At 50.4% G+C, this 71,653-nt stretch overlaps 1 protein-coding gene and 1 non-coding gene across 3 annotated transcripts; both read right to left on the bottom strand.

Annotated features, from left to right (window-relative positions):
* Nucleotides 1-13,549: 13,549 nt before the first annotated feature.
* LOC144153196 (carboxypeptidase B-like) lies at nucleotides 13,550-71,018 on the bottom strand. Of its 2 annotated transcripts, none has more exons than XM_077684860.1 (11): nucleotides 70,686-71,018; nucleotides 66,470-66,551; nucleotides 45,561-45,697; nucleotides 28,549-28,639; nucleotides 27,345-27,446; nucleotides 22,758-22,856; nucleotides 20,355-20,465; nucleotides 20,203-20,293; nucleotides 14,582-14,781; nucleotides 13,900-13,984; nucleotides 13,550-13,841 (listed from the first exon to the last, which is right to left on the bottom strand). In XM_077684860.1, the coding sequence occupies exons 1-11, from the start codon at nucleotides 70,775-70,777 to the stop codon at nucleotides 13,642-13,644; spliced, it is 1,290 nt and encodes a 429-aa protein (XP_077540986.1). In that variant the 5' UTR covers nucleotides 70,778-71,018; the 3' UTR covers nucleotides 13,550-13,641. The 2 variants fall into 2 exon arrangements, with proteins under 2 accessions (XP_077540986.1, XP_077540980.1); XM_077684854.1 differs by having other exon boundaries at nucleotides 14,582-14,784; nucleotides 70,686-71,017.
* Trnas-gcu (transfer RNA serine (anticodon GCU)) lies at nucleotides 51,699-51,771 on the bottom strand. Its single transcript has one exon. It is a non-coding gene; the product is annotated as a tRNA-Ser (tRNA).
* Nucleotides 71,019-71,653: the final 635 nt, after the last annotated feature.

Raw genomic sequence — 71,653 nt, 5'->3', positions numbered from 1 at the left:
ATAAGCCCCCTAAGCGAGAGGCTGACTGAGGATGGCATCGGAAGTTAAGGATAGAGCTGTGTTACGGGCAATTTGACAGATCTTGCGGCGGGAAAAGAGGTCCGGCTGTTGCCGCACGAGTGGTTTGTGTACACTCGGAGCATATATATACGAGATAGGAGAGTTGGAGTTTGACGCGCTCAAGGGGTCTTTAGGCACTTCGAGCTAGAGTCTAACCGCAGTATTGAAGTTTTTTTTATTACTCATGTACTCAGCTTTGTTAACATATACAGTTGCATATAAGTCATTTACTTCCCTTTATCATATGAACATGTCGAGTTAGTCACTCCGGCCAGAATCTCCGAAAATTTTAACACCATCTCCATGCTCAGCCCTCTGCCAAATCAGCCAGAGCCTGGCGATTGGGTTACTGGTCGACGCCGCAATTCCGGGGAAAACATTTTACTGGTTACAACTTGCGACAATACATACGTCCTGTTCATTTTGATGCGTATATAGAACTAAAACCTTTAAGTCGCGATAAATAAAAAGTGCTTCTTGTAAGAAAATACTCTTCTGTACAGTGGCCTGTGCCGGCCGACGCGGCACTTCGATTATTTGTGAACTAGTGATGGGCAGGCAATGAGACGATACTAACTTTTACGCATAATAATATCTGGTATATCATACTAGACATCAAGCCAAGAAATTAGTTTCCGGAAAACGTAAAATTATATATAATTTATCACTTCTCAGCGAACATGTCATTGGTTTCGAAAATATTCGCATAGTAAAGCAGAATTATTATCATCATCATCGTCGTCATCATCATTAGGACCCCAAGGACACAGTAGCCCCGGCCCCAAAGTTTCCTAATCCGGCACTGCTGGTAGCGGTGGATCGGGTGCGGCCGCGCTACCAACGCTTATGTGGAAGCTTCCCGTCGTGTAAAACCGCAGCAAATACAACTCCTGCTCCTCGACGGTCATCGAGCGAAAGCCGCCTCGAAGTCGCCGAAAACAGGGGTCGGTGGTAACTGCACAGCTAATGCACAGTACTTTTGTGGAGATAAAAACAAACTGAAAATCCTCCTCCGTTTAAATGATCTGTCAGGGTAGTAATATGCCTGCTATGGCAACCCTGAATAATAAACCACGCGTCACGTGTTCAATTCAGCCGTGCGAAACCATTCCTGATCTGAGTTATCTCCGAGGAGTCCTAATGTTAATCAAACACGCCCAGCCCATTCGTGGGTGCAGCGTATACCGACCGAAGCCACACCCACCCACGGCATCGACTTTGTCTATGGCGTAACGTCCTAGCCACGAAGTCGTCCTTTAATGCCCGCGAGTAGCGACAAGAACTTAGCACCAACCAAAAACGAAGTCCCCAGGCCACCGTGAGCCAATGGTGCCACAGTCGGGGGTGTGTTGTTCGTTCCGAACTGGGGTTCACACTTGTCCGAGCCGATAAGAGCGGCCAAGACTACACGATTTTCCCACGGGAGCCTACTTCATATACCGTGAAAACGCAGTCGATGACAAATGACGCAACTTCAACGTCTAAAACATACCATCCAATGCTCAAACACGCTCTTCACACGCTGAACTAGGACGATTTCTGTTAAGCGACCGCCGTGCACACTGCCGTAAACAAAAGCCATATTCGATGGTCGGAAGCCAGGCGCGTTCTGTTCGCTACAGTAAACAACTTTAATAACTTCGTTTGTGCTTGTGCAGAGCTGTACTGGTTCTACCCCCCGTCGACGTAGTAAACATAATTCCGTGGAAGAACAGAACGCCGAGAAAAACGGGCCACCCTGCGCCGGGCGTGGCCAACAGCCAGGCTGGGGATTCCAACGTAGTAGTGGGGTTATCTAGTTTATGCTATGGAATGAGTATCGCAGATTGAGTTCAGATGGCGCTGCATGCGGAGGATATTACAAGCCGTAGTTTATCAACCTAAGCGTACCCACGGCGAGCTGAATAGCTGAAGGCGTGCTGCGTGCGATTGTCCCGGTTTGGCTCGAGGTGTATCGGATGCTCCACTATCAGTCCTTTCATAACCCAAGCAGCTGGAAACTCGGAAGTAGGCGGAACTCCGGCCTTCTGGAATAGCGCCCTGATCGTCTGCTTTGAGCCAGTAAGGGTCGGGGTTCTCAGTAATGTCCGTTTCGAAAATGTCCATTTCGCATCCGTTTCGGTCGTGACGTAGTTGCTCTTGCGAGGCCTCTGTCACCAGCGGATGTACTGCGTCACATCCACTCGTCTGCTTTCAGCCCGGCAAGGCTCGATTTAAACGCACACTGTGAAACGCGCATGAAATAAACAACACTGAGAATTCCGCCCCGTTCGTACCTTCCCCGCACGGAATTCGGAATAGTCTGCGGTCTGGCAAGCAAGGCTTTCAGGAAAGCGAAGTTAGAGAGACAAAAACACGACGTACCAGTTTTCCGCATCACGCGCCAAGGAGCCACGGGCGCGCGCTCGTGTTCTAGCCACCAGGGCCGGATTAAGGGGGGGGGGGGGGGGCTACGGGGGCTGCAGCCCCGGGCCCCCAGCTGTCAGGGGGGCCCCACTCGACCATATAAAACATATATATATATATATATATATATATATATATATATATATATATATATATATATATATATATATATATATATATATATATATATATATATAGAGTGTGCTTGCTTCCCGCATTGAAAGTTTAAAGGAGTACTGACACGAAATTTTCGTGTTACGTTTTTTTCGCTGCTATGCGTGCCTACCAGCCCACTAATCGTAGAATGACAGATTAGACGGTCGAGTGCAGCGTAAACATTCATTTACGGCGTCGTTTATTCGTGTCAGTTTCGGTTTCGACTGAAAAACGCCGAGCGGCCGCCATAACAGGATGCATCACATGACGTCACCATTCTTGCCGCATCGCTGCCTCTCTCGAAGCGCGCGCGAGCGAGCGCACGCGCGCGCCCAGACCGGCCGAGGTCTTCGCCGTCCCCACAGGCCCGGGCAGCATGACGTCAGTCCCAAAACCATGACGTGTACACACGCCCGAGCAGCGCGCGCCAACCACAGCCAGCGCGTCGGCTTTGTCACGGGAGCCCCGACGTCGGCAGTTTGGGGCAAGTAGCACATGATGTCATGTCGGCCCGCTCTGGGCTTTCTCGTGCGGGCGAAGATTAAAATAGATTTTAAATATGTTTCGCTGAACTGTTGCTGTTGAAACTTGCTGGGAGATATCTCCTGATAAAAAGGAAGCGTTTTACATAGTTATCTCAGCTTTGAAATTTCGTGTCAGTACTCCTTTAAGGTAGGAGCTTCAACCTCACCTTCACACCGAAGCTGACTAACTCGTGAAAGGTGGGGAGGAGTGGGGGGCCCCTCACGTTATGGTTGACAACCTTCGAGTTCATTTCAATTTAATTTAGTTATTCCTACTCCTCTTCCTTGTTTTCCCGATGTTTATGAGAAGACGTCTTGGACCAAAAGTCATGGGTACACAGCTTGACCGGGCCTAAGAAGCCACATAAAAAAGGTTCCAAGCTCCGCTCTTTTTCGGCACAGGTCGTTTCGGTAGTCTTTTCGGTACATGGACATCGAAGTACGCGGACGTTTCGGCGTGCACGTTTCGGTATAAGAAAGGGTCAGGCATGCAAATATTGAAATAATGCCTGAAGAACATTGTAAATTGTTTAAGCTTGAGGGACATTATATGTAATTGACAACTTAAGCACTGCCCTGTCGGCTCATACACAGTTTCTGCCAGAAATTTCAATGTGTAGCACTTGACAAGGAAGTTCATTGCGATGACGACCCGTTCAATAAAGCTTGTTTAGTAACAGTAACGGTAACAGTTGTTTAGTTTAGTAATGGATTAGTTGAATCGCATAAACGTGATTGATATCGACTCGATATTTCTCGCTGAATGGTCAGCGTATATATGGTTATTTAAATGTTCAAATGTTGTGTAGGCCACTCGCAGGGTCATTCGGCTTCAGCCCACGCCTCTGTGCTGTAGCCTCTGCAGGCTGTCTGAGCAACAAGCGTCACGGAAGCTACATGTCCGCGCGACTCCATTCGTAGCGTAACTCTCTAGGCACCACTCCGCGTGGATGCAGAGGCTGCAGGGCCAGCCCGACCCTGGCGGCTCCCTTCGAGCTGGGGAATCAGCAGGCCTAGGCGGTGTGAAGAGCTCAGGCGTGGACGCCAAACAACGCAACTACAACGTCTGTTTCCTTTCGGGATGACTAAAGCTGTGTCCACTTAAAAACGCGTCCTGCGTGCGGCCCCTTCGATGCCGTCTTGGAAACGGACCTCCGCCGCGACTCGGGGACGGTAAGCTGTTGGTCCCCGTGGGCGCTTTTCGCTTTGGAATGAGCCGCCGGACGGCGCGGACCAAAGGGCGGCCCGCAAATCTGGTCTCCCGCTTGTGCGCGGTGGCGGCAGGAGGACAGGGACCCCCGAAGGAGCGCGGGAAAACAGTGGGCGCGGCAGACGTGTTGAGGACTCGGAAACGAGAGGTCTACCTACACTCGCTTCCGTCGTAGACCCCGAATCTAGACGAGAAGCTTTAGCGTGTTTCCACTGCCAGTTACGACCGAACAACGACCCGACCGATCGACAACGAACTACTGAACTACTTACCGACGGGAGCAGCAGCGCGGGGGTGAGCAGAGAAATTCTATCACTATTAAACTGTTGTCTGATGCCATCTTTCGTGCTCACCTGTCGGTCTCCAACCCAAAGGGGACCCGTTAATGGGTAACGGCTTGCCGACTAGCAAGACCATCACAGCTGCGCAACAAGAGTTCATCGCCGCTGAAAGTTCGACGGCCATGCGCAAACCCACCCACGAAGCGGAACGCTCCCCAGCCCAAAAAGCGACATTTTTCTGCTTATCGTCTTTGTGCTAATCGTGCTGCGGTAGGAAGGTTTTGTTGCGCGGCATGTCTGAGCTCCCACCCCCCAACCGCCTTCAAAGGCGGCGCGTGTTCAAACCGCCGCGTGCTCTCTCGTCTGCGAGGGTAACCTACAGGATTTTGGCCCGTACGCCGTGGCGGGTAACTGTTCGGCAGATTTCTTTGAGTGACAGCTGCCTGCGCGGACTTTGAGCCCTCCCATATATGCAGGTGGAGAACTTTACAATAAAACTAAAACCTTACAGGCTTAATACAATATGCTTCTTGTAAGAAAATACTCTTCTGTACCATGTCGTGTGCAGGCCGGCACAGCGCTTCGATTAATTGTGAATCTGTGATGGACCGGCAATCAAACCATACTAACTTTTAACGCCCGATAAAATCCGTAATGTAATGCCAGACATCAAGCCAAGAAATTAGTTTCCGGAAAGTGTAAAATTATGTATAATTTATCACTGATCAGAGAGCATAACATGGGCTTCGAAAATTTTCGCATATTAAAGCGGAATCATTATTATCATCACCATCATCATCACCATCATCGTCGTCATCATTAGGGCCCCTAGGGCGCAGTAGCCCCGGGCCCCGAAGTTTCCTAATCCGGCACTGCTGGCCACAGCTGCTTTTTCTTTATTTTATAGGGGCCAGGTCTAAAAACATAGTCATCAGTGTTCACTGCTCGTTATCATAGAAGTGATACGATCAAGCGGAACGTGAGGCCACAAACAATACTCTGTGACTTCATGAAGGCGTCGCCAGGTAGTGACCCGAGAGTAACCACGGCTTCATATGTTTTCCTTACAGGGGCCCTAAATAGGCTTCCGAAGGTCGCCATTTCAATCGCGCAATCGCTAGAGTACCCCTTCACGACAACGTTTTCCAAATATTACACCCTTGCGTGAAGCAGGGGCCGCACAAACACGTAAAAAAGATCTTCCTTTCTTTACTTCTTTAACTGCCGAACCTCGTCGCCATGCTGTAGTGCTCTGACGTCAACAGAATGCTCTGACGCAGCCTCTTTGGCGTACGAAGCACTAAACAGTACGGCGCCGCTATTGGTGGGCCCCTTAAAATGCTGTAGCCTGTCAGCGTCCCCGGCTCTGGAAGAAATGTGGGTGCGGTTCCGGCGACCGGCGCTCCGCCACCGGCGGCGTGGCGTATCTTAAGCGTGAGACACATGGACGAGTGGCGCTTCGGAGAATCCGCGTGGGCGCAGCTTTGACACCGGCGATAAAGGCCTCATGGAGGACGCAAGTTCCCCCAGAAACATGCCCCTTCTGTAAAACCCCTGCCACTGAAGCGACCCTGGACCACCTCCTTGGTTCATGCTCGGGCCTCCAGGCAGCACGAGTGCGTCACATGAGGGCCCTTGGGTACCACCCAGGACGACCACCTGACCTTCGCCGCTGGACGCACGGTCCCCAATACCGGCCCCTCCTCGACTTCATTGTGGAGACGGGACTGCTGGACTACATCTAGTTTATGCCAAAGGGCGTACTTCCGTAAAAAAAAAAAAAAAAAAAAAAAAGACTGGTGCATGCGATTCGCATGCGACTGATCGTTACGACGGTCACCACGACTAGTCGTACGCGTGAATTTAAGATATATGCTCATGGAGGATGTATATGCTCCAAAGTGCGCGTGCCATGCGTCGTCAGCGTCGCTACGCCCAGTGTTTTCGCTCCATGGTTGCCTCCATGTTTAGGCGGTTTAGGCGCATTCCGGCCGATTGACAGATGTGCAAGAGAAATCCGAGAAGGAAAATAAAACATTTGTCAACTTGAAGTAAAAAAGGAATAGTACTATTACGTTATCAATTGCATCTTTGTATGTTCAGTACAGTGGTGTTGGAAGATTTAGCCCGCATGATTCCGCTCGTCCATGCTGTAGGCACCGCTGGCAACATGTGTCTACCAGGCGGAGAGCGCACGATCGGCGGCGGCGGCCGCCGAGAGCTGCTCCCCACAAAATACACAGAATCGCCACTGGCGCCTCCTCGGGGCTTTGAAAGAAACTTTCTCAGCAATGACACCTTCGGGCTCTCATTGGCTGTAGCCGCACGACGATCGCAACGATGGCACGACTGCATCTGGCTTGCCAGTCGCCCGTCGTGAGCCTTTCCGACCAGCGAACGACACCAAAACCGGTCCTAACAATCAGTCGCATGCGAATCGCATGGACCAATCGTCCATGGGTCTCGCGCTTTAGTAGGGACGATTGTCGATCGTCGCAGTCGCATTTCTTCTCTTCTTTTTCGTTCGCCTTGCTGGTGGAGCAGCAGATGGATGCTGCTGAGATGGGAAGTGAAGACGAACTCGTTATCTTCTGGAACCTTGAGGATGAGACAGCTATGACATCTGAGACAAAAGAATGTTTAGTGCGTCTCCTGCTCTATATACAGCGTACAGTGAATTCCAGTTAAGACGAACTCGGTTAAAGGAACACTGAAGGGAATTTGTCAAGCTCCTGTTTTGGCTTGGACTGCGTAGACTGGCTTAAATAAACGCACTTTTGATCGTATATCCGGGCAATAAGACGGTATTTATTTTATACAGCCACAAAAAAAAAAAAACTACCATGCGCGATTCGCGGTGGCCACACCAACTATAACAGCAGTGACGAAAGTACAAGGTGATACGTCATTGGACGATGTCCAAGATCAGAATTCAAACCAGTTTCGGATTCGGTTTGCGGGCACGTTGGGGGCCAGATAGTGGGGGTCACGGCTTCAAATGGACCGTATTACCGGCTAGCGAGCTAGAACACAAGAACCAAAGCCGCAATTCCAACCGTGACGTCGCGGGGACGCCGCCGAGGGTTCGTTCGACTCACCGGGATGTGCCAATGATGCGCTTGGATCCAGGCGATGTCATCAAACCAAGCTTTATTGCTCTGCAATAAAATGGAACACGCACTTGACAGGCTGTCCCGAGCTTCGGCGGGGGACGGAGTCCCCTTGAGCTTGGTAAGCCGTCCGTGGCCGCCGACTCGGCTCGTCTCCTGAGGGTAGACTCGCCTCGTCTCGGGGTCGAGGAACGCCAGCTCCTTTGTCCGAGCTGTATGGTTCCAGACCTCTCAGGAAAAGCCATAAGCAGAGCAATCCTGCTTCAGACGTACCCTCGGTTGGGAGAGAAGGGTATCCAGCGGGGGAAAAGCGTGCTGTAATAACATGGATAGGCGGGCTAGTTGGTTTGACATCTTAACGGTAACTTTTGCGCACTCGATACGGGGACACAGAAAAAGGTGACACGAGCACAAGCGCAGTTTACTAACAACTGAATTTTATTAAGAACATATCACATTTATACCCTCAACGTCCTTCCTAGGTGACACGAACACTGTGCTTGTGTTCGTGTCACCTTTTTCTGTGTCCCCGTATCGAGTGCGCAAAAGTTACCGTTAAAAAGGGTGCTGGCATATAGTTTCTTACTAGATACACTAGAGAGGAATCTGGCGCTAGCGTCTATGCGGCTCACATCAAGGCCGTCCGTGTAGTCATGGGCCACCACTACATCATGCACTCGCCTTAGTTCCATCATTGGCTTGGATTGGTACGCTTTAGTGGCCGTATATTCGAACACAGTGCCACAATAAACGCAAATAATAGTGTGTTGTTATATAAGTGGAAAATAAAACAGGCTGTTTTAAAGCTAAGGAAAAAGGAAATAAAGCGTATTTTTGCAGGAACGGTTGTGCCTACTATTCTACAGGCCAAGCTCGAAGTTTGCAGCAATGTCAATATTTTGGGGCAAACTCATGAGAGACCCTGCTTCTATTAATTTTACCATTATTTCAGATAATAAGCTGTTTAAAGAGTTTGAAAAGCTTTTTGAGCCTGCCTATGAAAACGTCGTCTTCGTGGTGAACTTGAAAAAAAAAAAAAGGAAAACGTGGTGTTAAACAGTCGCGGACAAAGAGAAGTCAGGACAGATACAGGCACCCGTATCTGTCGTATCTTGTCTTCGTCGAAGCACGTTTTGTTTCTTTTTTTTCTTCAGCTACAACTTTCGCGGCGGCATATTACCCGCTCAGTTATACGTCCTTCGACTGCGGCATGACCAACGTCAGGTACGATCACGCACTGCCTGCCTTTTCACCGAACACGGCTCGACAGAACAGAGGATTTCGACTTCTTCGTAGCTCGTAGACGAGTTAATGCATAGTGGAGAAAGCAAATCCCAAAAACCGCTTAAGAATCCAATTGCCATGCGAAGCCCCAGCCAAACAGGGGGGTCTTCCCATAACCACCCCCCCCCCCCCGCCCCCCCGACGACATGGATTACCAGGTGCAGTTTCCTCTCTAGCATACTTACTAAGAAACTCTATGAGTGCCGGCGGGGAAGCCGCCCACTGGAGGGCCGGCCCTCTGCGCGCCGTGATCGCTGATGGGGAAGCGCGCGCTGCGCATGCGCGAGGGCGCGCACGAGGCAGGTCACATGCTGCGCATCCTACAAACGCACACCTTCCCACACAGAACACAATTGATACACAGTCATCCACACCTCTTTACTGACCCTACCTGTCCAGTCTGCGGGGCACTCGACACTCACTACCATTCCCCTCTGCGAATGCCCCGCAGACCCGTACCCCCACGTTCCCTCCCCTCACTTCTGGGAGCAGATGTTGCGTGACCCGGGGGAGTTAGGCCAAGTCCTGACCACCTTCCGGGCCCTGGCGGTCGCGGCGGCCCTGTGGGCCTCCTCCACCCCCAATACCTGATCCCGATGGACGAGAGAGAGAGAGAATAACTTTAATTTGAATCCACTTCGAAAGGAGGATGTACAACTTCTCCTCTTCCTCAGGTGGTGGCCAAGAGCCCGTGCACCCCAGCGGCACCCTCGGCCAGCTGGATCATTTTCTTCTGGATCTGGGGGTCCGTACTGAGCAGCGCGGTCTCCCAACTCAGCGGTCCCGTTATGCCTAGCGATGATAGGATCTTTTGTCGCTCCTTATATTGTTCTACCATTGTATTCGCGTCGTCTTTCCCTGAGTGTGGGGGATCAGCTTAAAAACGTATTCCTTCCTTCCTCGCGCGGCTTTGCCGCCGAGGTGGCTTCCGCGTGCCGGCGGCACTGATCCCCTAGTGGAGGTCAGTGGTTGGCGGCGGCGCGGGGAAACTAGCCCTAATAGAGTACACTCTACTAATACTAATGGTGCGGCGCAGCCGGCATGGTAACCAGCGCGCGCGAGGAGCGTGCGCGCTTTGTCGCCGAGGCGGCATCCCCGTGTTGGCGGCTCCGGGCAGTTAGCCCAAATGGCGCTGCGCGGCCGGCATGGGGACCTATGAGGTCCACACAGGTTCTGTGACACGATGTGCTTAGCATCCAAAGCTACCGGTGGATGGGCATTCCCGATATATCGGTAATCGGCATACAGCGCTTCTGCCAAGTCGTCGGCTGGAACATATGTCAGGTAAGCCAACCAACACGGCTTCGAATCGAAACAATCACTTGCCGAGGCTTACGCAGTGGATGAATGCTCTCTGCGTCACTGGAGACGCTCAAATCCGGTGCGCTCCCCCCCCCCCCCTTTGGTACTTGCCTGTCTCGCGCCTGTATCGTTAGAGGCGTGTTCGCACCAGGCCAAAGGTCGGCCGATTCGGGACTGTGCCCGCAACCAGTCGGTGCTGATGGCAACACCACGCCAATGAGAACTCGTCAGCGCGTCAGCGTCAGTCTGCACGCATTCCGCGCACTCGCTTGTGCAGCAATGAACGTTGCAGTGCAAGAATCGTGCATTCAGTGTACAAAACATTGCCCAAAAACATATAAATCAACTTTAAAAAACATGGACTATCAGGGATTTGAACTTGCGACTTTTAAAACGATACACCATGAAGCTCGAGTCCACTCGGCCACAAGCCAGCGATGCTGGAGATGGAAATGTAAAGTGTATAAGGTATAGCCAGTTTAGATTATTTAGGTTTCGCATTTCAAGAAACTTAGATGACTATTTCTTGTATAGCTCTGGTACAGTAAGCGTCCCCCAAATTCCCACAATATTCCCAAATTCCCAAAACGCAGATGTGTGGCCGTGCTGCTGACTGCTGTGATAGTTCACCCAGCCCCAAGAAAGCGCTTAGCGAACCTTGGTTTTACGTTGTACGATAAAAGTTGCGGTTGATTTCAATTCTTTAGTACCTACATTAACTTCACTGACTCTTCTCCCACCTTCAACTGGCCTTAGACTTTCCTATACTAGCGTATCAGTCAGCGAAGCGTCGCATGTGCGCTTGTGCAGCGCTTGTATGCAGCGACCTCGACTTGGAGCGTGATACAGTGTACAAACTAACAAACTAAATACGCATTCTTTAATTCGAAAACGTGCAGTGGCTTAGTTGTACAAACTAACAAACTAAAGACACATTCTTTCATTCGAAAACGTGCAGTGGCTTAGTTTCAACTCAGCGAACGAGTTTGGACGACCTAGCTATCGGCGGCCGTCGGACTAAACGCTGACCCGACTGACTCTGTCGGAGGGTCGGCGAGCCGCACAGTATACGCAGTCAAGCCAAACCACCCTTTTGGACGTCATACGAAACGCCACAGAAAATGGGCGGGTATGTAGAGAGGAGGACAGCATTTTGGAATTGATTTTTGTAGTGAATAAAGTCGCGTAAACGCATCTAGAGTGGCCGAAACATGGGCTACAGACTTCAGACAACAATTTGCGCTTGGAATCCCGCAATGTTTACAAGCCACTTCAGTGTCCCTTAAAACCGAACACCATGGTTAAGACGAACGACATTTTTGCTGTCTTGTAAACCTCCATTATTAAAAAAAACTACGCTTAAGACGAATTTCTGATAATACGAACCAATTTTAACGGTCCCTTCGAGTTCATCTCAAAGGATTCTCTGCAGCCAAATCAAAGAACAGCACTGCCCCTTTCGTGAACTTCCGAATGGCTGCAGTCGAAATGTCCGCCTCGTATTCCTTTCGGCCAATTTTCCGGTGCAACACCGCCTCTATCAAGGCGATTATTCGTCGCTTGCAGTCTTGCACAGTCTTTGCCTCATACTTCGTAACTCGGAAGGTCATCCCGAGTTGCATTAATCTGCTGCAGTGTGGTAGCGCTTTGACACTGCAGTGCAATCATCGCGCCACCTGCGGATGCTTCACAACACACACATGGTACTCTGGCATTGCGGTCACGCAGCGTTGCGCAATCCCTGGGAATATCGAATGCCCACAGCGCACTCGAACGAGTGAGTCCCTCGTGGAACGGAAGCAATTCGTGATGCAACAGTCAGCGTGGTTCGGCGATGAGTCTTATGATCGCCGCCGCTTGGTCGGACGGGTGCAAAGCAGAGGTAATGATGAGGCTAAGTGTCTTCTCGACCCGCCGCGGTGGCTCAGTGGCTAAGGCGTTGCGCTGCTGAGCACAAGGACGCGGGTTCGATTCCCAGCCGCGGCGGCGGCTTTTCGATGGAGCGGAAAAGCAAAAACGCCCGTGTGTGCGAGATTTCGGCGCACGTTAAAGATCCCCAGGTGGTCGAAATTAATCCGGAGCCCTCCACTACGGCGCGCCTCATCGCCTGCGTTGCGTTGGCGCGTTAAACCCTACAATCAATCAATCAAGTGTCTTCTCGAACCCAACAGTCGCCATCCTTCACACGAGCTTAGCTGAGTTTGTAGATATAGCGCGCCGTTTACAAGGTATGAATAACGCTGAAAAACACGGAGAGTCTCTGCAGACGGAAACGCCGCTACACGCGCGACCGCGAAGGCATCTGAGAGCACGGTCGAAAAGGAGCCCACTCTGCTGTGTATACGCACAATGCGGCATACACCGCAGCAGCTAAAACTTGTCACCGCCCGCCACAGCGGGACTACTGTTGAAAATCAGTTTGTAAATGCGTGAGAGGGGCTGATAGTGTAGTGAAAGATTGCGCTGGGGACTATTCAGTCACGGCTTCGCAAAGCGATGACTGAATAACTGCGGCGATGCTAAGCCTTTTCTACCGACCTCAAGGGACCTGTTCGCCGCGACAGCGCCGCATACAGAAACGCTAGCGGGCCGCTAAGCGTCGGCGGAAATCTTGAATTACTGTCGTGAGCGAGCATGTTGTGTCTGGGAACCCCTACCTGGCCTTCAAACGCTCGTTTCCGCTATTCTAAAACTGACGTGCCAACGCGAGTACGGCCATCGCGAGGAGCACGGCCGCACGGCCACACGCCGATCGGCCCCGTTCAGCAGAAGTAGCAGAAGTAGGCGGATCATGGCTGTCGACTGCTAAAAAAAGCGGGACGTACCGCCGAGCGGAGCCAATGGCTGCGCGCATCTCGAACTAGCAAAAGCCTTGTCTTGTTTCTCTGGGTGGTCTTGCGCCTGGTCGGTGACGTCACAGCTTCCACAGTGTTGTTTGGAGGCGCGATGAGAAAGTTAAAGCTTCAGGCATAATTGCTGGCCCTTTTTAATTAACGATAACATGGCTAATACTCAACGCTTTTAAACCATTTTTGCAGCAGGCCGTTCCTGAGATAGTACTCCAGCGATTGCGCACGTAAAATCGCAACCTTTGAAACCCTGTTTAGGGCCCTTTAATATCTCGATTATTTGTTTGAAGTTTAGGATAAAATCATTATCGTTGTTATCGAAACAAAGCAGTCTCTTTAATCACCAAAATCTCAACTTTGTCCTCAATGACCCTTCAAGTAAATTGTAGCTTCGTAGAGAATGGGGCTTTTCTTTATTGCGCGTTCGGTGAATGTCGGTCGGTGGAGCGTTGCTATCGTTCACGTCCCCTCGTCCACCTTGCTGGCGAGCTCGAGCAGCAGGGCCTTGACGCCAGCCCAGGTCTCCTCACCGGTGGGCACAATCTGCTGGCGCGGCAGGGTGAAGCCGTGCCGGCCGGTGTCGCGCAGCTCGACGGTGTACGCGTACGGAATCTGCGCCTCGCCCAGGGCCCAGTCGTCCGAGCCTCCGGACGCGACGTCTGAAACGGGAGCCGCCGGTCATCGCGTACAATCGAACCCCCCGTCGTTCGTGCTTACACAGCAGGCTGGTTGACGTTCCCACGTTGTACCTGGTCCCGTGAACCTTTTCTAGGGCTGCGGTAGCCACTCTGGCGGCGCGGGCCTGCGTGGAGAGGAACGGCCGTAAGGCCGACTAGCGCGGAAACTGCGGATATGCGAAGATGCGAAGCACGCAACACTACTGCGCGCGAAGGAAAATTTCTTAGCACATAATGTAGAGAAAATTGTGGTCACGCAGCTAGTAACTGGGATAGAAGTACACACGACTAATTGATTACTCTACACTCTACGGCAATCGCGTGGTTCAGCTTCGCCACAATGCACTATATTGACCAATCCATGCAGCCAACTATGGCATTTCGGCGAATGACGATACCGAGCGTACGATTCGACTCACAAGTCGAATATCACTGTGTTGGTATCATGACTTCGTCACTCAAGTGCGTTGCGGTGAAGTTGAACTACGGAGTTGCCTTTGAGTGTAGCAGAGACCAATTGCACTGAACATGTTACATCGTGCGCTATTTGCGGAATGAAGATGGAACTCAAGCCGGCGACAGCGTGAGTCAGTAACGAATGATCCTGCGAAGAACGTCACTAAAGCGACTGCACGAGTGCACGGCATGGAACTGGGGAACTCATTCGGGGTCGACCGCGGATTGGACTTTGGCGGGAGGTGAAGAGGGCGCGCGCGGCTTACAAGTTCGAGGTAGTTGGCTGGCTTGAGTGCTGTGTATCCCCACGGTGTGAGCCAGAGCTGCGAGTAGGAGTGGAAGGTGAGGTACGCCATGATCTCGCGCCGCCTCGCGTAGATGAAATTCGCCATGGCTTTGGTCTCTGGCTCGGAGAAGGCCTTGTTCCCGGCGAAAACTTCGGAGCACGCCTTGCTGCTGGAACCACCTGCTGCGGAGGATACGCGCCACACTGCGTTACCGTCGCGAACAGCTCACTTCTGCTGCGTTTCACAATGGCGTGATTGGCGGGGCGTCTGGGGCGCACCGTGTATCGCGTTTCACTGCCCTGCACAGCCGTCAAACAACCCAGAATATGCTTATTCCTGCGCAGGATGCGGGAGATGAGACGATACGGGGCCATGCTACGGCAGGCATAGTGATTTGCCTTCGCAGTGAACGCGTCCCACACGACTTTCCGCGCAATTTCCCGTCTTCTCTTCATACTGCCTCCGCGTTCACTGCGACCGCAATGTTACGTATACCCAAATATTGCGCTTGCACGCGCTGAGACTCACCCCGCAAGGCGCAGGCAATGCAAATCCCTTTGCGCTCGCGTGTTTCAGGATATAGCTCATATTACGTCAGGTACACATGCGTAAACGCTAGTGAAAACCACTCGGAACAGTCGCATCCCGGACATCACTAATTCTCCTTGCCGAGCTCAAGAGACATAAGAAGACACTTGACCACCTGCGTAAGCAACATCGATGCAAGGCTCGTCGGTGCGCGCATGCACGCACCGCTTAATGTTACACGACATGCTTCGGCTATTTGCGGCTCGGCATCGCTCTTCAGACATAACCCCACGGCGCGCGAACAGCTCCATTTTGCAACGCAGCTCTTTATACCCACCAGTCAGAGGCTCCGGATTGGGACGAGGCCCCCCTCCCCCTCTGTTATGAAAAAAAAAGCTCACACTCACCCCCCCCCCCCCTCCCCAATGATCTTGGCATGATTAAACAAGTGTTATGGCTCCAAAACCAAACAAAAAGTGTCTGGAACGATTTAAACCGCGAGGCTCAATGCCAGAACGTCCGTATCCTCTGCCAAAGCTAATCGTTATTTAATTACCCACTCGCCCTGTTTTTTGTTTTGTTCTTATAACTTGTTACTGACACATTACTACAGTTAGAGTTTCGCGTTTCTGTAAAGAGAAGTGAATGATTTCCTTGCCATGATTTTATTCACGACATCCACTGTATCACGGGTGAAGGCGTTTACAAGTGCGTTTCGAGCGCCACGCAAAGGTATACGATTTCTCTTCCCTAAGCAAACAAATACTAGCCTTAATAAATTACATTGCGTAGGATGTTTGAAGTGGACAAAACCCTGTTACTTAAATTAAATGGCATTCGATTCAGTTCGAGAAGTGGGAACCGACCTCTTGAAAAAAAAAAAGCTATTCAGACACCGAAAAGAAAAGCACTCTGGTTTCTAGAACAAAGAAAACAATTCTCATCATCATAACCTTGAGCTTATCCCTTCACCCCAAAATTAAAATACTTCCGAAGCCTGTGCCAACTGATGGCCGGATCGCGTCCACATGCCAACAAAATCTGCCACTTGGCGGCGGCTAGAGGCAAATACCTACCCCTATCCCACCCGCCTCCATCTCATCTTCCACACCCAACAACCTTCCCTCTGTGCTAACTGTCCCCAGACTGGGACACTGTAGCATGGGCTTGCCAACGCAATCCAGATCCCCCCCCCCCCCCCCCTTCGCCTCCCAACCCCATCTTCGAGCAGTGGAGGGCTTCACTGGCCAGACAAGACCCGTATACCCAGCTCACCCTGCTGACCCGAGCAAGGACAGTCTTTCGAAGCTGCTTTCTGCGGGGCGAGGCCCATACTTCAGCCTCTGCTCGACAAAAAAAAATATTTCTCTATCTTCCTCTGCTAGCAAAAACTATATGCGCCACACCACGCTTCGTCTTCCTCGAAGGTTAATGAGCGGTGGGAAATCCCGACTCTATAGGCCTCTTCAGGTGACATAGCCCCACCTAAAACGACCTGAAAGATAAAAAACCATTTCATTTTCTTAGAGAGTGTCTAGAATTGGCCTATGAGAACCTTTTACAGTAGAAACAGTCGCGAATCTTTAAAAATATTTGAATTGCTGAGGCTGACACGCAGACAGTTAGAGTATAAAGCTGCAACTTTACCCGTGCGATACTTAAGCCGTTCCGCATAGCCGTAGTCGTTGCTGAAGAGAATGGTCCCAGCAAACCAGTATACAGGTGGCGCGACTGCCCAAGCCACGTGTGGCGCGTGTAGGCGTACACTTTTGTCAACCAAGCGTCCCAAAACTCAGCCAGGGTTACATACCCATGCAGCCGCACATACCAGCAGGGGTGTATTTTCTCGTTTCGCGCGAGTCCCAACGTTCATCAATGTAACCAACATACAAAAATGAGTGCATCTACTCGCTGATGCTGGATTGAGAAATTAATGCCACCGATTGCGCGCATTTATGCGGCGTGAACACCAGTGACGGCATGCTAATATTCCTAGTCTACATTACCCTTGGAAAATCCGAAACAGACATTAAAACCTTCATGTATGGGTACCTTGCATGTATGAGGCAAAAACGAGATGCACTGCAGTGGATACAAGCCTGGACTGGCTCCTGGCTTTTGTCTTGGGACTGTTTTGGACTTAAATATTACGATTACCCCCAGCCATCCAACCACACGGCACAGATTGTGTTTGTATCGGGACTCAGCAGCAAAGCGCTTGTCGCTTCATTAAATACCCCATCAGAAGGTTTATTGGTTTTGCCACTGCTTCTCTGCACGCCCCCTCAGGAGAGCGCACACTTTTTTATCATAACGTACGTGCGATAAATGCCTGCCTTCATTATGAAATGCGCCCCTACGCGAGTCTCCAAGTCCTCCCACGTCAGCTTTGTTCCGCCCGAAGCACCCTCTCGTGGTGGTGCACAGTGGTCATTCACCCTAAAAAGGAGGAGAAATCTCAGTCGGGGCAAGTTGCCGCTGCACAAGTTACGCCCATGCGGCTAGTAAGTACGACAGTTAATAAGGTGGGGGATTTAGTATTTTATCACAGAAGGTGATGGATACATGCCCGGATACAATCGAAAAAAAAAATGTCCACATGCACACCCCAGTCTCCAACAAAAGCAGAGTAAGCTGTTAAGTTACACGCTGGAAATGAAGGTGGTGGGGGCGAAATCGCCGAAATGGGATCAAGTGGCCGTAAGCCGCCGAAGGTACGATTGCTCCATGGCCGAACCAGCTTCGGGTGAGATGTGGACGTGAAGTGGGGCAGAAGGAAAGGGCTGGGCAATGTTGGTCGTACACGCCAGCCCCTCCGCTAGCATGCCACAGGGCCCATGTGCGTGGACGTGGGTGCTCTGAGTGCAGGCTGCGTCACGCTGTTGCAGCTCCTGACGAGTGATAGTTCGGATCAGAGTACGGAGCGGTGGATCTACAAAGAAGCCCATAGGCCAGCAATCTTGTTTCAAAGGAATATGTGTGATCCAAGCGCTGGCAAAATTGCTCACATCTGCAATAGCGGTGTAAACGAAGGCATGTCGCTTGCCTACATGGCTTCGTCAGCTCGACGGCAAAGCGCGACATATTCGATGTACGCAGCGTAGGTCTTCGAGCTAGTAGAAGGTGGGCTAAAAATCTGACGCAGCCGCTGAACAAACTGGTCCAGTCAGGGATGGCATCCTCATAGTTATTAAACCAGGCCTTCGGTTTATCGCCGGGGTAAAAAAGAACGTTCGGCAGTTTGAATATGTCGTTCCACCAGTTGAAAAAGCTCACTCAAACGTAATGATCGAGTCATTATTCGACATCGTTACCGCAGAGGCCAGCAAAAACTGCTGCATCACACTGGCGGTTGGTGACAGTAATGACGGTTGGGGCAAGACCGCTGCGATGGCTGCATGCAGCTGATTGCTATAGCGGTAAACGCCGACCTGAGCATAGCTCCAGAGGGGCGCCCAGAGACGTAGACGGCGGGGTCGAGGGCACCCTCCACCACTTCAGAGAGTCGAGAGTCCTCGGCGACCGCACTTATTAGGCTGCTGGCTCGAAACCGCCGAGGAAGATATATGCATGCATATATATCGTGGGGTCGTGGGTTCGGATCCCACCTGGCGGGCATTTTTTCTTCACTTTCTTTCTTTCTTTCCAAATTCTTAATCTGTTTCAATGATCTACCACATCCTCCCCTTTGCTTTCCGAGGTTTTCTCGACTGCCAACCCTTATTTCTGTGTTATTTTCAACGAGCCCCTCATTTCCTATTCTGATTCGCTACATGCATAGCGAGGGCCTCTGTTCTGGCAGTCTTGTTGCCAAAGGGAGCTTAAGAGGGTTCAAAGCTGGTCGACTTTCTTTCTTTCTTTCCAAATTCTTAATCTGTTTCAATGATCTACCACATCCTCCCCTTTGCTTTCCGAGGTTTTCTCGACTGCCAACCCTTATTTCTGTGTTATATATATATTTATATATAGATAGATAGATAGATAGATAGATAGATAGATAGATAGATAGATAGATAGATAGATAGATAGATAGATAGATAGATAGATAGATAGATAGATAGAGAGAGAGAGAGAGAGAGAGAGAGAGAGAGAGAGAGAGAGAGAGAGAGAGAGAAAGCAGAACTTTACTAGGATCCCTGGATGGGGTCTGTAGGGAAGAGTAGGGACAGTTTACTATTCTATCTTACCAGAAATATTCTACCAGGAGTTCATAACAACCAGATAACAACGGCTATATGCCACAAGGTTCACCGACTGCCACTTGGTTCGGATTTTGTGTACTTCGGGACACCAGCCTGTCCCGCCCCGACCGGAGAAAGGAGTGCGCGTGGACATTGGCAAGGTCGGCGTCGGCTCGGTTGGCTGTCGTTTCCCAGCGTGCGCGTGTCGTTTCCCGGAACCCAGAGTGGGCCGGCGCCCATACGATTTGGATCTCTCTGACCCTGTTGCCACATAAACTCCCCTCTGAAATCCCTTGTCGTATGTCCTTTTCTTCTCTTGTTACTATGACCGAAAGCCTTGGCCAATCGCCCTTGACAGGCTTATATCTATAGCCTAAGATAACATAAAACAACTCCAGTGCTGTTAAACTTCTGCAAATCATTTGGCTTACTCACTGCATACGCACATCTGCGCTAAATGGAAGCACCGCGCCACATTATTAAGGTTACCTTTGACCCAAACAAAATAAGTTACAAAGTAGTTTTTCTAGTGAAGTACCAACAGGAAATGGCAACAGTGAATGCCCTCTTGCCGCATCTCATTCGGAAGCCTGGGCGTGACACAGAGCCAAATTTCCGACCAGAGCAATTGCTGTATGTCTAGAGCGGAGTGAGCGCACGTGCGACGAAAGCACGCTGTCCTGCAGGTGTTAATCTCGTCCACACAGCCGAATATATCCAAGCCCTTCGCAGAATACGAGAAGAGTGCACCCGCTAGAGGAATGCGTGCCCGGACAAAAAGGGCCCATTATTACAAGGCTATCCGTCGCTCGTTCACATGGTCCCTGTCTCGTTAGCACTGTCCGTCCGCATGATTGAAACAGTTTCCAGAGTCTTTGTGCCCATACTCACAGCTCCACTTGAAGCCGAAGTTTCGGTTGGGATCGGCGCCACGGCAGAGGAAGCTGGCGGTGGTGGACCTCGTCTTGCGCCACATCCGGTTCTGCAAGCAGCGGATGGACTCAGCACCGCCCTCAGCGGCCAGCATGGAGCTCATGACTCACGAGGATGTGCGTGTACTCGTAGCCGTCCGGATTGGCCACTGGCATCCCGTACACGTCGAAGGTGTCCAGAATGCGAGTCGTCTCATTGTCATTGCTGTAGCCGCTCACCAGCTGGGGACCAGGAGAAAACGACACGGGCTCTGCGGTTTTCGTCGTTTCAGGGGAACGGCGAGGGCCGGCAATGTCGTGCTTGGGGCTTTGCCGCCGTGTGTTTCGGCAAACGACAGAGGTGGCAGCCGGTCCCCCAGGTTTTCCCTGACTGGGCTTCGACACGTCCGTCTCTTCCTCACTTGAGCTTCACTGAGGGACCGGTCCGAACTGCAGTCTTGAGTGATTTTGGCAGTGCCAACCGGCGCCCCGCTCTTGGTTCTCTTTGCTTGTGCCCGTGGCCCTTCGGTGCACAGTGCAGCCCCTTCGGGGACAGTGCCGTCAGAAATGTAGGGGTGGCCGGACGTGTTGTCACCCAGCGCGAGGGAAAATCTGGAGTCCCGTTGCGCGCTGCTGTGCGCGAGTCTCTTGGCGAAAAGCTGAATGTTCGAATGAAATACCACGCTAAGCAACCTTGCTAGTGAGGTGCCTGCGTCATAAAATTCCATAAACACGGCTGAATTCCTGGACTAATTCCGGCACATAAATGCAATTCATCTATTTTCTGACGGTTATTTGGTACAACCGGTGGCGCACGTTTAAAGATGTTAGTTCAATGATCTAATTGAGCAAACAGGTGTTTAGCAGCATTCAAGAAGCAGAGGAAGGGCGAGGTTAACATTTCAGAGCGGCAAGTAAAAAATTGGAGGACGATGCTTCAGCTTCGCCTATAAGGGTGGTATGCGATAGCCTTCTCTCCATGGCCTCGTTCAACTAGCATTATCATTCGCCCGTCATGCTTTTGACTCACACACGGTGTCCGCGAGCGGTGAAGAACTTGCTGCTCTTGCTCGCGCACCTTCTGTTGGCGCAGCGCCTTACAATCCCATGTGTTTCGGGGGGCGCCGCCAGGTGCTCGCGCGCCTTCTGTTGGCGCAGCGCCTTACAATCCCGTGTGTTTCGGGGGGCGCCGCCAGGTGGCGCTGCCGAACGCTTCGCTCATGCCGATTTTTCACTCACGGTCAACGCCGCAGCCGCCGGCGGCTTTTCTGGCACACGGGTCCCTTAACGCTACGCGACCAAATGTTATTTACAGAGAACGAAGCTACTCATAACTATTTGCGTACAGCTGCTTAGAAGTCGGGGGTTTGATGGACGCCCGTCTGGTGGGCGGATACATTGAACAAGCTAGAAGGTGTCTATGGTGAAATGCTAGAAAAGCAAGAAAATGTCTGTTCTGAAAGAAAAAAAAATACGAGTGAGACATGCTGCCAAGCAGATTTTCTGCGCAAGTTGTCGTTCAAGACCTGGGTAATAAAGGAGCCATGAAGACAAAATACAAGTTGGGTTTATTAGAAAGACTGCTTAGTCCCGATAACAATGATACCAATATTATCGCAATCTTCGAACAAATAACGGAGATAATAAAGAAAACGTGTGAAGCAGTCGCGACCCCCTAGCCAATTTCCCGCAACTTTTCTATGACGTCACGGAACCTTGTTTGTGCGATTGGCGGCCGCCTAACTGACCTGTCGCGACGACACATGACTGGACGTCTGTAATGGGGCCTCTAGTTCCATTTGACCGCATCACTTGAATGCGAACGTGCAGTTAACGCACTGAAAATTATGTTTTATTGTTGGCCCGTATGACGTCATTCTTGCTCATAACACGTCACTGTGGCGCAAAATTTGAAAGTTTTTAAATACTTCTTGCTTTTTTTTTCATTAAAAAAACATCTTTTGTGGCTGTAATGGAGCTGAGTGAGATACTGAATCCTAGTTCTTTCAAATTAAGCGAAGTTGTATTTTCTCTTCATGGCTCCTTTAAAGGTTGGAGGAGTCGTGGAGGGATAATGCAATCTTGTTTGATTTGAAAGAATTTAATTTTGGCATAACCTAATTTCATTGCAGCCCCTAAATACATTTATAACCGCAAAAAGATAACAGCTATTAACGTCAACAGACTGCACGTCAACAGTTTCTACTCCGGCCTTCATTGTGCCGCCACCATGCTCTAGCTCCTGGCGTGTGTGACGTTATCTAAGCGCCGGAGAAGGCCGAGTTCCTGGTCCTTAGATGTTCTTGCTACATGTCTGAACGCTAACAATGGCAAAAGATTCAAAGGCTTACAGTAGCCTGTAAGTAAAGCATGGTTATAGCTGTTGCCGTGTTTCAATACAGCACGCTGTTGATTTGGCACACTGTGAAGTGGACATGCTTCTACAGGAACGCTTGTGCTAGCACTCGCGTGCCGGCAATAACCGCTCGTACTGGCGACTATCGCTGTAAGAAGTGGCGGCGTAAATACACGTACCTCTTCGAGGATGTACATGACTGTGGCGGGCGAGATCCACTCCCTGGCGTGCATGCCACCGTCAAGCCACACAGCTCTCTTGGCCCGTCCTGAAGAAAGCTGCACGAAAACGAGGGGCTGTGCGCGAGTTCGAAGACAAATGTGTCTTTATCGAGCGATGAAAAAAAGTAGGATACGTGGCAAGTGTGCAACACAGACCAAACCCGGTGGCAGATGTGCCTTAAACCGTTTGTAACTTCACATTTCTTCAGGATCTGGTGCCACCTGCTACTCTAATTAAATTCCATTCAAGCAAATTACGCCATGACTCATACACAACTTCAATGCCGTGGATAGCAGGCGGTCAAGCACCGACGGAATGTGGCCCATGTACGCCTTCTCTGCCGCGTCGTTTCATACTGAGGGCCGTCGTTTTAGAGCATTTGTCCCCATGGTGTCGGTTGAATTTAAATATCGGGCGAACAAGTTCCCCCTCGCACTGATCGTCGCAGTAACACCACACGCGCGCGCATAGCCGCAGTAGGCGTGGGCGCGTGCTTAGGGCCGGCCGTATTTGCACGCTATTCGGACGCCTTGCACAACCTTTTTTTTTTTTTTAACCGTCAGCAAATCTTCCAGGTTCAAAGGATCTTTGTGGAAGTTACATCCTTTATCGTTCTTTCCTCGAGTCTCTCACCACAGATTTGGCCTCCAAGAATCAGATACTCTTCGCATAATTCAAGCCATCCTTATCAGCAGGATTGTATACAGTACTCCGTACCTAGCTCTAAAACCTTCCGAGAAACCAATCCGAACACTCCAATACGACAAGCCTAAAAATACGCACTAAGGTTGCCCCCAAAACGGCAACACAAAATTGCTACAACTGGGCGTCCACAATACCTGGTAAGAAATCCAAGCAGCGCATCGAATTTTACAACTTACACGCCTCCAACTCACCGCCACGGGAAGAGCAACCCTTCACCGTCTAGGAAATTTAACCCCGCCGGTAAGATCAGGAGATACGCATTCCCATAGGCTGGTATGGTGGCGACACTGGCGCCTGAACAACTAGCGCCACCTACGGCCTCTGGCGCATTTTTCGGATGTTGCCATCGCCAGCGCGCTTTCCTCCATGCACTGCCTCCGCTACGCTGCTGTGAGTGATTGCTCGAATCAGCGCGCTCATTTCAAGGGCTTTAGAGAGTTAGGAAATATTGGAAGGATTTATACAAGAAAACCGCAAAACGTGGTCGCCAGTTGCACGCCGCAAACGATGTTTACTGCGTCCGGGAGGAGCTGCCGGGCGCAACGAAGCTGTCCGATGTTTCTAGCAATGGCGTTTGGCACATGACAGGTGTGGGTGACGTGTTTTAGTTAAGGGCGGATACAGGGAATGTTCGTGAGATCCGTTGCGAACACGCGGCTCAGGCATCACTGCGCTTCATTAAGATTTCAGCGAATCCAAGCGAAATAGTCGGGGCAAGCTACACGCCCAAGGCCGGGTGCCACGGATCGTGTGAACATGCTGATGCAGTTTTTATGTTCGTCAACTCATAACTGTGAACACCGGGATGCTACTGCCCACGTAGGCACCGGTATTAGCGCCGGTCTTCCGTCGGTTTGAGTCAACGAAATGTTAGTCGTATGGACTTGGCCGCGATATCTACGCCAAAGCAGTCGCTGCTGCCGCAAGGGCAGGAGCTACGCGCGTACACGTATATATAGGAAGGGGGTAAGCAGCGATGAGCACCGTACTACAACTAAGGACTCAAACATACAGGTTCTTAAAGCATAAGCGGAAACGTAATACAAAAATGCCGTGGTATATATGCTCAGCGACACCAAAAAAATGCAGACCCTGCCACTGCTTCAAAGTGATTAACGCGCTCATGTATTTCCCATTTGTTTAGCTCTGGTGGTTTCCTGGGAAATCCCTGCAGTTGTGTCAACAGTTACTCCACCTTATAAAGTAGAATCTCGATAAACGGAAATCGCTTAAACGGAATTTCCGCTTAAACGGAACAGTTGCCTGGAATTTGGTTGGTTTGTATTCAGATAACGTAAAAAAACTCTCGGTAATCGGAACTAAAATTTCCGCATCACCGTGTAGACGGAACCAGAAATTGAACTTCTTGTGAAATCCACTGGCATGAGAATCAGCTTTTTACGGTTCCGGCTGTTTCGTTCTTGTTTTTTTTTTTTTTTCTTCCTCCATGCTTTTTTAGCCTTGTTGGCCTCGTAAGCCTCGTCTCGTAAGTGGTTACCCGTATTAGCGCAACGAATGCAACATCGCAGTTCTTGTTCCAGTCGTTCGGTCTCGATTCTAGACGCCTAGGCTACAGGGCTCACCTCCTGTCGCCTCGTTCGTGCCATCGTTGTGCTATTCGTCCTTCATTACCACGTTGCCGTCTTCTAAATTCGGTGGCTCGTAAGCACTCGCGAAGTTGAGGCCTCTAGCCTCCGTGAAGATGCAGTTGCAAGGACTCAAACAAAAATAATTGACGCATTTTGTAGTGCACAGCGACTCATTGTTGCCAAATCAACTTTGTGAATGCTGTGCCTACGCTTCTTGTAGTTTTCTTGCTTTCTGAAAACTATCAGCTACAGTCACTTTCTAGTGGTTAGAGTTCCATGAAATGCCCTTAGAAGTGTGTACGCACATAAATTTGCACCTTAGAACATCTCTCTCAGTAAAAGGAACTCCTGTTAAACGGAACTAATTTTTCCGGTCCCTTGAAGTTCCGTTTATCGAGAGTCTACTGTATTCCGTGGCACTAAAGGATGATTGCTGGGGTGTATGCTGGCGCGCTGTTTTTAATCTCGCCGAAGTTCGCGTTGCCGATGCGCGTTTCGCTGAGCACCGGCTATCACAGGTCCCCGCCCAAACTTATAGCTGGCGTGCACAGAAACAAGATCCCCGAGTACAAACAACAATTCACACAAAACACCAAACCGAACGTTTATGGCCAGATGTCGATCGGCGTTGTTTACAGTGCACGTCGCACTGCGCGGATTCATCGCTGCCGCTTTTCCGCTTCATTTCAAGGGAACCGAAAGAAACTATTTTTTCAACAGCCTACTCGCGACCTTTTAGAATATGGTGCGGCAGCCGGAGACCCATCAATGCACAGAAATACACATTACTAGCTCTACTATTTCGCAACGGCTTCGGAATCTCTGCCCCGTACAGCAGCTCCTCCGGGCTGACCAACATCCGTTTTGTGATGGCGGCGCTGTAAGGCGGCGTTGCGGTCGCGCTCGAAACACCTGTGCACGGAGCCTATAGCCATTCGACAATACATCAAAGTGCCGCCAACCCCACGTCACATGCACCCTACCTATAACAAGGCACGACGAGCAGCAAGGGCACGGGCAACCCATGCACGGTATGATCACCTCCCCTTCACTCGTTACACAGATGCATCTCCATACCCCCAAGTCTGCCCACGCTGCCAGTGTGACCAATGCCAACGGCAAAGAATTAACAGCAGCCACAATCCTTACAACATCCATACAAACAGCCCAATAAGTTGCTAACGATAGCCGCCACCACTTGCGAAGAATATACTGTTATACTGACGGACTCCCAAGCTGCATGCCGCAATTTCCTGATCGGACGAATATCCCTACCAGCATTCGCTATTCTTAAAGCAAGTTAAACAACTTACAGAACTAAAGACTGTCTGGTCACACAGGAATCCCTCAAAGGAAATGAGTGCACACACGCCGCTGCCCGCGCCCATACACACCGGGCCGTTTCCCAAGAGGGAGCTAACTTACAAGATGAAGACATCCTCAAGCCCACGCCCCTGCGAAAATACGCCGACATACTCACCCACTACCGGCACAGGCGCCAACAATACCCAGCAACTCCCTCACACCTATTCAGAACCGAAGCTACCATATTCAGACGACTGAAAACGAGCGCTTACCCCCAAATACCCACTCCATGCCAGGTATCCCACCCTCTACCCTGCCTCTTGCAAATGCTGCCTCCACCCTGGCACCCTATACCACCTGGTATGGGGGTATCAACAAATCCCATCCGTCACTCCTGATCCCCAACCCACATACGAGTAGTGGGTGGCACAGCTGACCAGCTCCGACCTCTCCTCCCAGCGTAGCCTGGTGGAGAAAGCCTGGGTCGCTAGAGCACGCCAAGGTATCCCGGACTATAGAGGAAACCCCCCACCGGGCGGGTGCCCAGACATCAGCCCCTAAGGCTCGCCTGAATAAAAGTTATGCCTTCTCCGCCTCCTCTTTGTGCTCCTCTGTAATTGAAAAAAAATTTATGCTGCCTCATTGAGTACAGAAATTTATAAATTCAGCTTAAATCAACACATAAAACACAAGATAATATTATTAATGTTATCCGTTACTGTGCCGATGGATAACTGGATTTTTCTGTGTGTTTTGAGCTATAGGTCTCGCTTGACGGGAAATTCTGCCGCATTTATGCTTGTGTGATTAGGACTGGGAAAATCGGATATCGGTCATCCCTCAATGTATTTCATTCGCCCCTTCCACCTTTACAACCTGCCGATTTCCGCCTAATGCGAGTTGCGTAGATACTTCACATTTAAACCACTGGCAACCTAGACTTACCTTGATTATTTTGAGGTCACGATTTTCAAAGGACTTGCCAATGGTCATGACGTTCCCCAGAGACTTTCTTCGGAGGCTGAACTTTTGCAGGTGGTTGTAGATCTGGCACCAGGGACAAAAGCAAACAAAGGCGTTGATGCGCGAGCAATCCTTCGAAATTTGCAATGTCTGCATGGTGGCCCTTACTAATAAACGATAAATATGACGGGCAGGACGAACAGGCAGCGATAACTCGCAGCTTCAAAAAAAAGTTCTGTTTTATAAGCTGAAGGGAGATGTCTTCGTCCCGCAGTAGACAGAATTGGACTACGATGATGATGATGATGATGATGAAAGACAATGCATGCGTAAGTGAGCTTTAAAAGCCAAACAAAAGAGAAAATTCGTGCCGAATGCAACGCACACCGAAGCAACCCAGCAACTTTCAACTAATCTGCAAGCTTCTGGCTCTTACCCTAAAAAATAATGAGAGACCCGAATAAACGCTTACTGGTGCTGAAAATGATATAAGAGCGAGTGTCGAGGCCAACAATGTCTGGCGTTACTTTGATTGAAAGTGTGCATTAACAAAAAAACTGTGGTTGATTCCTCTGTCATGGGAATCAGTAAAACACGAAAGCGAAATGTGCAGCGAAATCCGCAGCTGAGCATGATTTGCGGGTCGGCGGCTGTTTTTGGGGTGTGCTTGGCGAGCGACGTCCTGCTGGCGGGTCGCTTCGGCAAAGGTGTACTAGCGTCATTTCCGTGACCGATATGACGTCAGTGAAATCTTGGGGTATCGCGGCATAAAACACTTTCGTGTTAAAATATAAAACCCTAAAGCGAACAATCCTAAATATAGCTTACTCTTTGGTACTAAAGGTTGCTTCCCCGCAAGAAGACCCTGTGTGCAGGGGTGCACCCTTTACAGGCCGCTTGCTTCATAGTACAGGCGTCACTTCCGTGCGGATATGGCGTCAGCGAAATCTTTGTGCATCCGGGAATAAAACACTTTCTTGTGAAAACCGGGGGAGCTACTCCGGTAAAGGGGCATGGCGAGCAAAGAAAGCAAATGGCTGCAACGATGGAATGTCGCCGACTGGAAGTAAGGAAAGTCCGTGGTCCCACTCAGCGCGTTAAAACTAGGCAAAAAAAAAAAACCCCGAGGTGAAACTGCGGTTAAGCTCTTACGAAATATACCGTACGTTCATAGTGCGGCACTTACGCTGTCCAAGCGTTGATAGTCGGAAAAGAAGCTGCGGGGAATTCTTAAATCGGGATCGTCACTTCTGCTTGTTGTTGAGTTGTTAATCTCCCTGAAAAAGAAGCAAAAAAGCAGTCCCTTTTTCGTTTATACTTTTTGCTGTGCAATTATGCTAATAAGTGCGCTCATTAGGCGCGCATATATCATTTTCTGCATGTGAGCAACATGCACGTATATCCTTTTGACAACACACGTGCAAGTAACTTGGTGGCAGGCTATTTGCACAAAACTCGAACTATTCTCCGTGAGCGAAAAAACGTCGGGCTCGTTAAAAGAACGAACATCTGTACGAAATGTGCGGTTAAGCAATATTTATGTACCCCGAAAGCTGCCTAATTCAGGTATCTTTCATTTAAATTCCTTGATTATGTCAGCTGGTATGTGGGTCCCGAAGAGTGCGTATTCAAAATGGTTCTGTGTAATTTGAACTTGATTTGAACTTGACTTAAAATTGATATGTTTTTGTCTCGTCGAGTTCGTATTAACATTATTTGAATCATGGTACTTCGAACTCGACGAATTCTAACACCCTCCATATTTCATAATGCACTGCGGCAGTCCATTGTAAAATATGCAGGGTGTTGCAACAATGAACAGGCGTTTTTAAAAATAATTCCTGAGCAAGCTGTTTCTTCGTTCGTTCCCAAACTTTGCACTAAGGTCGCCCTTTGTGGTGTATTTTGCTTAACATCAAGATCGGCGACGGCACTTAGGTGCTAATTTAGAAATACAATAAAAACGATTCTCGCGTATTGGACAGCCGGGGATCATGATGAAAAAATGGCCACCTTAGCATGGTGCCGCCATCTGCCGTATAAAAAACTAAACGCGTGATGGGGTCCGCGGGAGGACGGATTATTTTACTACACCCTGCATCCACTCTAAAGTAACTGTTTGCGGTCGTCCTAAACGAGCCAGGAAAACACTCTTTATCTGTTGCCACATATGGCGGCGCCGTGTTAAGGTGGCCATCTGTCTCTCATGACCCGCAGTAGGAACGAAACCAAACTGTTTATGGCTTTAGCGCGCCGTTGCGCTGTTTTCAATGGCCCCCTTCAACCGGTATTTTAATTTGTATTTATGTGTGATGTCTGGTCTGCGTGGCTTCGCCGAGACATTTGGGAAGGAAGCAAATATTTCAAGACGGTCAAGGGTGCGGCTACCGCGCTCTCCTGCATAGCTTTTTCTTTCCTTTTCAGCGGCCTTTTAAATTATGCGTCCCGGTTCTCTTGTTTCTTGTTTTTTTTTTCAAGGCAAACATCGATAGGTCTGTAGGCCTAGTAGGAATGGCCTTTAGCCAGGTTAATTTTATATGAAACAGTAAGCGCTGCTGTGAAAGAAGTCTCGCCACGAACGGGTCGTGGATGCTCTCAAGCTAAATATATGGAGGTATATAAGTTATACCCCACATGAACCAACGTATAGGTTGTGTTCACTGGCGTGGCACGCATGCGGGAAGCCATGCCTGTGCGCCACCAAATGTCTGTTTTGCTAAGGTGACGCTGCCAAATCCCGTGTCACTGGTTACGTCGGGCTCCACGATATGGCGGTGCTTTTCTGCGCTGCGCCCGCTAAAGCAGAGCACATGAAAACAGCAAGATCCGTTTGATGGTCCAAACTGTGCCCCACAATAGTAATACCTCGAGGCATAGTAATACCTCGACGCCAAATACTGCTTTGTGCAGCACCCTACGATCTAGCTATCGCCAGGCACTGTTGAAATCGTCGCACTACTTGGTAGTGTGGTAAAAACTTCGGAGCCTACGTACGCGTGCAACTGCGTCGTGATGGACCAAGTCGCGAGCGTATGCTAGTGAAAGCAGATCGCCACATGTTCAAGGACAACAAAAGAAATATTGTTGCCGAAAAAAGCCAAACTCAAGTGATTTACTTAAAGGGCGCTTGCGATTCGCCAGCACTTGGGCCGACTGATAAGTGCGAGCAAAGCACGGCTCGGGAGATGGCCTCGCATGCACTAGCTGCTATGCTACCATCGTGTATAAATCGGCACACACGCGTTAAACATTTCTTCAAACCAATTATTTAGTTTTTGTACTCAACCCCGCAGTAGACGGCACTTGTGTCGACATCCGTGGTCGCAGGCGACTGCAGCATTGGCTTCTTGCGCGCCGTGTCGCATTCGTTCGCAGCCGCGGTTTCATTCTCCGATGATGCAAATTTCTCGAGGGCAAGGAGAGCGCCACCGCATAATGTGAGTGCGATTAATAATATATCTGTTGACGTCATGGCCGATAATCGGGTTGAAACGGGGCAGACGGCTCACGCCGATGTTTTTTTTTTTGTTTGTTTGCGAAAGGCACGCGCAATGCGTATGCGCAGGCACAGCTGGCACTGTCATGGCAGCTTCTAGTGTTGCCAAGCGAAGAAATCTCCCGCTAAACTTTTCAGTGAATCCCATCTATACACCTAAGCAGGGAAAGGATAAGACTAGCAGAAAGAGTGCCTGATCCCAACTTGCAGCTAGTAAGAGGCAGGGGGCATGAGTTAAGCATAATATTTGGGACAAATCTGCTAAGCGGAAAACTGCGCGTGGTCTAGACGCTATTCCCTACGAAGCCTTTAAAAATTTAAGCAGTGATGTGCTCACTCAGCTCTTCGGTGCAACGAACGAGGCATGGCTTAGTGGCGGCGTCCCCACCAAAACCTGGCAAACCAGTGATGGTACTAGAAAATATTCGGCCTATATCGCTTACGGAGACGGTGTGCAAACTCGTACAGAAAATTCTTGCCCCTCGCTTGTCGTGGTGGCTTGAACAGCATAGGTATTACTACCCTGCGCAAATCGGCTTTCGCCCATCGCTTGGCACAGAAGATGGGCTTAGCGTTTTTAGCGGCATCAACTTTGTCGTAAACCGCAGTCATCGTGTCCGGACCATCCTAGCAATGGACACCCAAAAAGCTTATGACAACATCAGTAACGCTGCTATCCTGAACTCCATTGATATGCGCCACCTTCCCATGCGGGTGCGGCAGTTCGGCCAGTCATTCCTTCAAGGCAGGACATTTGCCATACGTCTTCGTCGAGAAGCTGTTGGGTCCTTTGTTCCTGTACGTGGTGTGCCCCAGGGATCGGTATTGGCTCCGACCTTGCTTAATATGGCTTTGATTCCATTAGCATGGTGCCTTCACGATGTGCCGGATGTTAAATTTCTCATTTACGCCGATGACATCACCACGTGGTGCACTCACCATGACTTGGAAACTCAAGCGAGTTCCCTGCAACCAGACCTATGTGTCAGGGCAGCATTTGCCTCTTCGGTGGGTCTTCAGCTTTCAACAAGTAAAACAACATACACATCCGTTGCAAACCGCTGGGGCCGCCGTAAGCTTGCTGCTTGTCCCATCCGCCTTCAACTGGCTGGGCAACCACTACATGAGAGCCGAAAAATCAAAGTCCTGGGGTTACTGATGCACCAGTCAGGAACGGCGACAGCTTGGCTTGCTCAGGCTAAACACCAAACTGCTCAAACGCTAGCACTAGTACACCATATCGGTCCCAAGACTGGTGGAGCCAGCTCACATGTAGCACAAATAGTGACAGCAGTTTTACAACCACACTTGGTCTACTCTTCTCAGTTTCAGCATTGGACAGCAACGCCGTGGAATCGATTAGAAGCAATTAACAGATGGGCTATGAGAGCAATCACTGCACTCCCACGCATCAGCCCTGTGGTTGCTCTCCAGGAATATGCCTAACTGAACACGTTGGATAAACTTGTTCATCAACGTCGCGAAGCTCGGAAATTGAAGGCTGAATTGTGTGATTCTCCGCGATCATTAATGGCTTGTGCAGTTTCGCATACGCTACCAGCCCTACCTCAGTGAGTACTGCCCCCTTGGCAGTTTGTACAATTGAGTGGCAACAAGCCGACTGACCTTCGTAGTCCAGATTCCAACAATTCGGAGTCTGCCCTTCAACAACGCATCACCGAATTGGATAGCCGCCTTCCACCCGGCTCCACCATACTATATACGTATTCAAGACACGGTGATTGCCACTGCCGTTAATTGCACTAGCCATACAGCTCTCAGCACGACGTAAAGATGTCAGGTCCCGGAACCTCCAGCATCGTTCTGTGCGGAACTTGTAGCCTTTAGAGAGGTTCTACTGACTATAACCGGTATCACTTTGCATGCCGGGGCACGTATCGTAATTCTAACGGACGCCATTCAAGCGGTCCACTTACTGCGGTTAGTTAGTAGTATAGCCCTATGCTGGCCTAGAATTTTCGCCAACTTGCGGCACGAATTTCTCACTAGATTCACGTTGAATGGGTTCCGCATGAGCTAATAACAGCCCATGGCAAGGCAGGCGTAGCAGCCCGGCTAGCAGCCTCTGTTCCATCTCCGGCTTCCCCGTTAGAGCTGGATGATACCACTCTCCTGCGGACGAGAAAGGAACACCTCCGGCGCCACAGACGTGCCCTCATTCAACTGTGTCCTGTCACCCTCCTCCCAGGTCTTACCCGTGCCGAGGAGGTTGCGCTTAGGAGGATTCGGGTGGGGGTGCCGTTAACTCCCGCCGTGACCTGCCAACGGCCTCATTTTGAGATTCTATGGCAAACTCCGTTCGCGCGGTTTGCTACCGCGGCGATCCAATAGCTGACATTCCCTACTTGACCACACCACTTGACTTCACGCGACTGTATACACTGCATGGATACATGGGCCTCATCATCGTTCCCTCCTGACCTCATCCGCGAAGCGAACATTTTCATGTTCATCTAATAAAGTTTCCTTATCATCCCCTCATACTTCCTCATGTATGCCCTGTGGCAAAATAAACGTTAGAAAAAGGTCGAGTCAGTGGAAGACCGCCGACTCGATGGAGAGACGTATTGAAAAAAATTACGCCCACCTCCCCTCGCGGGAACCCTGGTGTGATGCGACGCTGAGGGGGTTCAAGCGCAAGCGGAGAGCAACCGTCGATCGAAAGGCCGCCGGAGAGCGGCACACCGGTTATATTCTAGGCACTATATATGCGCAGCGCGCCCAAAGGAGAGGAAACCGCGGAGAGAGAGAGTACTGCACATGCGCAGCACCGCACGCAGCGCCACCCACCGGCGCTGGGCCGCCCACGCTCTCACCTGGGCACGCGCCGGAGCCAGTGCGTCCGCGGCTATGACGCAACACAATCCAACACAAGCCACTTTAATCAAATTCAATCCAAATCCAATCCAAGCCAAGCCAAGCCAAGCCAAGCCCAGCCAATCCAATCGAATCCAATCGAATCCAATCCAATGCCCCTCGCGAGAGAGTGTTCGCTATCAGAGAGGAGAGCGGGAGAGTGGCTGCGGACAACGGACGCACGCGGACAACAACGGACGCACGCAGGAAAAACAGGGCCGCCGACAAGAGATGCTCTGAGCGTCGCATCTAAAATGCGGGCCAAATAGGATTGATTCGGGCAGCATAAAACAAGATCAACTTGAGGTGAATGGGAGAGGACTGCGCCCTGCAGTGGACATAGATATGATGGCGACGGCGATCATGATGATGGCGATGGTGAGAGAGAGAGAGTAAACTTTATTAAAAAAAAAGAGCCAAGTGTTCGGTTTCCTCAGTCCAGGACCCTATTGGAGCTAAGGCCCCTAAAATTTTAGTTGGAGCGTCCAGCCGTCTCAGCCCAGTGAATCAGCCGAAGCTGTTCTTCGACGCTCGAGCTGGCCAGTTCTCCCTCCCACTGCTCAACCGAGGGGTTAGAAATCGCGAAAAGTGAGGGGTTGAACCACCATGTGGTATAGAGTGCAGGGCGCTTTGCAGAATCGACACTGGGGGTCGTATTGCGTAGGCCAGATGAAGTGCACCTTGCTCGGATGGGGAAATGTGTTCGTTTGCAGGAGACGCCAGTAGCGCTCCTCTTTCTTGCTGAGAGAGGGATGTGCAGGGGGAAGCGTAAGCCGGGCTAGCCTGTAGTATTGCGTCACCTCCTGGATTGATGTCAAGGGGATGGCCGTCTCCAGCTAACTCTATCGCGGCGCTCCGCTGGTTGACCTCGAGCAGTCTCGTGGGCAAAGACATTGCTACGGAGAGAAGTGTGAGCCGGTGTCCAGACAACCGATACCCTTTTCTTTGGAGGGTTCTGGCTCAAGATCTTCATTGCGGTGTGTGAGATGCGGCCTTCGAGGTAGCTCCTACACGCTGACTAAGAATCCGTGATGATTACTTCCGCAGGTGTTTCCGTTATCGCTCTTCGACCTGTAGCGCCGTTACTTTCGTGAGAGTGAGGCTCGTGACGTGGCTGTCTATCTTCGTTACGGTCGCCACTAAGGCTCCGCGTCTTGCATAACCTGCGGCGTCCATGTAGTGAACTTTTTCGTTGGAGCCATATTTTTTCTCCAGGGCTCTAACTCGCGCCTCTCTCCGTCCCTCGTGGAGCTGCGGGTGCATGTTTCTTGGCAAAGGGGCCACTGTGATGTTTTGGCGCAGTTCGCCAGGGATATTTTCCGTGGATTCTAGAGGGCGATCATGGATGTTCATGCCCAGTCTCAGTAGAAAGGCCCTGCCTGCATCCGTTCTTGATAGCCGGTAGCGCTGACTGAGCAGGTGGCCCTCAATCAGCTCATCCACAGTGTTGTTGTTTGTACACCTTTCGCAAGAGCGTATTCAACTTGTTCTTCTCAGTCTTAGTAAAGCATAGGGCGTCACATAGGTGAACCTTGAGACAACGAATGCCTGGAGAAGTCTAAGTGGTAAGCCTCCTTCATGCCTTTGACCGTGATCCGCTGAAGCATGTGAGCAATCTGTCTACTTGCGCTTTCCAAATTCCTTATCATCGTGGTGTTTGCGCTATCTGCTTGGAAAATCATGCCTAGAATTTTGATTTGCGGAAACGGGGTTATGGTGGCACCGTCCAGCATGATGTGCATTGAAGGTGCATCGGCTCGCCTACAGCCTTTACTGCGCACTAGGAGTAGTTCTGATTTCTCTGGGGCGCACGAGAGTCCACAGTTCTTGGAATACTTGTTCACCGCATCAGCCGCCATTTGGAGGCGGTCCTCCATCTCCCCGACCGAGCCCACACCGGTCCACACAGTGATATCGTCGGCGTAAGGACCATGGTGTAAGTTGGGGATTGACGCCAGTTGTTCAGGCAGGCCGATGAGGGCAATATTGAAGAGGAGGGGGGCAGGACCGCTCCTTGGGACGTGCCGCGTCCGCCGGTGCGAATAGGTTTTGTTTGAAAGTCTCCAATCTTGAGGGTGGCTTGGCGTCCGGAGAGAAAGTCCCTGACGTAGGTGTACGTGCGGGTTCCACGTCCGAGTTCATTGAAATTAGTCAGTATGGCTTTGTGAGTGACGTTGTCAAAGGCCACTTTTAAATCAAGCGTCAGGATTGCCTTAGTTGTGTGTCTGATGGCGCTATCTAGCTTTGTGATTTGGTGCTGACCTGGCGTGGTATTTCGGCGGATTTTCTGAAGCGCTGCTTTCAGCACAGCCGTGGTAATGGGCGCATTGTTGGGAATGAGCATCCCACTGTTTCCTCCGAGGTTGGGAATGACTATCCCAAGGCGGTTGCCAGGTTGTGACTCGCATCCAGCTCGTCACCGAGGGTGGGAATCAGCCATCCCGACGCTGTCTCCGCTGTTGCGACTGGCTACCCGAGCGCAGTCACCGGTGTAGCGATGTTGCCTTGCTCCGTCCGCTATCGACGCGGCGCAGAGCCGAGCGAAGTTCTCGGGCCGACGAAAACTTGAAGTAACATTTATATACAGTATGTACAGGGTAAGCAAACGTTACATAACTCGCACAAAGGCGACAGCACCCCTTTCACTCGGTGCTTCCGAAGAGACTGGTGCCGGAGAGAAGCCGCCGAGGAAAGCCGACGATGAGAGCCTCCGCGCTTCTTTTATAGCCCGGGAAGTTCGTTGTGGCCCCAAGAAGTTCGAAATGCTCCAATCAGGGCTCTCGCTGCCTGAAGTTTGAATTCCGACGAATGGTAGCGAAGCGGTGAGTCAGCTGCGCCGCCAATGGGGAAAGGGAGAGCGATGCCGCCGCCGTCTCCGTGACCTCGCCTCCGGGCGTAGCGACATGCCCTTGTTTGGGACGTTCTCCGCTGAGGGATTCGGCCGCACTGCAGTGTTTCGAGATGCAGGAGTCGGCCGCGCCGCAGCGTTTCGAGATGCAGGAGTCGGCCGCGCCGCAGCGACAAAGGGAGAGGCGTGACTCAGCCTCGCTGTCGGCGCGTCGCCTCGTGCAACGCCTTTGGGCCAGGCGCTCTGGCACAACAGCACCCCCGCCGCCAGACAATGCGCCGTGAAGACGAGCTGCCTCCACGTGGCTCGGATGCTGGGCGCGCTCGTTCGCCAGGCTCATCCAGGTACACCTCCAGTGCTCCGGGAAAGGGCGGCTCCACCAAGTTCCTCTCCTTGAACAGGTACCAGCTGCCAGGTCCGGATCACAGGTACCTCGCCGTGCTGCCCAGGTGTCTCGACCAGTTTCGTCCGGCTCCTTCGGTCTGTCCTCAGCACCGGTTGCTCATCGTTCTGGAGCTTGCAAAGAACCGACCGACAACAGGCAACACCCAGCGCAAGCAAGCACCCTCTGTCCTCTGTCAGAACACCAGACTCTAAAGCGTGACAAACTCTCCTAGCTAAGTATCTATCCCAAATTTGGACCCTCTACACCAAAAGGCCCATGCGGGACGTAAAACTCTTAAAAGAAGAACTCACACTAAGTGTCAAACGTAACACACGAACTTAAATGATAACTAAGGTTGATTACTTGAAATCACGCGGTGCGGAAATAATCAACTGAGGCAGCAAATGAGGGCAATAATTTTGCTCCCACCTACCTGCTACGCTAAAATCTACTCACGAAGAGACAAAACGAAAGACACGGGGACGACGAACGCAGCCTTACTTAGAACGCACGGCTTAGTGCGTCTGAGTTACCGGCTACATAGCACGCAAACTTGTGCACTGCCGACACGACGCAGCCACATTGCTTTACGGAAGTACTGTAAGCCTCTTCCCGACAAGTTGGCTTGCGACTTACAAACTGGTCGTTCCCGGCCGTTCGCATCCTCTGGGCATAGTACAACTTCCATGCCACGATCGCTCGATCGAACTGAACAACGAACCTTTCGAAAAGTCGGGGACCGTTAGAACTGGCTCCTCGCTCAAGGCTCGTTTCTGTGCCCTTTCCACCTTAACTGGCTCTTCTGAGAGCGTCAGTCAAAGGACTAGCCAGTGTGGAGTAATCTCTCACATACGCTTAGCCATATCCAGTCAAACCCTAGAAGTCCTTACCTCTCTGACTTAGTCGTTGGTCAGCGATAGCTTACGACTGCGGCCACTTAACGACTGACGGTCTTCGTCGGCCGCGCTACCACCGCCACATGCCTTAGTTACGTCACTTTGGCGCAACCTATGTGACACTGACTGTTTGACTGATAGTCCTGCTTCTTTGAGCCTGCTCAGCACGACTCTAAGACGACATGCTCCTACCCAGCGCGTACTCTGACAGGCCACGAAACACCGATCCATTAGTTTCGACTCAAAAGGCCACACGGCGCGCGTTTGATACCGAAGCTCAACATGACGGGACGGACTGTCCGAACGGGGAAACTAAGAACGCAGCCTTAGAACTAGCTCTTCCCCACAGGCTAGTTTCGTTATTCGAAACGCGTTCTCTTTCCCCGGTCATATACAAGCCTCGCAAAGCTGACGCCCGTAATCTCGCGCGGAGCTGACTTCAAGGCCAACATAGCGGCCGGCACGCATGCCTCCCAATCGCGTTTCCGCTCAAAGCAGAAAGCTCCGAACGTTCGCTTTCGCCCTGTGCGTCTTCGCTCCACTGGCCTGAAATGCGGGTGAAAGTGTCCCACCTTGCTTTCAAGCAAGTCATCGCGAACTGGGGACAACATCGAGTTCGCCTCGCAACGCTCGGCCACCTGGGTTTCCCTGCCGATGGGGATGACGCAACCCGCTTCGGCCGTCGGCGGCTCCACTAAGCTACTGCCAGAGCTCTCGGTCCGCTTGCCGCTCGGCCTTCGTTGCTCGCGCGTCTCTCGTGTCCCGCTCGCAGGCTTAGCCACAACATCGCCCGCGTTAGAGCTCACACCCGAAGGAACACCTTCTGTTTCCGGGGGCTCTAGCGGCTTCGTCCGGCTAGCCTCGCTGTCCAAAGTATCCCGCGAAACCTCGCTATCTCGCGCACTGAGCGCGATCCTGTTGGAAGCCGTCTCTGAGGCATCCGCTGATTCTGAGCGTTCTGCCGAGATCGTTGAACCCGAGACCGACACCTGAACTCGATCAGCGGACTCGTACGGCCCTCTATCGGACGTCTCAGTAAGTGCGTTATCTACTTTAGGTACGCCATTGCTCTCCGAGACGGCGGTACAGTCTCTGTCAACTTCATTCGCTACGAGTCGACTGCACTTCTCTCTCGGCAGCGCTTCGACCTTGAGCTCGTCTTCGCGTAACGGCTGATCGGAAAACGGTGACAACGTACTCTTCGTGTCGCCCGGCTCCGTTTCTCCACCGAAAAGTTTCACGCAACCCCGTTCTGCTGCTGGCGGTTCCACTAGCCTACAGCGAGAGTTCTCGGTCGGCTCGCAGTTCGAGTTACGTTGCTCGGCGTCCTTTCGCGTCTCGCTCGCCGGGGAAGAGTCAAGTTTCTCCGAGAGCTTCCCCGCTTGCGAACTCGAAAGTGCCATGCCCTGTGCCATGCACTGGCCACTGCTCGCGGCCTGTGCGCGCGTTTCGAAATCTTTATTTCGAAGCGGCTTCTCTGCCTCCGCGCCGTTCTCGCCTTCCTGGTTCGCTTCTCTGTCCAAGAATACGAGTGCGGTCGCTTCGCGTTTGGCCTGGGACGCTCCGTCTTCGGGCCCTGACCTCTCAACAACGAACGGCGGCCGTTGGTCCTGACTTCTCGGACCGCTCGCCTGAATCGTTGGACAAGTCACGCTAGGCGCCAGCGAACCCTGCCGGAGCTCCGACTCTAGCCTCATCAACTCGAGCTGCCTTTCGGCTTCCCGTTTCTGCCTTTTGGCTGCCCGTTCCTGCCTTTCGGCCTCCTCGCGCTCACGGCGCTCTTTCTTTTCGGCTTCCTCGCGCTCACGGCGCTCTTTGATTTCAGCCCTGGCCTCATTGACTTCCTCAGCCGTTACGTTCTCCTTCCGCATGATCTCAAGGATCGCATGCTTCCGTTTCGCACGGCCTAAGTCAAGGCTCAGCTCCTCGCAAATTTCGATGAGTTCCTTCACTTTAAGGTCCTCCATCGTTTGCACTGGCCTCTTGCTGCTTACCCGCTTTAGAATTCCCTTGCCGTTCCTATACTACCGAGTTACTAGTAAGGCACGCGCAAGTAATTCTCTACGCTCTTTTGTTTACCTCTCGGCACTAGCTTTGGTTTCAATGCACTTTCTCTAGGCTTGAAACACTCAAAGCTATACACAGTGCTTCACCCAGCCCTTCTCTAAACTACCATAACCTGTGCTAGAGAAGTCTGGTGAACTGAGAGAAAACGTCGAGCGCTTACCACACCAGGTAGTAGCCGTTGCCGGTCGATCCCGCAGCTGCCATCCACTGTTGGGAATGAGCATCCCACTGTTTCCTCCGAGGTTGGGAATGACTATCCCAAGGCGGTTGCCAGGTTGTGACTCGCATCCAGCTCGTCACCGAGGGTGGGAATCAGCCATCCCGACGCTGTCTCCGCTGTTGCGACTGGCTACCCGAGCGCAGTCACCGGTGTAGCGATGTTGCCTTGCTCCGTCCGCTATCGACGCGGCGCAGAGCCGAGCGAAGTTCTCGGGCCGACGAAAACTTGAAGTAACATTTATATACAGTATGTACAGGGTAAGCAAACGTTACATAACTCGCACAAAGGCGACAGCACCCCTTTCACTCGGTGCTTCCGAAGAGACTGGTGCCGGAGAGAAGCCGCCGAGGAAAGCCGACGATGAGAGCCTCCGCGCTTCTTTTATAGCCCGGGAAGTTCGTTGTGGCCCCAAGAAGTTCGAAATGCTCCAATCAGGGCTCTCGCTGCCTGAAGTTTGAATTCCGACGAATGGTAGCGAAGCGGTGAGTCAGCTGCGCCGCCAATGGGGAAAGGGAGAGCGATGCCGCCGCCGTCTCCGTGACCTCGCCTCCGGGCGTAGCGACATGCCCTTGTTTGGGACGTTCTCCGCTGAGGGATTCGGCCGCACTGCAGTGTTTCGAGATGCAGGAGTCGGCCGCGCCGCAGCGTTTCGAGATGCAGGAGTCGGCCGCGCCGCAGCGACAAAGGGAGAGGCGTGACTCAGCCTCGCTGTCGGCGCGTCGCCTCGTGCAACGCCTTTGGGCCAGGCGCTCTGGCACAACAGCATCCACTGGCGGGTTTGGATATCCCGTGTAATCAGGGGCCGCACAATGGGGGTACGTGGGCAGGTATTTCTGCTGCTGTTTGCCGAGCAGATCCTCTTCCGATCCCTTGAACTTGTGTACAATGGTCTGAATTATCTCGGAAGTCACGCTTTCGCCTTTTGCAGGATCAAGGAGGTACCTCAGCAGTTTCCAGGTTTTGGATGCGCTGAGGGTCCCCCGTAGCCCATCGCAGAGCTGAAGCTAGTTTTTATTGCAGAGCTTCGCTGCTTATTTTGAGGCTTACTCAGAGAGTGCGGCTACTCTCTTTTTAAGTTTCTTGTTGTGGCGCTGCCGCTTCCACCTCCCGATGAGGCGGCGGCGGGCCTCCCACATGTGTAACAACTTGGGGTCAACACTTGGGGTCAACGTTACGGATTTAATATCTATTCGAATTGATGAAACCCAATCATTAATGTTCTCTATTTCTGAGGTAGATTAGATCGCCTGATGCTCCCGGAACTTCGTCCAGTCTACGATTCAGGCTACACCAGTTTGTACTCGGTACTCCTCCCCTTCGACAGCGGTAACTATAACTGCGTGGTAACTACCAAGGTACTCCCCGGTGTTTTCCCACGTGGCTTGAGAGAGGTTTCGCCCAAACGTGAGATCCGAGCACGTGTCTCTGGGAACACTATTGCCCAGTCTGATAGGTGCAGTCCATTTGGTAAGGAGCGTGAGCTCTTGCTCTTCAATGGAAGCCATGAGTTCGTTTCCTCGCCTATTTGAGTAGTGGTATCCTCATACCGGGTGGGCTGCGTTGAAGTCGCCTAAAACTAGCAAGGGGCATGCGTCAGCCATCTCTACTGCTTGCTGTATCATTCTGCGGAGCTCTGACAGCTTCCTCTTTGGCCTGCAGTATAGGTTAAGAATAAAAAGTAAAAATATTGCTGCGCGTTTAAGCATTTGCATCGAAACGTTTCACGCATTAACGAAAGTGGGGCGGATGCGCCACGAGCGCCTACTAGTGGTAGCAGCAGTTATCAAAAAGACATCCCCCTCGCGAGGGGCACGATCAAATGCACAGCATTTCCGAGGGGGTGCGCCGGCAAGTCGTATCTCTTGATTGCGGGACCCGTGTCGCCATCTTTTGGAGGCGCGGGACAACTTGTGGCGCTTTCGAAACAAACGAGAAATGAGTGAAGGATATAAGGCGCGTTCGGTGCGTCGAAATGTGTGTCGGTTTCGTGGCTCGGTCGGTAGGGCGCCGGGCACCTTGCGTTCCGCCCGCGGCGTCATGGGTTCGAAACCGGGCGCCGGAAACTGTTATTTTATTTCTTCCTGGCTGCGGACTACGACAAGGCGCGCATGCGGACTAAGACAAGGCACGCCAACGCCGCGTGACATTGTGAGTTACTAAAATGCTATGCATTTAAAAATGCTATTTCCTTTCCCGGGTTTACGAGGTATCAGCTCTGTTAGAGTTCCCTCCCTTCCGGATGGCCGTAGCGTGCGTTGCACTGCCGTTACTCTCTTGCTGACAAGCGTGTTAGTGTCACCCCGTTCCGGGTCACCGTGTGTGACGCAGCCAGGGGGTCTGGCATACCAGTTGACTTCTTGCATTGCGATCACATCCGGTTTGTCTATGTACGACTCAATGTACTGTGAGAGTGTCCCAAGTTTTTCTTTGATGCTTCTTTCGTTCCATTGCCACACTATAAGTTTTTGCTCTTGCCACCCCTTGCGGCTATCCATGAATAGGTCGAGTGAGGTCTGCGTGGTCATGAGTATCTTGCGAGGACGGACGAAGATATGGCTCCTCCCTACGTGAAGTTCGCGCCGCTGATGCGCTTTGTCTTTCCAGTGCGTCTAATCTGCTTAACATAAGGCCGATGGACTGTTGGAGTTTAGCCATGCCATCCGTCATGGTTTGCGCCACTTCATTTAGCTTGCCGGTCAGCTTCTCCTTTCCCCCTGTTGTCTGCATCTCTGGCGTCTCACTGTGTCTTGGCGTGTCATTCTGCTTGTTATTATTGTCTATCTTGCGCCGCTTCTCCGCTCCTCCACTCGTTTCCGGGGAGGTTGGTTTAGCCTGTGAGGCAACCTGAGCGATTGTAGCTCTAAGAATTGTAATTTATTTTTTAAGGGCTTCTATTTGCGACTGCAGCTTATTGCATTCTTCACATTGGGGTTTAGGGGGTGGAGCTGTGCGAAGGACAACGTGAGACCCGCTCACCTGTGAAGTTCCGGAAGCTTGGGCCCTCAAATGTACTCTGTCGCTCTCAGCATCCGCGGCTGGTCGGGACCTGGATCTGGAGTGGGATCTGGAACGGTCCCGGGTCTCGTGCCTGGAGCCTTCAGTTCTGTGTTTGGCGCGGGACCTTGATCGCCTCTCAGCTGCCGTCGTGCACCTTTCCAGCTACGGTCATGGTCTGCGAGGGCTAGAGCGAGATGATGATCTCAGTCTTGACCAGTCGTCGAACGAGACGAAGTGTTCAGATCTGCCCTTCGATGCTCCTCTTCTGCCACTTGAGTGCTCCATACTCTTCTCCCAAGCCTTGCGCCGGAGGATGTATGATTCGCGAAGACGTTTGGGGCATTCTCTACACCCTGTGATGTGGTCGCCATTGCAGAGGTCGCATTTCGGGTTGCCTCGGTGGTTCAGCGCTGAGTCTTGCACGCCGCACCTCTTACAGGTGCGGATTCCGACGTTAACGCATACCTCTGCTCTATGTCCTGTGCAGGGGCAGTAGGGGCAATATGCAATGGTCTTCTTTCGATGAAGCGTTTCATCTCGACGCCCTTCTAATAAATGTAGAAGGGGAACTTACGCCCTTGTACAGCAATGACAACAGAGCCCGACTTTCCCAGGCGGAAGCAACTCAGGGATTCATATCCTGGACACGAAATGTTTTCCAAGACTTGCTTCATTGTGTACTGTGTTGGTATGCCGCGAATGACACCTTTGCATGAATCGTAAGGTGAGAGACCATAGAGATTCACCGGGTGGACCCTTCCTTGGACGGTGAGCTGAGTAATCTGGCTTTGGGCTTTTGCTGCTTGTTGGTGTGGCGTGCTGATAATTAGAATGTTCTGCTTCTCGTCGATGTGGACCCGGATTTCAGCTTCCCTCCATGACAGGTGGGATGCGTTGAGAATGCTCTGCCATAAGTGCCGGGCTGACTAAGCCGAGGCCGAGCCCGTTCTTTGGGCGCATCACGACAGCGGTTTCGGCCTAGACGCTTCCCGCCGTGGATTTAAGGCTGGCTTCGTTGAAGTAGAGTCCTGTTGTTGCTTAGTAGTTGCAGCGTTGGCCTTGTTTCTCCGTTTCGCCGACTTGCTCATTACTTCTATCCACTTGTCCCACTTGTCGTCGACATTAGAATTTTCTCCTTCGTTGCAGCAATCTTGCGTCTCCATCTCGTCATCTCGTGCCCCGTGCTCGCCGGGGACAGCGCACACAGCTTCGGCTGCCGCGTTCGTGCCCGCAACGCGCTCCATTCCCGTGGCAGGCGCCGAGCACCGGGGTTAGATTTAGCGCGGTGGCGTCCTCTTCGAATTGTCAAATCGTTGCAAAAAATGAACTCATGAGCTTGAGAGTTGGTTCCGCGTGATCCTGGTAGCTTCGCGAAAACGTTCTTGTCTGCACTGCTGAAAACTGAGACTGATACTGAGCTCATGCGAGACACGTCTGTTCTATGCAATGGCACGTGCCCACCCGGCGATGATGATTCCCCAGCTGTTTTGTTGGTCGCACCGACTTCATGTTGCTGCTTATTAAGTTTTCATGTCTGACTTCTCACCCCTCTCTGCCCTCCGCTTTGCCTCTGCATTTTAACCGCTTATTTTAATGGAAATATTGACGGCGAAATTTTCGCCTTTTCGTGTTCAGGTTGAAAAGAACCGCTCATGGAGACAGGCGAGCGTAACGAAGTTTGAATGTAGTAGAAACCAGCGGTAAACGCAGGACACAGAAGAAAACGACGGGACAACAGCTTGTCCCCGTCCTTTTCTTGTGTGTCCGGTGTTTACCGCTGTTTTTTATTACATTCAAACATGTACCAACTAGCCCAGTCCAACGCCTTGGTTACGAAGTTCGCGCGCCCCTCACCAATTTCGTTGGGTTCGCCACTGAAGGCGACGCCTTTTACTGCGCCTCTGGTGGTAAGTGACTCCTTGAGCGGCCCGGTACGAAAAATCTTTCGTGCTTTTTTTGTTTGTTTATTTTTTGGTTCTTTGTTTGCTTGTTAGCTTGTTTGTTTTTGTTTGTTTGTTTGTTTGCTTACTTGCTTGTTTGTTTGTTTGTTTGTTTGTTTGTTTGTTTGTTTGTTTGTTTGTTTGTTTGTTTGTTTGTTTGTTTGTTTGTTTGTTTGTTTGTTTGTTTGTTTGTTTGTTTGTTTGTTTGTTTCTCAGACATGGCAGAGAAATCGGCTTGTTGACAATTTCTGATCGCCCAGACAATCTCCGAACGTCGAACGGTGCTCCAGACGCTCACCAAGAACATGCCCAAGTTATTATGCAGACGTGCGATATGTTGTTTATACTGCATCTCAAAAGCCTATATATCATTTCCCTGCATCCTACACATCCTTCCCCCTGGTATCGGGCCATTTTGCAACGACTGTGGGAAGAAGCCCTCTGCCATGCAGGCCCGGACGCCAGTACTCACTGTTCGAGGTCGTGGATGAGCACCTCACTGGGGATGTCTCTTCGGTGCAGCTGGTCCAGGAAGTGGCGCTGCCTGTCTGGCGACACGCTGACGTCCACGAAACGGTGCACACGGGACGGCTCCAGCCAGAAGTCCAACTGCGACGTCCCATCACGTTACTGAATACGCATGGACCCCTTCATGGGCGTGTTCCACTTATGTGCAGACATGTGCCGCGTATGTGAGGGTGGTCTTAGTGCACTGCGTATTCTTAACTTGCAACAAAGATTCATGGGACTCTGAAGTGTATTCGTCTGAACCTTATTTGTTGCTGCATGGTTTAGTTCAACTGCAATGGGCACAAGAACATTCATACATCACTGGCGGCCGCCACGCCAACGATATACCATGATGATGTCGCACTGAATTGCAGTATATTTTTATGCTACCTAAGCACTGAGAATGCTAATTGTCCATTTAATGGCTAATGTGGACCTTTGGTCTACTCGCGCACAGGTTTTAAAGGTGAAACATGCCAGCCACACGGTAACCTTTGCCCTGCTTCCTTGCCAGTGCGTCGTCATGGCCGACTTGACCAAATCGACGGCGTGGATGGTGGAGGGAAACAGCCCTTTCGAACGCACTCCTGTGAAATCAAAATGCATGTAAGCGGCAAAAAAGCAAAAAAAATGAAAAAGCAAGGCCCTGATCCGAACCGTTCCACGCATTGTAGGTGAAAGGCATCGAATCAGGGGCGTATAGCCAGAATTTCTTTTCGGGGGGAGTCGGAGGGGGGGGGGGGGTATGGGTTACGAAGAGGTTGAAGTTGGTCAAAAGGAACACTAGCAATCTCCTACACGCTTCCGAAAACGATTGTGGAGGGCGGGTTGGGGGAGGGGGGGTTCTGGTGGTTCGATTTTCGGATTCAACTATCCCTCCTTGCTCCAGTTGCTTGAAGGCAACTGCATGTGTGACCTCGTTAGTATCCCGTAGCCGATTGTGTCGCATGAAACGGTGACTCGAGTCCTCCCACAGACTGTATGGTTGGTTTTCTTTTTAACGAATTATTTTCTGTTGACTGAAGATTCAAAGCAAAGAAAGTCTAATAGGCAGACGAAGGGTCGGATTCACATTTAAGCTGTCATCACGGGGGGAAGCGACCTAGCCTGAAGCGAATCTTCAGCCATGCCCAAGGATTTTAAGCGGTAGTTGTTAACCCAGTACTCGGCATAGGATGTATTGTTTATGCCGCGAAATTCAGCAGCGCTTGGATGGCCGCAGCGCAGGCTGGTCTCTTGCCTGGGTCTACTCCAGTCACGCGTAGGAGCACAGCGGTCAATCGCAAAGTTGCCCTTTTTTTCCGGGCAGGCGCCCTCACTGACTCAGATGGGCAGTAGCGAGGGTATTCCCATATTAACCCGTAACTGTTGTTTCGCCGATAGCTTCCCCCTTCAAGTCATGGAAGCATGTTAGTCGATGTGCTCTGAATACGGCCGTTCCAAATAATAACAAGAAATCATTTAGACGCACTTTAATCAAAACATTGCCAAATCACTCGACGACGCTGTATCTTCAGGTCGTTTTCAAAAGAGAACAGCTGACGCCAGGCCGTCCAGTTACGCCGCATGATCTTCCTCGGAGTTTTTAACGCGATAGCGTTATGAGGCTGATTTTAACAGCTAAGCTGTTTAGCAAGTCATAATTTTTCCTGTACGCGGTTAAAAATACCATGAAAATGCTGAGCGTGCCCCCGTGAGCACGTGCCTCGCCCCGACTACCCGGCCGTTAAAAAACCAATAAAATGCCGAGCAACCGCGTGTACGCGCCTCACGGCGGCTGCCCAGCATCTCCGGCGCACGTTTGTCAAGCCAAGCACAATCACTTAAGGAGATTGGCCAAAAAATAAAAAGAACGCCAGTGTCCCCCGCAGTCGTGGCAACACTTGCTCGGAACGAGGAAGACACGTCATAGCGTATGCCCCTCCGAGGTGATGCCCAATGATTATCCCTTCCAAAAAAATGAAGGGAGCTCACACTTGTAGCAACAATGATGGAGTAAAGGTCGTTGCGGCAGCGAAGAAGAAGCGAATCGGCTGCAATCGGGGACTTAACCGTCATGATGGTTGTGAAGGTTGCGCACAGCTTCGCTACCTTCAAGTCTTTCGCGTTAGTGTGAGCTTCCTTGCATTTTAAATGCAGAGCATTTCTTAGCCTCGCCTCTTCCTGCGTCGGACGGCGTCCACAGCTCCGCGTCCGCAGCAGGTGCGCCTCTCTTCCTTCCCTCCTCTCTCTCAACAGCAGCTGGCGCGCGCATGCGTCGTAGTCAGCCCGTTCGCTCCGTCACGGTCTCGGCGTAACAGGTGCGTGATAGCAGCGCGGTGGGGCGTGGAAGGGCGCGCGCTGCTTGCGCATGCGCGCTCTCCCCCCCGTACTGCTCTCCCTCTACTGCGCGCGCTGCAAATTTAAAGCGGCTAGCGGTCACTCGTGCTTCAGTCACTGCGTTGCTCCTTCCTTCCTTGGTTAACGCTCGCTCCACCCTAACGCGACTTTACTCTCCTCTCTCTACCCCAAACCAACACCAACGACACTACGACCCAACTACCCACCCTAACGCGACTTTACGCGGCGTTAAACGACCCCCAATGCTCTGCATTTACTCGAGTTCCCCTCGCGGGAAGGCGCGGGAATTTTTTTTTTAAGTGCAAATGCACTTCTTAAGCGACCCTGAATCACTCGTCCACCGTCCGTCCACCGCAGCTCAGCAACAGGTGTTATCGCGTCCTCCTCGCCCCTAGCAACGGCGCGGAGCGGAGGGAGAGCGTGTGTAGCAACGGCGCGATGACGTAGTGCGCTCGCCTGATGTCGCGCGCTCTCGCATTTCACCGCGCGAGGTGCGGCGCAGTTCAGTCTAGCGGGCGCCTCCGTCGAGGTCGGTCGCCGGTTCCCCAGTCTAGATGGATTTTTGTGAATGCCAGAGTTGATCACAAGGGGGTGATAATGTAACTAACTCCCGTATTCTGAGTCCCTCCTCCACTCGAGCCTCCGCTCGAGAGGACCCTTGAAAGCGAGTTTCGGTTTCATAAACTAACCTCCACTCGAGTGTCTCCTCCAACGGAGGAGCAGCTCGGCGATTTGGAGGAGCCGCTCACGATTTGGAGGAGCAACTCCAAGGTGTCGTCTGTGCTACCTTGAAGCAGCCCTCCAGTACTATTTTCAAGATGGCCGCCTACTCTCCTCTCGGTTCGAGCCGGCTGTGCTCGCTCGCCTCTTTTCCGGAGCATGTATCCTGCATTGACGAGGCATATAATGAAGGTTCAAGGGATTTCCGCACCGTGAATTTGCCATGTCAGCGCATAAGGTACTGGCTGAATACGCTTGAGCACTTCAGCAAGGGCGAATTCGTGTCGCGCCGAGCTGCCGAGCCAAACGCCAGCAACCGCGGCCACCCACTACTCCCTGCGTTCCGGCTGCTGGTTACGTTGCGATGTTATGGCGCCGGGACATTTCAAGTTGTGATGGGTGCCGTCGTCAACGTTTCGCCGCCGACAATCCGCGTCGTCAGGCGTTGGTTGGAACTCGTAATTCGAAGCGTCGTGATGTTTTCTGCGACGGCGGGCGAGCTCCGAGATATCTGCGCGGACTTGTCTTTATCCTCGCAATGACAAGGTTGTCGCTGTCATGTACCGAAAGTCATCGCTCTGTAATGAAGGTGTCACACTAACCTATGACACGGCTACCGTAAGCTGCTTACAGTGCGTATGAAGCAGACGATCGCCGTATGGAAGCGAGCGAGCGTGTCGTCTGCTCCAAAGCCCAGTTTTCTTTTTTTATTTTTTCTTCGAGCCGCCTGCGCTGCGAGGCTCCGCCCCTCTCCAAGTGCCCGTCGCTTTGTGCTGGCCTGCTACCTCGCGCTTGCGTGCTGTCGAAGGGGTACATTTCTACCGGGTTCACCGTGGTGCCTGTAAAATTACACACGCACTACTTTGTAATTTGAACATTATATCGGCTTTGAGCTGCCGATAGTGTCGTGAACCGAAAATAACAAATAATTAGGCGCTCACTGTGTCGGCAATTCCGGTCTATGATATGCGCTCGTCACGCATGGAAGCAAACCGCCCTATACCTCCAGCCCTTCCGCTGACATATCGTTATCTTGGCTCTCATCCGGAGGGGGGGCCCTGAAACTTATATAGTAATCGATAGGATCAGAAAGAACAGGAGACACAACGGGATACGTGGAGACATGGAGCAGCGTGCACAAAAACAAAACAGATTTATCGTCTGCTACCGAAGTGTGTGTGCAGTGTGGCCAGACCAGAAAACAGTTATTTCTAGTTGTGTCCACCTGGTTCATGTTATTTTCGTGCTCCTGTCAACCATACGAACTAATGTTTCTTAAAATAGCTGTATAATTACTTAACAAAAAATAAAAACATTAAAAGTTATATTTCTTAGGCGTACTTTCATGCCTTGAATAAAAAAATTGCCATAACCTCGCCCCCAGATGCCTTTCGCTGCTCCTCCGAAACTGCGATCTCGAGGGTCCCTCCAAACGAAGGATTTCCTCGGAGGGTCGGCGTCACCACGTTTATGAAATGCCTGGAGACCTTGAGTGGAGGTGTTGCCCTATCCTCCACTCAACGGAGTGGAGGAAGCACTTTGAGTGAAGGAGGGATTCAGAATACGGGGGTAAGAGGCGAATGCCAACACAGTTCAACATAGCCCCCCTCATAGCATCAACCGTGCATTCGCACTTCCCCATGCTCCCCCTCGGGGAAATGCGGGTGAATTTTTTCGATTTCCCCCGTGGCTGCTAGCCGTCCGTTATCAGCCGGGCTCATCACGCGTCTGCGGAAATACGTCATCGTCAGCATTCTGTAACCTACGACTGAGGCAGCGAGATTAGAGGGCACACCTGAATTTGGAATATGGCACAGTGGCAACTGAAGTGCGGAAAGGAGGACAATGATACTACGGCGGAAACGAAACATTGATTTATTATGAGGTTTAAAGGGACTCTAAATAGTGGAAATAAGTTGGCCTGTATCGGTAGATTACGGGGCCGAGAATCTAAATACACCATTCTAGCGACCAGCAGTTTTTAACGAGGCAGAAAACGCCAGAAACGTGAAAACAGGCGACGACGCCTCGTACGCTTTTGGGTACTACGGTTTGTGACGTCACAAACGTTTCCAAGGGCGAGAGGTCATTGGAGAAGCATCTATAAATGTTTTCCTGACATAAACAGCCCTTCGGTGGTTGAGCACGTGAAATAAATGTAAATGAAAACTTCCCCTGAGCTGATCTTATTTACAAACACAGACGACAGCTCCAATACATAGCTTGCACTGACGTCACTGTAGCGGCCATCTTGGAGCACCGCTTGCACGGTGGAAGGCCGTGAACTTATCTCCCCCTCCGATCTCGAGTACCACTGGGAAAGCGGAGAGCAGTACTCCAGAAAGGGCTGTGGGGACGTCACATGCAAGCTAGGTATACATTGCGAGAAAGGCTGCTTTCCTCACGCTTCAGAGTCGGCCATCATGCTTTCAGTTTCGTTTTGGAAAAGCATTGGTGCGCGATTAGCAAAGTCAATAACCTACCACGGTGAACTCCCGAGTTTTTGCAGGCAATATTCCCGGCAGGAAGCGGCAAAATGAACAAGATGCACTGCACCTAATCCGTTCTAATCGGTTATAATCCGTTCTCCGCGCGCGGATTGCTGTCGGGTGGTATAAAGCATGCCCGCGCCCGGTTCGAACCTTATCGCCCGTGAAAGGTTAGGGTACTTACTGATTTTATTGATTCATTTTGGAGTTGATTGATTGTAGGGTTTAACGCGCCGGCGCTACACAGACGATGAGACGTGCCGCATTGGAGGTCTCCAGATAAATTTTTACCACCTGGGGATCTTTAAGAAATCTTGAACACACGGGTATTTTTGCTTTTCGCCTCCATCGGGGCTGCGCAGTGACAAGATAAATTTCTTAGTCATTTGACCGTGTTCTTCTTTTCTATTTATATGTCCCGTTGTTGTCATTAAAATTCAGTCGTAAGTAGCGCTGGTCCTCGTCTCCCGCACCCTGTGTTTTCTTTGCTGTGCTTGGAGTTATAATGGAGGGTCAACTAGCTCGTACCCATGTTGAATCAGAAAAGCGGCTGCCGCGGGCGGGAATTGAACCCGCGTCCTTGGGCTCAGCAGTACAACGCCATAGCCACTGAGCCACCGCGGCGGGTCTAAGGTACTTACTGCAGGGGTTATCCGAACGATCCTATCTTGTGAATCTCCGTTCGCTACGGGCCGCTGTTGATAAATAACCCGTAAATCGTGCACGCGTAGCTGTACGCCGGATCCGAGCCTCACCCACGAGGACTACTCGAGACATGTGAGGGAAGCGAGCATGTATTTCACGCCAGGTTGGCGCGTCGCGTGACAGAAGAGAATATGAGATGGACGTGATCGCCAGACGAGGTGAGATGAAGGCTCCCGCTTGAGCGACGCATAGCCGAGCAGTCGCGCTTGCACGATATCTAAAACGGCGCTTGTCGCATCTTTGCTCGCGGTCGGCGTGATGGGGTCTGGGTGTCCTGTGTAGGCGACCACACCGGCCGCTGGAGCGGGGAAAAGCATTTCTTGTTCCGGGGAAGAACCGAACCCGCATCCTTGCGCTGAGCAGCGCCACGCCTTACCCACTGAGCCACCGTGGCATGTTTTTCACCTGAACTGATGCCGGCACCAACATGGGGTCACCTAACTAAAACAAGGCACAAAAGATTAACGCCAGTCTCTCAGAAATCAACGAAGGAATTGATTATGAGCAGAAACGAACGAAAATAAAACCCACTCATCATCATCGTCATCATCATTATTATCATCCTGGTTGGGCCCGCTGCAGGACGAAAGCCTCTTTTTAGTTCCGCGGCTCAGACTTGAGCTGCAGAATAAAGTTTCATCTCTCTCTCTCTCTCTCTCTCCTTAATGGAGCCATGAAGACGTAAAAAACAGAAGTTTGGTTCATTCAAAAGATTGCCTCGTTAGAATCATATTGACACCACTTTTAACGTAAACTTCGCTCAAATAAGCTACATAATTAGGAAAAAAAGGAAAGGCCATGCGACCCACTCGCTCATTTCCCGCAGCTGAATCTATGACGTTATACCAGCCAGCTCTGCGATTGGCGGGAGCTGGCAAAAGCAAACGCAAATTAGGCACAGCTTATAAGCTTGCTTTAAATTTAGGTCAAATTCTTTTAAAAGCAGTAGGAATGGTGGGACCGACAGTGGAAGTTACGAAAGCACACATAAACATAGAAGTACCGATGAGTACTGCTGTTGGTACTGCGTGAACTATGTTTGGTTTAGCTACACAGGACCGCGGGGTTTTAGGGTAGTTTTAGACGACACTGGCCGATTGACGTAAGCAACGCTGTCTTACGTGACCATCATTTTCGAACGAGCACTCTCTTTCACGAAACGATTATTTTCTCCCTGAACAAAAACAAGCCAGGTTCAAATACGGTCAAAAACAAACCAGAGGCAGAAACCGGCTTGCCACGGTATGGTGGCGCCATCTAGGTTCACTAACGGTAAACAAGGCTTTCCAATCGGCTGCAGAGCGTTCGGTTCCGGTGATGTCATTGGAGAGTACGAAAACACACGATTTAGAGGGAAAATCAAAATTTTAACATAAATTGATTAATTTCTAGGTGGATAAAACATCGTTTGCACCCTGACAAGCACTGGGGACACTATAAAACACGAAATCTTTCGAATAGAACCAACTTGTAATTTGTCTTCATGGCTCCTTCAAGATATCCTGCTACGTTTATCGAGTGCTAGCTGGGTCCACCCTTTCCCCCTAATTTCCCCCTCCCCCCGCCTTCCTCCGCCAATAGACCGTAAAAGCAATATGTGTCGGCCGAGGACGTAGCGATGAGCTACAAAACCACAGTATATTCGGTCTTAGAAGAATTTTCAAACTACCTTTAGAGAGATCGGCCAAGATTGGCAAAAAAATGCGCGCCAATCCACCCTGTGAAGGTGGTTAGAAAGCGAACTTAAACGACACCTACAACGATTACCCATGCGACGACACTTGAATTCACACACGTGGCTCTACAAAGAGTGAAACCAGAGTCAAGTGAAATGCACTTAACCACACCCTTTATTACTTGAAAGAGATATAAGTTAAATCAGTGCATGATTCATGAACGGTGGTTGGTTGAGTGGTATTGGTGAAGCACGAGTGGAAACGCTTTTTTTATAAAATTAAACGAAGCTCAAACCCGGTGTTAGACGATCTCACCTCTCTGTTTCTGCCGCCGACTACGGAGGCGACGAGATCGGCGTCAGAGACGGAGAAGTGAGATGCCATGCGTTGGTGTGAGCTTCCTTTCATTTTATAACTCCTAGCCCGTGCGTAAGGTGCGCACATGGCGTGTACACGTGCCGTGGACGGAGCGCACAGTGCTGCGAGAGGTCGCGTGACGCTATCACGTGGCATTAAGCGAAGACGTAGGGAGTAAACCCGCAGATGTGCTCGGTGAGTGTTACGTATTTATCTCCCGTCTCCGCGTGGGCTCCTAACTCAATCGGTAAGACGAACGGCTCTCGCACCGTTTCTCTATTCGTTCCAGGTTCGATTCCTTGCCGTGCCAGTAACTTCTTTTATTTGTTCACGGGAGGTTTCTGTTGACACCAACGGTCGCTACAGAACCCTTGGGGGTTCTGTAAAGCAAAAAAGAATTCGAGCGTTCGCCACAGTCATGGCAACACTCTCTCTACCGCAATCACACTGCCCACATCCCTATAGTTATGGCTCCACCAACGATATAGGTCTGTGCGCTCGTCATGCGCATGCGCTAGGAGGTGGTAGTATAATAGTCCGTCTTAGAAGTGCGCCGGCTCAGTCGCAAGGATGGGTCTGTACCGGGTCGTGCGCACGCCCGATGAGAAGGCCGCTCGCGTTGAGGCTCGTCGCGCCAGCGATCGAGAACGGAAACTAGTACAGAGTGCCAGCACGGACCATTTGGCCACAGAGAATGCATACCAATTTAGCACTCTTAACAAAAATGCTAGTAAAAAGATAGTTACGGGTTGTATTTACTAACTTCTTACGAACTTTACTACCTCCAGAACGGTACGCAGGTCCTGCGACTTAGTATGGAACCTGAACACTATATCTACTAGTCTAGACCGTGCACTTAGTAACCGCTGCTTGTTTGATACTAACATTCATTGATAGTAACAAAATTCTATGAATTATTGAGCATAATAACTACAACACTTTTCCAACTTCTAATTACGATTAAAAAATTACACCATCTTCCCGTTGCAAATCCACATGGTGACTTGTATATGCTGACATAAAAATGCATATTTCTAAAATTATCGCTAAAATATTTTATTTTTCCGGCAAGCCCACTGACTCAATCAGAGAACTTTCCGCTGTTGGATATAAAAGCAAGAGCAGGTATTTTGAAGACGATAATTTTCCTTGGGCTACTTAAACACTGAAATTTTGGTCTGTCTGTGACTCGATTCAGCCACCCGGCCAAAGTGAAACAGAAGCTGCGCAATAGTCTTATATACCCACAGAGAAATCTAAACGTCTAAGTCCGGTGTCAATGTTCATATTTCTCAACATTGTTGGACAAGACATTATGCAAACATAAGGCAGAAAATCAATGTATAAATGATATTTGCACATTTGCAGTATTCCTTAATGAAAAATTCATGGATGCTTGGTTTTTGCGATAGCAAATGAAATACTACAACTGCAGAAAACCGTCGCCTGCTGTTGCCCGCGCTCCTGGCGGCATTTAAGAAATCGTACGGCTACAGCAACAAAAGGTTCCACTAGACAGGTTATACGTTCCGCTTGGAACGCTCGTGGAGTAGGGAAACGTAGTTCTATAAACGTTGGAGTAGGGTGCCTCGATTAACGCGCGTCCCCGCCGTGCGGTAGCGCTGGCATCGAGGCACGCGACTTGCAGCAGTGGAACGCGGTAAATTTGAATTGACTTGAGCAAACCTCCACCGTGTTATCTCAGGAGGAAGGAAAAGGGAGAGCAATAGCATGTGAGGTGAGCGGTAAAGAGAAGAGAGAAATTTGTGGCAGGGGCGCCAGTCGACTATCGTCTTTCGTCGACATTTGTAACGAAAGGAGCGGATACGCGGCCATTTTTAACGCGATTGCGGTATTAGGCTCATGTTTCGATTCCCCCGTGGCTCCTAACCGTCCGCTATCAGCCGTGCTCATCAGGCGTCCACGGAAATACGACACCGCTGCCACCCGGAAGCTACAACTGAGGCAGCAGCTCCGCTGAATGTGTAATGTGGTGCAACAGAAGTTTGGAAAGGAATACAATGATACAACGTCCGATACGAAAGAAAAGACGAGCGTTTTCAGCAGGTGCCTCACCTGCGCGGTGAAGTTCGTTCTATGCCCAGTCGGTGGTAGCATGCCCGGCAGACACCGTCGTCAGCCGTGCCCGCAACTTACGTCATGACACCAAAGCGGGTTTTCACCAGAAGATAAAAAAATATAAACTTCCGGTAACTCATGCCCCCAAGCTACACGTGGGCTACGAGGCACGCCGTAGCGGATATCTCCGGAAGAATTAAGACCACTTCAGGATCTTTAAAGTGCTCCAAAATCACGACACACTGGCGTTTTTCTTTTCTGCTCCCATAAGGAAAACGACCGCTGCGGCTGGGAATTGAACCTGCGTCCTTGTGATTAGTAGCTCAACGCCTTAGCCCCTGATCCACCTCGGTGTGCTTTCTAACGGGAGTTTTGTCGGCACCAAGATTGCGTGACCTAACTAAAGCAGGGGGTAAAGGATTAACACCGGTCCCCCAGAAATCAAGGAAGGCATAGATTATAAACAGAAAATAACTGAAATAAAACCAACTATACAGCGTCTAATCACATACGTTTTCCAAATACTTTTCTATAATTCCACGGTTCCGTCTGCGCTGCAAGCTCGGTTTGGCAAACGACACGTGGTGCCATGCGGCCAAGCTAAAAATAACCCTAAAAATAGGTACCGATATCCTCCCAGAGGCAGTCGCGTAAGATTGCTCGGTGTTGCTTTAGAAACAAGCGGTAGTGCCATACTCACAATCACCAAAAAACTGAAAATCTTTAATCAATTGCACACGAACAAAACGCCCAACCGAGAGCAGAGCAGGAAAAAGAGGAAACGAAGGCTCATGCAACCACTGATCATGACCCGAATATTGCAGCACCTGCCGTGCCACAAATTTACCCGCACCAAAGGAAGTGAAGGAAACACCATCATCAGGACCACATATAACGCAGTTCTCAACCTCGCAATTTTGACCGTGAGACGAGCTAACAAAGGGTGGACCACCAGGGTAACAGAATGGACACGCATAGACGGGTCTAGGAGAAGGTGAAGGTCATACTCTTGATGCAGGTATAAAATAACAATATTCGGAGCAAATAATAGACTCGGGAGGCGCAGGACAAGAGCGGGTGAAGGTCAAGTCCTTCCCCTTGCAGTCGTCCAAAGTAGGATGTTGGTTATAATGTCGATTAATATGTCCTCAACTTGTGTCTTCCTAACGCATTTCAAGAAAGCGAAGAAACCACTCTACTAGCACCAAGTAAGCGGATGGAAAAACCAAATAGGGAGGGGCAATCGAACAGCAGACCGACCGGCACCGCGCACCCCTTTGAAAAGAAACTACTGCATGCCATGATAGACATGGCACCAATCCAGAGACCCCGCATAAAAACTCTCCTCTACCGAAAATATGGATCCAATCGTATGCATGATCAAGTTCATTCGGGGAAAGTTCCAATATCATGAGACCACAGTATACACCTACTCCGGGATGTACAAAAGCACGAGGCCCCCATTGTCGTAGTTGACTACTCTGGCAATCTTTGTGTCTGCATGACCATCCAACATACGGGAAAACACAAGTTGAAGTTCGAGCCATCCTCTTGGCTATCCGAATAGCGGAAGCATCAAATAGAAGCGTAACATTACAGACTCTCAAAAAACATTATACTTTTTGGAGGCAGAATGCCTAAGCGCTTTGGTAACATATTCCCACGCACAACAGAAAAAGTTAGCAACGTCCCCTGGGCACGCGGACCCAATGGTCTGGAAGAGAACGACGCACTCACCAAAAGGCACATGAACTCACCGTGCTCCTTGTGACCACGACTACCACACTGCCCTCTTCAAAAAATGTTAAGATGGAATCCCTATCCTATGCCCAGGAACATGATCTTACCCCTTGCTACAACGAGGTCTCAATGCCAAAGAATCACAATCTCTGTGGTCAAAAAACCAACACAAGTAACTGATAATGTATGTGCGTTAAGGTGTTCTGTGGGAACACCAGACATTACCTCGAAACTGTGCTAAAATCGGGGAAACATCCACACATTGCACGCAACCTAGCCATGTCCAAGGGTATGATTAGGGTAGAACAACTCAAACAAATGACATATTCCACTTCTTTGAGACATGGGAGGCAGCTTTGACCAGCTCGTTACCGCAAGATCAGCGCGAGCTGATAGAGAGGGCAAGAGAAGGAGATGCTGCACCTGGTGCCGTAGACTCAGGTTCCACTTTTGAGCTCCCTGCCATCTATTTACCCCTATTTCCTACCTCCTGAACAAAAATGTATCCCTCTCTTTCTCTCTCTCTCTCTCTTCCTCTCTACTCTCTCTCTCGCTCCTCTCTCTCTCTACCTCTTCGAAAAAAAAATTGTTCAGCCCGGCCTAGCATTACCGAATAAACATATTGATACACTGACAGTGACGCCTCCTCGCTAAAACTTACCAACACCTCGCATCTGCTACTTTTCACGCTCACATTTTAAGCTATAGAAGCGCAGAGAGCTTTTGTCTCTCCTGGTACATGGCGACTAAAAACCCCCGTTGCTAGACTTTTTCTTTTGATTTGATTGTAGGGTTTAACGCGCCGACGCAACGCAGGCGATGAGGCGCGCCGTAGTGGAGGGCCCCGGATTAATTTTGACCACCTGGGGATCTTTAACGTGCGCCGAAATTTCGTACACACAGGCGTTTTTGCTTTTCGCCTCCATCAGAAAAGCGGCCGCCACGGCCGGGAATCGAACCCGCGACCTCGTCGTGCTCAGCAGCGCAACGCCTTAGCCACTGAGCCACCGCGGCGGGTCTTTTTCTTTTCGATGACTTTAGCATCGATCGAAATGCGGCAACTGCGTACAAAAACGTTCCGTGAAAGTCCAAGTATCGCTCTCGCGCCTTACATCTTAGGATCCAAACGTAGATGTCTCTGCAACTTTTTTCTAACGTGGCTAAGTTATACTCGCTGTCCTCGTGCATCCCGTTGGTTTTCTTGCTCAATTTATTTGTAGTCTAAGTTTGATATGTGCGTATTGAACGTGACTCTATGCCATGCTGCGCGCCGCTGCCGATTCACATTGTCATGCGTAGTTTTTTTTAGTTTTATGCATGGCCCGTTATGTAAGCACTAAGTACCTAGTAGATACTGTGAACTGATTAGTGTTCTGTTAGTAAGTGTCACGACCTTTTTTTAGCAGTGAGAGAGATCGGCCAAGATTGCGGTGACAGCGCGACCGTTAAAAATTCTAGAAAATGCCGCGCGCTCGTGTGTGCGGTCCTCTCGGCGGCTGCCCAGCGTCCCAGGCGCACGTTTGTCAAGCCAAGCATACCCCGTAAGGAGGATTGGCCAAGACTGGCCAAAAAATAAAACTCCATCGTTCGCCACAATCGTGGAAACACTTGCTCGGAACGAGAAAAACTCCAAGGGAGCTCACACTTACCGCAACAATAATGCAGTAAAGGTCGTTGCGGCAGCGAAGAAGCAAATCGGCTGCAGTCATGGACTTAAACGATCGTGATGGTCGTGAAGGTTGCGTACAGCTTCGCTACCTTCAAATCTTCTGAGTTAGTGGGAGCTTCATTCATTTTTATGCGCTGGCGTTATTAGGCTCATTTCTCGGTTTTTTCCGTGCCTGCTGGCCGCCCGCTATCAGCCGTGCTCATCAAGCGTCTGCGGAAGTACGTTATCGATGCTAACAGGAGACTTCGCCGGAATCGAGAATGCCGAGAAGCGGCAATTAAATTGTGGAAAGGAGGACAATGATACTACGGCCCAGGCAAAAGGAAAGGTACGCGATCTGAGCAGGCGCCGTGCCTGCACACTGAAGTTCGTTCTACACGTTGCGTGTATTTTGCATGCTGGGCAGACAAGATCGGCAGCCGTGGCCGCCACTTACGCCACCACCAAAGCGTATCTCCGACGGTCTAAAATAATGCCGGCGCCAACACTGTGTCGCCAAACTTAAAATGGGGAAAATACTAACTCCAGGCTGTCAAATCCAAGGTAAGTCTACATTGCAATCAGATATGAACTTTAATGTGCCCAATTAGAAACAAAACAGAGTATATGGCATCTAATTACACGAATTTTAAACCAACATTAGAGTTTTTGTGGTCGTGTCACCCCTGCAAGCTCGTTCCGGCAAACGATGAATGACGCCACGCGGCATATTTAAAAACCCTAAAAATCAGCCAGCACGTGATTCCCAAAAATGTCACGAAAGAATCCTCGTCATGGCCCTGCAGAGAAGCGGCAGAGCCGTTCTCATAATAGCCAAAATATAGGAAATCTTTGACAATTTAGCTATCATGGTAACATTCCTGTACAGGTGAACTGCAGGAATGACAGAAATAATAATACTTGTGAAGAAGCTGGGTATCGTACAGCCTGCAGTATCGCAAGCCAGTTACCCACACTGAAGAAGGCCAAATAAACACCACCGTCCGGACAGCATACATAGAGCAGCCCTTAAAGGAGCCATGAAGACAAAACACAAGTTTGGTTCATTCAAAAGATTGCTTCGTTAGAATCATACTAACACCACTTTTGACGTAAACTTCGCTCAAATAAGCTACATAATTAGGAAAAAAGGGAATGGCCATGCGACCCACCAGCTCATTTCCCGCAACAGAACCTATGATGTCATACAAGCCAGCTCTGCGATTGGCACAGGCCGGCACAAGAAGACGCAGATTAGGTAGAGCTTATAAGCTAGCTGAACGAGCTATTTGCGCTTAAATATAGGGCAAATTCTTTTTAACGCAATAAGAATGGTGGGACAAACAGTGGACGAAAGCACGTGTAAACATAGAAGTTCTGATGCGTACTGCTGTTGGTACTGCGCGCCCTATGCTTGGTTTAGCTGCACAGCACTGCGGGACTTTGTGGTTGCCTCAGATGACAGTGGCCGATTGACGCAAGCAACGGTGTCTTACGTGGCCATATTTGTCGAGCGAGCACTGTTTCAGGAACGATTATTTTCTCCCAGAACAAAAACAAGCCAGGTTTAAATACGGTCAAAAAGAAAGCAAAGGCTTGCCGCGGTATGGTGACGCCATCTAGGTTCAGGTAACGTAAAGAAACGTGGGAACGCCACCGTAGGGTACCTGGAAGCCAGCACCACCGTACAGGGTGGAGACACCCTTTGAACGGTCCCGTGCCGCCGCAATTGGGTCAACGTGCTCAACGCGTTGTTCTTTTCTTTTCCCACGAGACCTAGCAACGCGAAACAGATAAGATGATTCAAACTTCGCCAGTAAACCGCGTTGCGGCGATAATTTTAGCGCAGTTTTGACACAATTACTTGCTTCGGCGGCGAGCGAGCGACCCAAAATGGCGGCGCCAGCGTATACGTGTTTCTACCCTGTACGGAGGACACGGAAATCAAGGCACTCTAGGCTGCAGAGCGGTCGGTTCCTGTGATGTCATTGCAGACCGCGAAAACAAACGATTTAGCGGGAAAATCAAAATTTTAACTTAAATTGATTAATTTCTCAGTGAATAAAGCATCGTTGGTATCCGGACAAGTGCCGGGGGCACTATAAAACACGAAATCTTTCGAATAAAACAAACTTGCATTTTCTCTTCATGGCTCCTTTAACCTCCCTATTTTTACAGCCACCGCAAATGCCTTAAAATGTATTTTATAATATCGTTGAAGAAGTCGTAGAGGCCACTCTCCTAGCACAATAGGAGCGCCTGGGAAAAACAACATGGGAAACGGACATCCTATAAAGTATAGGCCCAGTTCACAGAAAAAGGCTGGACGCCACTATGGATATGTCACCGTTCCGGCGACTTTCCATAAAATCTATCCCCTTTACAAAGAAAAAAAAAACAGATCCAAAGCTACGCGAGGACAGGCGACAAGCCAGGATCAAATTTCTTTGAGAAAAGCTCCAAAAAATAAGAAAACAACAATATACATCGACGCCGAGACGTTCGAAAGTACGGAGGCAACAATTGTCGTACTGGAGTACCGTGGCAGTCGCTGTAATTTCATAACCTTCCTAAACCCGAGAATTGTATCCTCTTTGCGGTCCCACTAGCTGAACTATCGAATAGATGCTTAAACGTCATTATACACGCTCAATGGGGCATTAGTCTCATCGCTGCAGGCAGACTACCTAAACGAGAAAGATTACCAAATCCACAATGATAAAAGTGCGCAATACATCAATACATGGGCACAAGGGTCTGGAACGTAGGGGCGGAGCCGACGAAGATCCACTCGAACTCGCACAATCTGCTCCCTATTGACTACGACTGTAACACGCGCGCCTGTTTGAAAAAAAAATGGAAAACGTCTCCTCATCCTCCGCCGAGGGACACCATCCTTCATCGTGCCACTCGGCTATCTGATCGGTTAAGAATCGCAAACTGCGCTTAGGATACAAACCAACCTATATATCCACAAATGAAGATGTTGCGTAAAAAACGTCCTACATTAACTTAAAACTGTGCTAAATACGGGCAAACACCACTCTCTTGTGCGAAAGCTCTGCATTACCAAAGATATGCTCAGGAGTGAAAGCTCAAACATTACATATCTAACATATATCGACACATTACAGGCTGCCCTGACCAACTTGTTACCTCAAGAACAGTGGGAGCTGATTCCGTGGTCCTGGAATTCTGGCTAAACCCATAGGGTCTCCCATCTCTTCGCCCCCTTTCCCCACGCTTTCAATAAATCTTACTTAACAAAAACATGTCTCCCTATCTCCCTCCATCCCTTCCTCCCCCCATCTCTCTCTCGCTCTCTCTGTTACTGTCTATCTGTTTGTCTTATAAAAAACCAAAGCGTCCAGTCAGGTCACCACGATAAACACTTTTATACTTTCCCACTGTCGCTCTCTCTATCTCAAATTGACGAACAGCCCGCAGCCGCAAATGTCCCGCTCGTATCTTAAGCCATGCATGAGTAGATTTCCCCTGAGTTTCCAGTGCCAGGGTGACTAAAACCATTGCGGATAGCCTAGCTCTCGTCACTGAACTTCACTACTTGGAAAGCATAAATGGTAAATGCAGTAACTCCGTTCCAAAACGATCCCTCGACGCAGGAGTAACACTAGCGCGTCCTATATCTTAAGACCTAAACGTAGATATCATTTGCAACTTTTTTTCCGTTCGCCAAATGCTGCAAGCTCCATTTGGCAAACGACGGAGGGCGCCACGCGGCCACGTTAAAAATTGCCCTAAATCTAGGTATGGATGTCCTCCCAGAGAACAGTCACGTAAGAATGCTCGGCGTGACTCTAGAATCAAGCTACAGAAAAAAAGAGAAAATCTTTAACTAATCGCCTACATTATAAAGCGCCTAACCTATAGAGAAGAGCAGGAAAGAAAGAAGAAGCGGTAAAACTCGTTCAGCCACTCATTATGAGCGGATATTGCAGAGCCTACCGTATTATAAGTTTACCCTCACCGGAGAAAAAAAAAGACACCGTCTTCAGGACAGCATATAAGGCAGTCCTCAACATCGCAATTTTGACAAATTGACAACAGGTGGACTACTACGGTAACAGAACGGACAGCCAGAGACAGGTTTAAAAGAAGGGGAAGGCCATTACCTCGATACAGGGATGAAATAACAACGTCCGGAGGCAAAGAATGGATTCGGGCAGCGCAGAACGAGAGCGGTGAAGGTCAGTGGGGGAGGCCTTCGTCCTGAAGCCGACATGTATAGGATGTTGATGATGATGACGTTGAATATACCCTCAAACTGTGTCTTCATAACGCTTTTGAAGAATCAGAGAAATTACTGTACTAGCAATCAGAGAGGGGCTGCACCTGGATGGGCCACCGTATGGAAGACAGGCTACCCCTCTGAAAAGAAACGACTGCGCGCCATGATAGACATGCCACCGATTCAGCGACTGCGAATAATAACTCTCCTCTACCAAAAACATGGATCCAAACCTACACAAGAACAGGCGATATGGAAGGACCAAGTTCATTTGAGGAAGATTCCGAAATCGTCAGACCACAGTATACACGGACTCCAGCATGTACGAAAGTAAACGGCAGAAATTGTGGTAGTTAACTACTCAGGCAATATTTGTGACTGCATGGCCCATCTGCGTATAGGAACAAAGAAACGGAAGTTGAAGACATCCTCTTGGCAATCAGACTAGCAGAAGTACCCGCCGCGGTGGCTAAGTGGCTAAGGCGTTGTGCTGCTAAGCCCAAGGACGCGGGTTCGATTCCTGGCCGCGGCGGCCGCTTTTCTGGTGCAGGCGAAAAGAAAAAAACGCCCGTGTGTTCCAGATTTCGGCACACGTTAAAAATCCACAGGTGGTCAAAATTAATCAGGAACCCTCCACTACGGCGCGCCTCATGACCTGTGTAGCGTCGGCGCGTTAAGCCCCCATGATCAATAATTAATCAGTCGACTAGCGGAACAATGGAATTGAAGCGTAAAGCATCATTACAGACTCTCAAAGGGTATTTAACTGCTTTCTGCAGGCAGAATACCTAAATGCTTCGGAAAGATACTCCCTTCCACAATTCAGAAAGTTAATAACGTCACCTGGACACCCGGAAACAACACTCTGGAAAAGAACGAGGCACCAGCCAAGAGGTATGGGAGCTCCGACATACCACTGCTACCGTACTCCCCTCCAAAAACAAAAACAAAAATGCAAAGAAGCTCACACTAACGCGTAAGACTTGAAGGTAGCGAAGCTGTACGCAACCTTCACAACCATCACGACAATTCAAGTCCTGGGTTGCAGCCGATTTGCTTCTACTTCGCCGCCGAAACGACTTTTTTCCATAATTGTTGCTACTAGTGTGAGCTCCCTTCATTGTTTTGTAAGCGATAATCATTGGACATCACCTTAGAGGGGCGTACGCTACGACGTGTCTTTTCGTTCCGAGCAAGTGTTGCCACGATTACGGCGAACGCTGAAGTTTTCTTTTTTGGCCAATTTTGGTCAATCCCCCTAAGTGGGAATTCTCGGCTTGACAAACGTGAGCCGGGTACGCTGGGCGGTCGTCACGAGGCACGCGCTCACGTGCGTGCGCTCGGCATTTTCTTGGTATTTTTAACCGCGCACAGGAAAAATTACGATTTGCTAAGCAGCTTGGCTGTTAAAAACGCTACGAAAGTCTACTCATCCCAGCCTAGGAACACGATTTTTCCCCTTGCCTCAAGGGGGTCTCAGTGCCGAAGGATCGCAAACTCTGTGGCGGAAAAACCAACATAACCATCTGCAAATCTATGTGGGCCAAGGGGTTCGGCTCGAACATCACACATTACTGCTAAATTCTGGAAGACATCCACCCTCTTTCAGCGCAACCTAGCCATGTCCAAGGGTATGCTCAAGGGCGAACAACTCCAACATTACATATTCTGGTTTTATTGAGGCATGGCAGACAGCTTTGTCCAGCTTGTTACCTCAAGATCACCGCGAGCTTATGCGGGAGCAAGGGAAGGAGCTGCTGCATCTGGTGCCCTAGACTTCAGGTTCCACCCTTGCGTTCCCCAGCATCTCTTGAACTCATTTCCCTAAACCCCAACTGTTTCTTCCGTAACAAAGATCTTCACTCTCTCTCTTCCCAAAAAGCCAAAATGTTCATTTCAACTGAAGCATCAGAGAATAAACACTTCGAAACACTGGCACTGACACCTTCTCGCTCAAACTGACCAACAACCCGCACCCGCAACCTTTCGCCATTACATCTAAAACCACAGAAACGCAGAGGGCCTTTGTCGCTCCTGGACCACGGGGATTGAAAACCCTCGCTGCTAGTCGCTCTCTTTTCGCTGAACTGCAGTGCTCGTAAAGCACAGATTGTAAGCACATCAACTGCGTTCGACAATGCTCCCCGGGAGTCGAACGCTATCACGTCTTACATCTTAAGACCCCAACGTAGATGCGACCTGCAACTTTTTTTTATTTGATCAGAAACCTGCTTGCAAAAGCCTTTGCAAAATCCCAGTCGATCATAAAGGCAATGCAAAAAAAACATTACATGTGCACAGACTCGCTGCTATCAAGTGATACTTGGGTCATACAAAAACCCTTTAACGGCGCGCCTGTGCTTCATGAACCACCGCCATACGATAAGGCCTATCGTTATTTTGTACTTCGCAAGCCATAATTTTTGCTAGCTGATGTGGGGTTGGTCCACAGTGATAAATTTGGATCAAAGTGAGGCCGACAGATTGTAGTGACCACTCGAATACAAGGTGATGTTGTAGCCACAATTTCAGTGTTTAGGCGGAAGAACAGAGGGTACTTATACGCTATGTGAAGCCAGGAAATGGGAGATCGTTCACCCATACGTATCTGCTCTTGCGCATTAGTGGCTCCAGCGAACTTTCGAGGAAATCATTCATGTACGCTGCTCCCGAGCATCCAATTTTTCCCTACGACTGTGTGTTCTTTGGTTACACCCATCGTTCAAAAAGAATAAGTTCTGTCGAACTTAAACTGCTTTGAATGAGCCGAGTTTCGTGATGACACTGCGTTCTAAAGTTAGGGTCGTTTCAAGCGTGCGTGCCTGGCGCAGGTTTTAGGTCGCGCATAAATGAAACACCAGTACGTACGCCATCGATTTCGGTATTTTCAAGGTCCGCCAAATATTTCAGCTGCGTCACATCTTTGGGATACAACCTGTACACCGTATACCTGAAACGAAATCGGGAAAAAAAAACATTAGAAAATTCGTCGGTGGGCAACCCAAGTTCATTTACCAGCCACAGCCACAACTTCTGACGTACAGCTGTGCAACTACATCTGCTAAAAAGCGCCCTAATGTAGCTTCAAAGTAAGACGAAAAATTTGCAGAAACTTGCAAGTGGGAATTGCCGAATTGTCGGAGCAACTCTGCCATACGTAGAGCCCCTTCAACGTCAGCTTCTCTGTTACATACATGCATTGCTGGTAAGACATCTACAGGCGCCATATAAGCGCTTTCCTACCGTAGTTGGAAGGCTGTAGAGCCTGTAATTGAATACCTGCATAAAACCCCATGTATCCTCACGAAACGCTATATACCCGGAGCCTTTAAGTCGGCTTCACCATTAGACGCATATGCTTTGCTGCGAAGGCATGAAATTGAAGGTCCTATATGAAAATATGACAGAAAATGACACAAATGAAGTCAGATCTATAGAAGGGCGCACGTTGTAAAATTTCTGAAGGGGGGATGCAAATTGCGAGAGTGGGCGGATCGAGTGGCCACACATAATCACCGCGACAAATCTACTATCATTTTCCATGCGGATTGGTAATAACGCCTCTACTTCTATAACAAGGAATCCACTGTTTGTTCAGGTGACGTGCCCACGGAAGCTGTAAGTGGTTTGTCTGCGCTTTGGGGAAGTTTTATACAATTCGCTCAAGCTGTGCGCCGGCATTTATAGAATCCAACTGGAGGCCCACCACTGAAGAGTGGCTTGATCAGTTGCTCAAGGAGCAGACTAACATTCAGCAGCGGTTTGACGACATTGAACTGTCGCCGAAAGCTGTAGAGGACACCGCATTGGCTATCACGCAGATTTACAACAAGGTCACAACCCTCCAAAAACCGTAGAAGCCCTGCAAAACAAGCTCGCTGAGTTAGCAGACCGGAGCAGATTAACAGAATTCTCGTTCACGGAGTTGCTGAAAAGGACGACGAGAGAACGTACGGTCTCGAGGAAACCGTAATACAAGGTGTGTTCAAAACTTATTGCTACATAGTATTTGCTTCTCTTGCTTCGATTTCGTTTCTTCGTCTTTTGACGCGACTTACTCCGACAGGCAGAGCGCGGGCCCAACGCAGCGGTCTTGCCGAACAAAGGCTCGCCTGCAAACTACACAGCCTCAGCGCAAAAGGCCTCAGTATACATCTGCAGTGGCTCCTTGCTCACGTAGGCATCAAAGGTAATGAGGAGGTTGATTACCTGACAGAAGAAGCGCATCACCCATTCACTTCGCTGAGTGAGGCGATCAGGCCACTGGACCTTTTCCAAAAGGACCCTCAAGCCATGAAACCTGAACCCTGAGTTGCATCCGGCACGCCACCTCACCTGCCTCCTTCGAGGGGACTGACCCGAGACCACGCTCTCCTCCTTCGTCTGCGAGTCGGCTGTCACTGCCGCGCAGAAATAAGTCACAGACTTGGCGTCGCTCACCCACCGGCCCACACTGTTATGCAATAGAGAGACTCGTGCGTGCACTCTGCAAATATCCGCAACATTCGCAGGCTCGAACCGCGCTCGAACTCCAACTCTTTTCCTGCACTCGTTCGACCCTCAATTGCTATCCCTTTTTCTGGCTATACTGTTTCAAAGCGCACGCGCGCGCACGCACACGCACACGCACGCACGCACGCACGCACCACACACACACACACACACACACACACACACACACACACACACACACACACGCACGCACGCACGCACGCACGCACGCACGCACACACACGCACGCACGCACGCACGCACATCGGAGATCTCCACGTGTACCCGTTCAATACGCACATGGCGCCACGTGCATCTGTCATTGGGCACGCATCAGGCTAATTCTTGCTTCATTCTGGGTGCCGGGTTAGCGCTGTGGTAAGCGCACCTGGCTGCTGCTGTGGCGACCCGGGCTCAAATTCCGCACAAGCCCATATTATTTCCTCTTTACAGCGGCGGCCATTTTTGGTACCTCGGCGCCGACGACAACGACTACAACAACGGTCACTTTTTCGTTTGATGAGACACCTAAGGGTCTAAAAAATACAAACACTGCGGGCTATTTATTGACCATGCGCCCAGCCGCGCAGTAAGCGAGCCACCACCGCGGGTATGGCTGAAACACGCGCTAGTACGGGGCGCGAAAGGGAAAACAACGATCGAAAGAAAATTACCATCTTTTTGTTCTTCCACCGACCTGCCAGTTCTTTGTAAGTCTTTCTTTCTGCATTCAACCAGTTACTGTTAGTTTTTGCGGTTTGTATTCTCACTGAGCCATCATTCATTTGCCCACAACGAAGCGTCTCGCAGCCAGTCTCGTTGGAATCAAAACCCCACATAGACTTACCTGAAGCAGCTGTGCATAGAAAAACGTGACTTCCCGCCTCAAAGAGCCCTCTTGCACAAGTTCTGTCTATTCTACGACCTCACGCTCACTGGAAAGCTCGTAATTTTGACTAAAACACCATGAGATAAATCAGCGGCCCTGATGCCGTCTGCTCCCAAACGACGCTTTCGGCGCCCTCAAAGCCGCCCCAGATGGTTTAGTGTTTCATCGAGTCAGAATGCATTATCGCTAGCTATAATGCATCCTGTCTTTATGAAGCACTGCGATTATGCGGTTAAACGAAAAAATCTAAACAGAGGAACAAGGGAAAGTCGGCTACAAACTGGCAAACTTGCATGCGCTTACCGTCAGGTTATTTTTACACTAATACGCCACGATTTTGGTGATACGAATACCTTTCCGTATTCTTGTCGTGTGCTTCCGCTTAGGAGAAGCTGTGGAAACTGTAGGGGAGATTTCCCAGCATGCATGGCGGCTGACTGCGGGACATGTCGTTTAGCCGATTGCGCCAGTCAGATCGATATTTCACCGCTGATTGTCGCATATAAATAAACTCCAACAGTAAAAAGCGCCAACTTGGACGGCACTTACGACTATGCGAAACATCATCGCGAAATCGAAACTGGAACAAGTTTTACAAGCAGTTCTAAAAGAACTTGCTTACTAATGAAACTTCTTAAACGCATGAACTCAGCAGGAGTTCCCGCACACATTTGTTTTACATTCGCTTTCTTCCATGCTTGTTTCATCCCATCTCAAACTACACGAATTGCGACGTCACAACTCATAGTGTAGGAAACCGTATGGCGCGGTCATGCCTGTTTTTGCGTTTTAGGCATTTTCTGCATTAATTACCAACACCTGCTGCAGCGAGTAGTATATTTTCATTCGCCGGCCAACTTGTTTATATACACCTAGTGGGAATGGTAGTGAATACCTGGCAGCGGCCAAAACGCTATCGTGTTTCAATGTGATTTGCAGGCATGTTTAAAGCAAGGCAGACATACATGTGGCCGTTTTTCTTTGGTCATCATCGTTGTTGAATGCACGCTGCTGCCAGCTAACTACAAGGCCTCGCCTTTAATTCCAAAAAAAAAAACAAATACATCGTTGAACACTTATGTCCGCACGTAGTACTACTGTGAGACGCAGACCAAAACGCGTAAGAATTGAACGGCTTCACCCGTCGTGAAATAAGCCGCCGGAAAAAAACTATTTGCTTGATATGTTTAGCCAAAGGGTCACTGAGCACTCAGCACGAGGGCAGCACATCACTGGTGGCTTGCAGCAGGCGGTGCGTGTACAGCTCGCCTCACCCACGGCATCCATTCAACGTTTTCAACGTTGAATGGATGCCGTGGGTGAGTTTCTCGACTCCCAGCTCGAAATCCAGACTTGAACCGGCGGGAGGCAACAACTGCGGCTGTAGAGTCGTTGCATGGAGCGCGAACTTGCAAAGTTAATCGGGAGCTCGCGTGCACCTGCGGCAGGCCCGGGTGTGTGCTGGGCCAGCTGATCGCATTTGCGCCGGAAATTAGCCTGCAAACTAACATCGACCGCATAATGAAGCTACCACTTATCCATTACGAACGAGCCCGAGTTTGACGGGCCAAGTGTTTTTTTCAGTTTCTGGCGAACTGAGTGGAATTGAGGAACCGACAGTGCACCCCTGTATACATAAGTTGCACAGCCAAATCGGCATTGGGCTGGCCGATCTGCCTCGTCGTAAATGCGGCATGGCCTTACCCGTCGAAGTGCACCTTGCCGTCGGGTCCCTGCGGCGGCTCGGCTCCCGAGGCGGCTGCAGAAGCAAGCAGGGCGCACAGCGGTAGCAGCATGTCGTCGACCACGAGCGAAATGCGATCGCGCACCAGCGGATGGGCCGGGAACAGGTTTGTTTTTGGCCGTTTCGCGCATCTTTATTTGTGCAGCGTTAGCGCGACAGGTCACGGGGCCAATGCGGGTCACCTCGTTCGCGTCGATGACGCCCCGTTCTAGCCATGCGGGCTGCCCGCCAACTGTGCACGGGCAGACTGATGAGGGGCCGGCTGGACCAAACTAGCGCTCATGCAGGAGCGCCTCCAATCGGAGCGCTGCTCGGGCCGCGACTCTTCCCTTCTTCGGACAGCTCTTACAAAATCCTCCCTGTTCTGTGCTCTTACCGCGTGGTTCCGCTGGAAAGAGATAAGGGCTGTGTAGCATCGTTGTCTGGCAAGATATGTTTGCCCTCCCAGGCATACCACTTCGTATGTGGCCCCCACAAAATGTCAAGATGTGAATCGCATTAGTTGAGGTCCCCTTGTCGAAAGCCCTTCGATGACGGACAACTGTAGTCGATGGGGGGTTCGTGGAACCGAATATAGCTATTAAGAGGACCAGTTCTTCGGACGGAACATTCATCGAAAGTGTTCGTTCCGATTAAAAGCATTCATAGAAAAATTACAAGTTTCACTGAATGTGGTGAACTACAAGCTGCACTATAGGACAACGCTGAAGAGCAAATTTTGGCGGGTAAATACGGGAAAGCACAGAAAGCGCTGTCCTTTCTGTCGCTTTGTTGAATACGGAGTAGCACAGGAGGCATATGAATGTTTCCCAGCGTACAAAACGATGTGGTGCGACGAGGATCTATCATACAAGACAGTACGTTTGATTTAAGAGCGTAATGACTCCCTCAACCGTAACTTAAAATCGTTCGCAATGCGTAAGCCACA

Source organism: Haemaphysalis longicornis, unplaced genomic scaffold, assembly GCF_048455015.1.
Source record: "Haemaphysalis longicornis isolate Haplotype H1 unplaced genomic scaffold, Haemaphysalis longicornis Haplotype H1 scaffold_1, whole genome shotgun sequence".
NCBI classification, from domain to species: Eukaryota; Metazoa; Arthropoda; class Arachnida; order Ixodida; family Ixodidae; genus Haemaphysalis; species Haemaphysalis longicornis.
The sequence above is the reverse complement of the archived record's forward strand: the minus strand, read 5'-3'. Positions and strand labels throughout refer to the sequence as shown.

What these genes read in the sequence shown, in the direction of transcription:
- LOC144153196 (XM_077684854.1), bottom strand. Translation starts at nt 70,777, where the DNA reads ATGCTGCTACCGCTGTGCGCCCTGCTTGCTTCTGCAGCCGCCTCGGGA. An exon ending in AAAATACCGAAATCGATGGC is followed by an intron (nt 45,698 to 66,469) that starts GTACGTACTGGT and finishes GGGACGTCGCAG; the next exon opens with TTGGACTTCTGGCTGGAGCC. An exon ending in AACGTCAACCAGCCTGCTGT is followed by an intron (nt 13,842 to 13,899) that starts GTAAGCACGAAC and finishes CTCCCGTTTCAG; the next exon opens with ACGTCGCGTCCGGAGGCTCG.